Raw genomic sequence first — 72,089 nt, 5'->3', positions numbered from 1 at the left:
GAAGTTGAATCCTGCCTCAGACTACTACAAACTGTTTGATACTGGGCAATTCACTCTCTTAGACTCACTTTGCTCATCTGTAAAAGGAAGTAGGACTAAATGGCCCTAAGTCTCTTTCCAGGTCTAAATCTATTATCTTTAATTACTTCTTTGTTTGTTTTGAGTTCTTTTTTCATTTTTTTAATTTGGACAATTTGTTTCCTTTAACATTTTTCTAAACACCTGATTTTATATGTAATTTCAAAAAGATTTTTTTTAAATTTAATGTCTTCTTTAATTATTGAAATCTCTATTTTTGCATTGTTTTATTTCATCTGTGTGCTCAAGTCTTTGATCTATTTTTTCATTTTTCTTTTGTTAATGAAAGTGTTTGGAGATATAAATTTCACCCTAAAGGATTGTTTTGACTACATCTTAAAAGTTTGGATGTGATGCCTTGTGATTTTCTTTAATGAATAATTTTTATGATTTGTTCTTTGGCTCACCAGTTTTTAGGATTAAATTATTTAGTCTCCATTTAAGTTTGAATTCTGTCTTCAAAAGCCTTTGATTAGTTAGCATTTTTGCAGTGATCACTGCAGAATATTTTTAATATTTCTGCTTTTCTGCCTGTTTTATGAATTAATAAAAATTATTAAGAATTTGTTATGTTCTAATCACTGTGATAAGCACTGAGGATGAAAATATAAAAGTAAAAACAGCCTCAACACATATGGCCATAGTAGTCAGGAAAGAGGACCTTGGTCCTAAAATTTACAGAGAAAATGAATGGGACCTTAGGGGAGTTATTTGGTACACCTCATTCCTGAATAGTGACAGAATTGGCTTATCATAGTTCATGATTCCAGAACTGGATATGGGATTAAGGAAGGGTATATACTTAGTAGCAAGGTTATCGATGAAAAGGCTGTGGAGGAGTTGTCCAGAGAGGAAGGAGTGAAGTGAAGCATGGCTGGGGCTTGCTTGAAATGGTAAACTTTGAGAAGCTATCACAAATCAATAGAATGGTGCCACAAGGCAAAAATACATTTCAAGAATGGTTTGAGCAGCCAGTTGGTTTTTATGCCTTAGCAGGTCAAGTTTTGTAAAGCTGCCATGTACAGATAACTTTTTTGCTTTTTTTTTTTCCTGCCAGTTAGCTCTCTCAAGACTGAACAAGGCACATTGAGGTCCACAACTATCGTAGTTTTGCTGTTAATTACTCTCCATAATTCTAATAACTATTCTTCCAAGTACTTGGATGCCATACCATTTGGTAAAGATGTATAAATATTGCTATTTCCTTATTTATAGTACTTTTAATGAAAATGCTTATGTATTTCACTTACATTTATGTATTTCACTGTTTTTAATGTTGTTTAGTCTGAGATCATGATGCCTACTTTAAAAAATCATCTAAAACGCAATACATTTTGCTCTAGCCCTTAATTTTGACTCTATGTAATTATTTATATTTTAGGTATGTTTCTTTCCAACAATGTTGACTTCTATTTTTTTTAATTCATTCTACTTCCCTCTGTTTTGTTGGTGAGTTTATTCCATTCATATCAACTATTCCTATTCTTCTACTCCTTTCTTTCTTTCTTTTTTCTTTCTTTCTTTCTTTCTTTCTTTCTTTCTTTCTTTCTTTTTCTTTCTTTCTTTCTCTCTCTCCCTCCTTATTTTTCCTCCCTTTCTCCCTCCCTCCCTCCTTCTCTCTCTTTTCTTTCCTTCCTTCCTTCCTTCCTTCCTTCCTTCCTTCCTTCCTTCCTTCCTTCCTTCTTCCTTCCTTCCTTCTTTCCTTCCTTCCTTCCCCACAGTTGGACACATCTACCAGCCTCTGTCCCCTTATAGCCACCTTTGTGTGAAATTCTGGACTGGATGAAGAGGTTCACTTTAGCTTTTTCACCTTCCTCCATTATTGGTCTTTCTGAGATTTGTATGAATTTATATAGATTTGACACCTACTGGGTCCTTTCACAACAGCATCTTAACTGGAAGACAACCATACCATAATGCCCAAACTTTCCATAATCAACACCAACTTCAAGACTCATTCTGGACACACTCAGAGGCCTGAGGCACAATAGGACTTACGTAGTCTCAGGTACATGTCTCTTCTTGACCTTTGGTAAGTCACTTCACCTCTCTCTGACTCAGTTTTCACATTTGCAAAGTAGGGATAATTACAGCACCTAACTCTCAGGGTTGTTGCGTGGATCAAATGAGTCAATATTTGTAAAGTGCTTTGCAAACCATAAAATGAAATATAAGTGGTATTAACTAGCTATTACTTAGAGTTTAAAGGGACTTCAGAGGACTTCAGTTATGACCTTTTCATTTCACAGATGAGGAAATGCAAGCTTAGAGGGTTAGTAATATTAGAGACTTGAACTCAAATCCAGCCCAAGACAACCTGGATGGTTGATCAGAAAGGTATATCATGCTGGGCTTCTCAACCCATGAATGTCAATGACAACTCAGGGGAAAAAATGGTCATTCAGTGAAATAGAGGACTTTCAAGCATTCTTGATGAAAAGACCAACATTTATCATTTTCCTTTTTTGTCATTTTAGCCAATCTGATAGGTGTGATGTAGTAGCTCAGTGTCATTTTGACTTGCATTTCTCAAATCAATTGTGCTTTAGAACACTTTTTCATATGACTGTTGATAGCTTTAATTTCTTCCTCTGAAAAGTGCCTATTAATATTCTTTGACCATTTATCAATTGGGGAATGACTTGTATTCTTATACATTCAACTCAGTTCTCTTTATATTTTAGAAAAGAGGCCTTTATCAGAGACATTGGATATAAAAATTTTTTCATGGCTTTCTGCTTTCCTTCTAAACTTGGTTGCATTGATTTTGTCTGTGCAAAAAGTTTTCAAATTAATGTAATCAAAGTCATCCATTTTGCATTTCATAATATTCTCTATCTCTTGTTTGGTCATAAAGTCTTCCCTTCTCCATAGATCTGACAGGTAAACTATGCCTTACTCTCCTAGTTTGCTTATAGTATCAGACTTTACATCTAAATCATGTAATCATTTTGACTTTATCCTGGTATACAGTGTAAGATGTTGGTCTATGCCTAATTCCTGACATACTGTTTTCCAGTTTTCCCAGCAGGTTTTGTTAAATAGTGAGTTCTTATCCCTGAAGCTGGAGTCTTTAGATTTGTCAAATAGTAGATTACTATAATCATTAACTGTTATATCTTACATAACTAGCCTATTCCACTGATCCACCACTCTATTTCATAGCCAGTAGCAAGCAGTTTTGATGATTGCTGCTTTATAAGGCAATTTAAGATCTGGTACAGTTAGGCCATCTTCCCTTGCATTTCTTTTCATTAGTTCTCTTGATTATATGGAACTTTTGTTCTTCCAGATGAATATTAATATTTTTTTCTAGCTCTATAAAACTTTTTGGTAGTTTGAGTATTATGGCACTGAATAAGTAGATTAATTTACAAAGAATTGTCATGTTTTATATTAGCTCGTTACACCCATGAGCAACTGATACTTTCCCAATTATTTAGAACTGACTTTATTTGTGTGAAAAGCGTCTTGTAATTGTATTCATATAGTTTCTTCATTTGTTTTGTCAGGTAAGGTCCCAGATATTTTATAATGTCTACAGTAACTTTAAATGGAATTTCTCTTTCTCTCTCTTGCTGTTGAGCTTTGTTAATAATATATATAGAAATGCTAATGATTTATGTGGGTTTATTTTATATCCTGCAATTTTGCTAAATTTGTTTATTATTTCAAGTAATTTTTGACTTGATTCTCTAGGATTCTCTAAGTATGCTATCGTATCATGTGCAAAGAGAAATAGCTTTGTTTCTTCTTTGCCTATTCTAATTCCTTCAATATCTTTTTCTCCTCTTATTACCACAGCTAGCATTTCTAGTACAATATTGAATAACAGTGATAATAATGGGTATCCTAGTTTCACCTGATCTTATTGGAAATGCTTCTGGTTTATCCCCATTACATATAAGGCTTGCTGATGGTTTTAGATAGATACTACCTATCATTTTAAAGAAGACTCCATGTATTCCTGTGCCCTTTAGTGTTTTTCATAGGAAGGGGTGTTGTATTTTGTCAAATACTTTTTCTGCATCTATTGAGATAATCATATGATTTCTGTTAGCTTTGTTGGTAATATGGTCAAATATGCTGATAGTTTTTCTAATATTGAACCAGCCCTGCATTCCTGGTATAAATCCTACCTGATCATAGTGTATTATCCTCAAGATAAGTTGCTACAATCTCTTTGCTAGTATTTTATTTGATTTTTTGCATCTATATTCATTAGGGAAATTGTTCTATAATTTTCTTTCTCTGTTTTGGCTCTTCCTGATTTAGGTATCAACACCATATTTGTATCATAAAAATAATTTGGTAGGACTCCTTCATCTATTTCCCAAAATAGTTTATATAGTATTGGAATTAGTTGTTCTTTAAATGTTTGATAGAATTTACTTGTAAATCCATCTGGCTCTGGCGAGTTTTTCTTAGGGAGTTCATTGATGGCTTGTTAAATTTCTTTTCCTAAAATGAGGTTATTTAAGTATTTTGTTTCCTCTTACCTTAATCTGGGAAATTTATATTTTTTTAAATATTCATCCATGTCACTAAGATTGTCAAATTTATTGGCATACAGTTGGGAAAAATACCTCCTAGTTATTGTTTTAATTTCCTCTTCATTGGTGGTGAATTCACCCTTTTCATTTTTGATGCTTGTAATTTGGTTTCTTCTTTCTTGTTTTTATCAAATTAATCAAAGGTTTATCAATTTATTTTTTTTATAAAACCAGCTTAGTTTTATTTGATTGCTCAATAGTTTTCTTAATTTCTATTTTATTAATCTCTCCTTCGGTTTTAAAAATTTCTAATTTGGTATTTAATTGGGGATTTTTAATTTGTTCTCTCTCTAGTTTTTTTTTTAGTTGCACGCCCAATTCATTGAACTTCTCTTTGTCTATTTTATTCATGTAAGCATTTAGAGATACAAAATTTCCCCTAAGAACTGCTTTTGCTGTATCTCATATGTTTTGGTATGTTGTCTCATTATTGTCATTCTCTTGGATGAAGTTATTGATAGTTTCTATGATTTGTTGTTTGACCCACTCATTCTCTAGGATTAGATTACTTAGTTTCCAATCAACTTTTAGTCTATCTTTCTGTGTCCCTTTATTACATGTAATTTTCATTGTATCAAGATCTGAAAAAGGTGCATTTAATATTTCTGCCATTCTGCATTGGATTGTAAGGTTTTTATGCCCTAAAACATGTTCAATTTTTGTGTAGGTGTCATGTACTGCCAAGAAAAAAAAAGTATTTTCCTTTCTATCCCCGTTCAATTTTCTCAAGAGGTCAACCATATCTAACTTTTCTAAAATTCTATTAATCTCCTTAAGTTCTTTCTTGTTTATTTTGTTGTTAGATTTATCTAGTACTGAGAGAGGGAAGTTGTGGTCCCCCACTAGTATAGTTTTGTTATCTATTTCTTCCTGTAACTCCCTTAACTTCTCTAAGAATGAGGATGCTTTCCCAGTTGGTGCATATATATATATATATATATTTAGCAATCATATTATTTCATTGTCTACGGTACCTTTTAGCAGGATGTACTTTCCTTCCTTATCTCTTTTAATTAGATCTAGTTTTGCTTTTTCTTTGTCTGAGATCAGGCTTGCTACCCTTGCTTTTTTTACTTCAGCTGAAGCATAATATGTTCTGCTCCAGACTTTTACCTTTACTATGTGTGTATCACTGTGCTTCAAATGTGTTTCTTGTAAACAACATATTGTAGGAATGTGGTTCTTAATCTACTCTGCTATCTGTTTCTCTTTCATGGGAGAGTGCATCCCATTCACATCCACAGTTATGATTACGATTTGTGTCTTTCTTTCCATCCTATTCCTTTCTCCCGTTTGTGCTTTCCCCCACCTTTCTCCCTTTCCCTCCTCACTAGAGTTTTGCTTTTTACCACTCATTCTCTCAGTCTGCCCTCCCTTCTATTAGCCCCCCTGCCTTTTCTTCCCCTTTACCCCTACAACTTTTTCCCTCCTTTCTATTCACCATCTCCCTTTTCTTTTACCTTTCTTCTTCTATTTCCTATAGGGTAAGATACATTTCTATACCTAATTGATTATGTTATTCCCTCTTTGAACCAAATCTTATGAGATTAATGTTCAAACAATGCTCGTCTCCCTCCCTTATTTCTTTTTTTCTCTATTTTTAAATATAAATTTATTTATTTTTAGTTTTCAACATTTACTATCACAAGATTTAGAATTCTAAATTTTCACCCCATCTCGCCCCTCCCCCATCCCAAGATGGCATGCATTCTGAATACCCCTTCCCCTAGTCTGCCCTTCCTTCTATCTCTCCCCCCCTTCTCTTGTCCCGTTCCCCTTTTATTTTTCTGTAGGACAGGATAGATTTCTGTACCCCATTTCCTGTATTTCTTATGTCCCAATTGCATGTGAAAACATTTTTTTTAAACATGTGCTTTTAAAACTTTAGGTTCCAAATTTTCTCCCTTCCTCCCTCCCCATCCACCCTCATTGAAAAGGCAAGCAACTCAATACAGGCCATACATGTGCAGTTATGCAAAACACTTCCATAGTAGACATGTTGTGAAAAACTAACTCTATTTCCCTTAATCCTATCCTGCCCTCCCATTTATTCCATTCTTTCTTTTGACTCTGTCCCTCCTCAGAAGCATTTGCTTCTGATTACCCTCTTTCCCAATCTGCCCTCCCCTCTATTATCTCCCTGCTCTCTTGTCCCCTGTCCCCTCTATATTCCTGTAGGGCAAGACAGATTTCCATACCCTATTGAGTGTGTATGTTTTTCCTTCCTTAAGCCAAATCCTATGAGAATATGATTTCCTCATTCCCTCTCACCTTCCCACTTCCCCCTTTCTGCCTCCACTGTAAGGGCCTTTTTTTGTCTGTTTCATGTGAGATAATTTACCCCATTCCACCTGTCCCTTTTTCCTTCTCCTAGTATAATCCTCTCTCACCCCTTAATTTTATTCTCCAGATATGACCCCTTCATGTTCAACTCACTCTGTGCCCTTTATCTATCTATCTATATACATACATATAATTTTTTCCCTCCAACTACGCTAATACTCACAAAGGTCTCATGAGTTATAAATACCATCTTTCCATGCAGGAATGTAAACAGTTCAACCTTAATAAGTCTTTTATGCTTTCTCTTTCCTGTTTACCTCTTCACATGTTCCACTTGAGTCTTGTATTTGAAAGTCAAATTTTCTATTCAGCTCTGGTCTTTTCATCAAGAATGCTTGAAAGTCCTCTGTTTCACTGAATGACCATTTTTTCCCCTGAAGGATTATACTCAGTTTTCCTGGGTAGGTGATTCTTGGTTGTAATCCTATCTCCTTTGCCCTCCAGAATATTATATTCCATGCCCTGCAGTCCTTTAATGTAGAAGCTGCTAAATCTTGTGTTATCCTGATTGTGTTTCCACAGTACTTGAATTGTTTCCTTCTGGCAGCTTGTAATATTTTCTCCTTGACTTGGGAACTCTGGAATTTGGCTGCAATATTCCTAGGAGTTTTCTTTTGGGGATCTCTTTCAGGAGGAGATTGGTGGATTCTTTTAATTTCTATTTTGCCCTCTGGTTCTAGAATATCAGGGCAGTTTTCCTTGATAATTTCTTGAAAGATGATGTCTAAACTCTTTTTTTGATCATGGCTTTCAGGTAATAATTTTAAATTCTCTCTTCTGGATTATTTTCAAGGTCAGTTGTTTTTCCAATGAGTTATTTCACATTGTTTTCTAATTCTTCATTCTTTCGGATTTGTTTTACAGTGTCTTGATTTCTCATAATGTCACTAGCTTCCAATTGCTATATTCTAATTTTTAAGGCCGTATTTTCTTCAGTAATCTTTTGGACTTCCTTTTCCATTTGGCCAATTTTGTTTTTAGGGCATTCTTCTCCTCATTGGCTTTTTGGACCTCTTTTGCCATTTGGGTTAAGCTATTTTTTAAAGTGTTATTTTCTTCAGTATTGTTTTGGGTCTCCTTTAGCAAGCTGTTGATTTGTTTTTCATGATTTTCTTGCATCACTCTCATTTCTCTTCCCAGTTTTTCTTCTACTTCTCTTACTTGCTTCTCAAAATCTCTTTTGAGCTCATCCAAGGCCTGGACCTGATTCATATTTTTCTTGGAGGCTTTGGTTGTAGGAGCTTTGACTTTGTTGTCTTCTTCTGGTTGTATGTTTTGATAGTCTGACTCTTTTTCCAGGCTTTGCTTATGATCCCAGCCAACTACTTGAGTTTTAAACTCTTTGTTAAGGTAAGAGTCTGCTTCCAACGTGGAGAATGTACTGTCCCAAGCTTTGGGGGTTTATGCAGCTGTTTTCAGATATACTTCTAGGAACCTGTAAATTTTCAATTCTTCCAACGTGGTATGATAAGGGGCAAGGTGCTTCCTTTTCTTGTGGCCTGTGCTCTGGTCTGTGAGTGACCACAAGCACTCTTTTTTGCCTTGGAACTGTGAGGAGAATTTTCTCTTCCCAGCCACTACAAGGTCCACTACACCAGCGCTCCTCCTTGCCACAGGACTGCCATCCAGAACTGTGACCCAAGATCCAAGCATGGGCAAAGCAAGAGATTCCTGCCTTAGCAGTATCAAAGAGATCCCCACAAACTCCCTGTGATCAGCCACTGGATTCCCCCTCAGTCTGTGGGCTGGAAGCTCAGGAGGCAGCTGCCACCCCAGGGTCAAAGCTCCTCCGAGAATGGGGCTGAGGCCCCAAGCTACTCTCACTGCAGAAATAGACTTTTCCCACTGACCCTCTAAGTTGTCTTTGGTGTTTGTGGATTGAAAAGTCTGTAAACTGCCACAGCTGTCCACAATTCAGTACTCTGAGGCCTGTTTCAGGTTCGCTGTGCCCTGTGCACCCACGCCACACTGTGTTCCTCTCCCAGCCCAGCACAATATGCCTTTCTTATCAACCATCCAGGTTGTCTTGGGCTGGAAATTTGTTTCACTCTGTCTTTTTTGTGGGTTCTGCTGCTTAAGAATTTGTTTAGAGCCATTTTTTATGGGTATTTGGAGGGTTTTGGTGGAGAGCTCAAGCAAGTCACTGCTTTCACTCTGCCTTCTTGGCTCCGCCTCTCCTCCCTCCCTTCTTTCTGTCTACTGTAATAGGTTTTTGTGTCCTTTCATATGATGCAATATACCCATCTGCCTTCTCCTTTCCTCTTCTCCCAGTACAATCACTTCTCACTACTTAATTAGGTCTTTTATCATCACATCAAAGTCAATTTAGACCCATGCCCTCTGTCTATGTATACCCCTTTTTAATGACATAAAAAAATACAGTTCTCAGGAATTACAAATACCGTCTTCTCTTAAAAGGATGTAAACAGTTTGCCCTTATTTATAACATGTTGTTGTTTTTCTCTCCTGTTCACTTTTTTATGCCTCTCTTGAATCTTTTCTTTGAAGATCAAATTTTCTATTGTGCTCTAGTGTTTTCATCAGGAAGGACTGGAAGTTTCCTATTTTGTTGAATATCCGCCTCCTGCCCTGAAAATTATGCTCATTTTTGCTGGGTAGTTGATCCTTGGCTGTAATTCAAGCTCCCTTGCCTTATAGAGTATCATATTCCATGATCTTTTAATGTAGAAGCTACAAGGTACTGCATAATCCTCACTTGGATTCCATGGTATTTATATTGTTTCTTTCTGGCTTTTTGCAATATTTTCTCTTTGATCTGATAATTTTGGAATTTGGCTACAATATCCTGTGGTGTTTTCAATTTGGGCTCTCTTTCAGCAGGTAATTGGAGGATTCTTTCAATGACTATTTTACCCTCTGGTTCTAGGATTTCAGAGCAATTTTACTTGATGATTTCCTGAAAGATGATGTCCAGGCTCTTTTTTTTTTTCCATCATGGTTTTCAAGTAAACCAATAATTTTTAAACTGTCTCTCCTGGATCTATTTAGCAGGTCAGTTGTTTTAACAATGAGATATTTTACATTTTCTTCTATTTTTTTCATTCTTTTGTTTCTATTTGACTGATCCTTGATCTCTCATAGAGTCATTAGCTTCCAGTTGCCCAATTCTAATTTCTAATTAATTGTTTTCTTCTAGCCATTGACCCTGAGGCTAATCATTTAATTTCAGTCTTTCTTTGCTCATCTGTAAAATAAGAATAATAGTAACCCTTACGTCATAGTCATAGAATTATTGTCAAGATAAAATAGTAGATTGTGTTAGCTATTGTTATTAATATTTATAAAGAATTTCATGTGCATTTTTCATAATAACTCTATAAAGTAAGTGTCTGAAATATTATCCTCTATTTGGAGATGAAGGAGATGAGAGTCAGTAAGACTTCCACAGACATCCTGCTGTTAAGTGGCAGAACAAGGATGTCACCTCCAATAGATTCTAACTCAAGATACTCTTTATACCATCCTATCAATCAAAACAAAATATTTGAAGGGTGGGATAAAGATGGCTTACAATCTACTGGGACATTAAGAGAGAATTTAGAATTTGCTAGTGGGAAAGCCCACAATTTAGGGGGAAGGGAAATTGCAATTTTGTAGGGGAAGTTTTGAATTTAATAAGGAGCCACTGTCTTTGCCCTAATTTGGACCCTTTTTGCCACTTACCTGAGCTGTTCCAATTGTCTTCAACTCTCGCTTCTCATCTTTTCATATTAATGCCAGATTGATCTTTCTAATGCATAGATCTTGCCATGTCACTCTGCTAAGAAAACAACAAAACACAGCAACCATAACCACAATGACCTCTCAAAGACTCCCTATTGCCTCCAGAGTAAATTTAAATATCTTTCCACTGTCATCCATTGCCTATATATGCATATATGTTTATATATTTGTGTGTATAATATATAAATTTATGAAATAAAGCAAGCATATCCTCAACATGGTACAATAAAAAAGATGATTACACATGAAATTGCAAGTCTGTTATGCACAATTTGCTATTCCTTTCAAATATACAAGAAGATTATCACATAAATTTCTTTTTTTCTTTCCTTCTTCCAACAAATAGCTTATATAGATAGATAGATAGATAGATAGATAGAGATAGAGAGTGGGTGTGTGTGTGTATGTATATATGTATATGTGTGTGTATACATATATACACACACACACACACCACACAAAACATTATTCTGTACATACTTCTATTGATCAGTTCTTTCTCTGGATGCAGATAGCAATTGCTTGTTTTGACAACCTGGAGCTATCTCCTTTCCAATCTTATTTCATTCCCTTTCCACACATTCTGCATTCTAGGCAAAACTCAAAGCTCTGCTCTCCTATAGACTTTCACTCCCCATTGCCTTTTGTCAACCTCTTTGTTCCTGGAATGCCTTTCTTTTCTATCTTCATCTCTTGAACTTCTATCCATCCTTTGAAATACAACTGAAATGCCTTATGTAGAAAGCCTCTCTTAATGCTCCTAGTGGATAACTCATTGCTCTCTCTCAGAATTTCCCTAATAATTCTCTTTTGTAAAGTATTTATCATGTTATCTTGTATTTTCTAGGTATCCAAAATAATTTTAACTCTCTACTAGACTACAAATTCTTTGAAGGCAGGGACCCTATTTAATGAAAGCTTTGGATCTACACCATCCTCGGCACAAATTTTGCAAGCAGTAGGAACTTAATAATGTGTTTTTTTAATTGTTTGGGCTTGATGGGGAGAGGTTACCTAGTGCTACAAATCTGCAGTCTTATAGAGCAGGAATTCTTCACCTTTTTCTGGGTTTATGGACCTCTCTGGCAATCTGATAAAACCTATACATCCTTCCTCAGAATGATATTTTTGAATGCATAAAACAAAGTACAAAGGAAATCAATTATATTGAAACAACTATCAAAATAATTCATGGATGCCAGGTGAACAACCCCTGAAGGAGGTACCTTATTATCATATATCAAGGATTTACAGTTTAGTAAAAGAATCAATCCATCAGCAAGCATTATTAAGCTCCTACTATATGCTAAGAGCTAGTAGTGGGTGTTTAATAATTTACTGGTGGGAGCTTGTAGTCCTCCAAGGGTGTGTTTCATAGGGAATTGCTTATTACAGTATAGTAGGGGAAGCTGACTCTACTCTTGAGGAGGGGGTTTGTTATGAAAATGTGTCACTTACTCTTTCTTTGCTTCAGTGGAAAATCACTGACAGCCCAGGAATCCGTGGAGTCATTCTATCAGTGCCCTTTCTCTTTCTGATATTTAATCTACTTTCTTGTGAATATACTGGGGACTTTAAAATCAAAGAAAACACACCCAAACTTAGCCACTTGACCTGTCTGTTGCCTTTATTGGCTCCTGGAACCCACTTTCCATCTGATTTGGAAGCATTTCATCCAGCCAGCTCCTTCCTTTATTGCCTTCAGATTCATCCCTTCCAGACTCTGAGCTGCAGGCAAAGGCAGATTTATTTTTAGACAAGTATATTTTCAGAACTGAAACCAATCAGGCCTTCAGCTGTCCAGTTCCCCTGAAAAATGTCTGCCTTCTGCCTCCTCCCAACCCTGTCAATGACCACCCCATTTTTGAATACCTTCCAATTTCATTTAAATAGCTGAAGGCCAATATAGGCACTGCTTGGCTAAATTTGAAGTGGGGATAGAAGAGAAGAAAAGAAGAAAGACGTTATAACAAAACAATGAAAATGTCAAGGGATGGGAGAAAGTAATGAATTGAATACCAAGTGATATTTCAACCAGGCCAATCACATCTGCTGTATGTTGCAGGTGATAACATTTTGGGAAAATTCCATAGCTGAATGATGATGATGATGACTATGATTATAATGGTGATGATGATAATGACAATAATACATACTCTAGCTGACGTTTATGTTTTTTTGGTTATGAATAGTTTTTGCATATATTATTTAATCCTCATAAAACCATGTAGGGAGCATAGAGCCATTATTTTCACCCCCATTTTCCAGATGAGACAAATAGGGCTCAGCGAGGTTAATTGAGGAACCTAGTCACATGTCTGGTAAGTGGCTAAGCCTGAAGTCAAACCCAGGCCTTTTGACTCTAGCTACAGCTGTGGTCTAAATAAATCCATGCATTTACTATTGACTATTTTAACTAAATTCACTAAGTCATCTACAGAAATGCAAAATCTCCACAGTCCAGGGAATTAGATTGCCTCTCTTGACAAGTTGGTTACATAATTACAGCTTTTACTCAGAGCACTTCAGTACTGTGAAGAAGATTATTGAGTCATGGGTGAGTAAGTGACTAACCTTGACTGGTAATGAGCTATTTTTGGAATAAAAAGAAAAAAGAGACTGGAAAGTATTGGGTTTCAATATGTCTTTTTTTTTTTTTAAGCTTTGGTATTCATATCATCGGAGACATTATGATCTATGACCTGATTTCGAGTAATGAAAAACTGATTCATCCAAAAGATGAGTTTTGTTTCGGGCTTTTTTTTTTAATATGTGAGATGACTTAGCATTCACTGGTATTTGAGAAATGTGCTTGAATAATGATGATATAGCTGAGGTTTATGTAGTGCCTTACAATTACTGAGTTTAATACATCAATGATCACCAGTGATCTTCAAAACAGCTCTCTAAGGAAGTATAGGCCAAATGCTAGACTCATTTATAGATGATGAAACCAAGTCTCAGAGAGATTATTTGCATTATTCAGGGTCACACAGCTAGTAAATGATAGAGCTCAGATTCAAATTCTGGTTATTTAATTTCAAATCTTTCTATAAGGCCACAATATCTCTTATTAACTATTAGCTTACTCTTTGGTGATGAATTCTCAGTGGATAGAGAAATCTTAACCCACAGGTCACAAATAAAGAAGCTGTGTTTTTCTGATTTCTTCGAAGCTCACAAATACTGTTGTCTAGTAACTAGACTATACAGTTATGGGTAATGTGGATAGCATAAAATGGGATGTATGTTCAGAGATAGCTAAATTACAAGATGTGGTAAGAATACTTTATAGAGAAGAAACTGGAAAGGACTCCCTCACTTCTTAGAACCCCCCACCTTAGAACCCATCCCCTAGCTTCCTTCAATGCTCAGCTCAAGGACCATTTTCCATTGGAGGCCTTTCCTGATCTCCCTACCTTCTAGTGTGTTTCATATTAAAATTACCTTGTATTCATCTTGTATGTGTGTTCTACAGTAACATAATATGTTCCTTGAGGGCAGGAACTGTATTGATAGAACAACACCAGGGTTTGAGGAAGGGAGGAAAAAAACATGTGAGTTTTTGATTAAGGAGTAAGTGGATATGATTACAGGCTGTATATTACATGGCCAAAATGACCGCCCTTTAAGAGGCAGTGAATAAAGACCAGGGTTCCAGTATTAGCTTGGCCATTAACTAGCTTTAAAGCCTCCTTTGATATAAAATTTCTTATTTGAGCAATGGGATAATATCTTCCTTGTCTACCTTATAGATTCTTTGGGGGAGAAGGATCAAATGAGATAGGGAGCAGCTGTGATTGTGCCAGGACATTTCCTGATATTTCTGCTCAGTAATGGCTATTTGTTAAAGCTGTAGAGAGCAATTCACATTTCTGTTGTTGATTCTTTGTTCATGAGACCAGACATGTTGCTGGCATAGGTTGAGATGATGTAAAAAAGGTAAAGACTTGGGCCAGACCTAGGAATAATGATTCCAAAGGGGAGAAGGAGGGCTCATTATTGAGGAATTTCTCAAACTATTTTCTCTTTTGTGCCCATGCTGTGCCCAACCTAAAATCCTCTCCCTTAAGAAAGGTTCAAGATCAGCATAGCCTGTCTAGTGTGGTACAATGGATAGAGTCCTGGGCCCTAACATCAGGAAACCCTGAATTCACATCTGATCTAAGACACTAGCTGTGTGAACCTAGGAAAATTATCCCTGTTTGCCTCAGTTTCCTCAACTATAAAATGGTGATAATAATAGTACTTGCCTTGTAGGATTATTGTAAGGATCAAATAAGATAATATTTGTAAAGCACTTAGCACAGTGCCTGGCACTATATAAATTCTAGGTAATAGTAGCAATAGTAGGTGGCAGCTAGGTAATGCAGTGGATGGAATGCTGTGCCTAGAGTCAGAAAGACTTCTCATCTTGAGTTAAAATCTGACCTTGGACACTTATTAGTTTTGTGACCCTGGGCAAGTTGCTTAACCCTGCTTGCCTCAGTTTCCTCATCTATAAAATGAGATGGAGAAGGAAATGGCAAACCACTCCAGTATCTTTGCCAAGAAAACCCCAAATGGGGTCAAGAAGAGTCAGATATGACCAAAAACAACTGAACAACAACAACAACACTAATAGTATTAGCAGTATGATTGTGGTTGAATCCTTGAGGTCTAAATACGCATTAGCCAAACCTCCCTGGATTTTAATCACAGAGAAAACTAGAAGGCACTGGCTCTGATGAAACTGTACTTTAGGGGTTGTTAATGTCTTTTCTTCTTTTTTTTTTATAATTTTTCTATTTTATGGGAGAGTTCCTCCTATTCACATTCACAGTTATAAATACTATGTGTCTTTCTCTCCATCCTATTCCCCCCTGGTTATGCTTTTCTTTCTCCTTTCTCCTTTTTTCTCCTCACTAGTGCTTTGCTTTTGAACACTACCTCCCTCATTCCCAACTCCCTCAGTCCTGCCAACCTTCTATTAACTCCCTCCCTTTTCTTCCCCTTTACCCTTACTACTTCTTCCTTCCCTTCTATCCTCTCTTCTTTTCTTTCCCCTTTTCCCTCCTACTGCTTAAAGGGCATGTTAGATTTCCTTACCTAACTGATTATGTTATTCTCTCCTTGAGCCAAATCTGATGAGAGTAAGGTTCAAACAATGCTCATCTCCCTCCCTTCTTTCCCTCTACTGCAATAGATTTTTTGCCTTTTTCTGTAACATAATTTACCCTTGTCTTCCTCTTCCTTTACTTTTCTCCCAGTACAATTCCTTAATTAGATCAGATTAATCCACTTACATAGATCCATTTAACCCACTTGGTTAGATTTTTTTTAATCATTACATTGAAGTCAACTTATACCCACCCCCTCTATGTATACCTTTTTAAAATGGTGTGATAACAATACAGTTCTCAACAGTTACAAGTGCCATCTTTCCTTGTAGGGATGTAAACAGTTTGTCCCTATTAATAATATGTTGTTGTTTTTTCTGTCTCTTTACCTTTTTATGTCTCTCTTGAGTCTTGTATTTGAAGATCAAATTTTCTGTTGAGCTCTGGTATTTTTATCAGGAATGTTTAGAAGTTTCCTATTTCATTGAAGATCCATTTCCTCCCTTGAAAAATTATGCTCATTTTTTCTGGTAGTTGATCCTTGGTTGTAATCCAAGCTCCTTTGCCTTATAGAATATCATATTCCATACTCTATGATCTTTTAATGTAGAAGCTGCAAGATCCTGCATAATCCTGACTCAGGTTCCATGGTATTTATATTGTTTCTTTCTGGCTGTTTGCAGTATTTTCTCTTTCACCTGGTAATTTTGGAATTTGGCTACAATATCCCTTGGTGTTTTCAATTTGGGCTCTCTTTCAGGAGGCGATCGATGGATTCTTTCAATGACTATTTTACCTTCTGGTTCTGGATCTCAGAGAAGTTTTCCTTGATGATTTCCTGAAAGATGCTGCCCAGGCTCTAATTTTTCATAGTAGTTTTCAGGTAGACCAATAATTTTTAAATTGTCTCTCCTCGATCTATTTTCCAGGTCAGTTGTTTTACCAATGAGGTATTTTACATTTTCATCTATTTTTTCATACCTTTGTTTCTGTTTGACTGATTCTCACTCTCTTACAGAGTCACTAGCTTCCACTTGCCTAATTCTAATTTTTAACAAATGTTTTCTTCTATTATATTTTGCATCTCCTCCTCCATTTGGCCCATTTTACTTTTTGAGGAGTTCTTCTCCTCAGTGAATTTCCATTTGGCCAATTCTGCTTTTTTAAAGAGTTGTTTTCTTCAGTGAACTTTTTTTTTTTACCAGTTGGCCAATTGCATTTTTTAAGGACTTGTTTTCTACAATTAATTTTTATCCTTCCTTTTCAAACCTATTGACTCTGTCTTATGTACCTCTCATTTCTTTTCCAAATTTTTCTTCTACCTCTCTTATTTGACGTTTAAAATCATTCTTGAGATCCTCCAAGAAGGCTTTTCGGACTTCAGACCAGTTCATATTCCCTTTTGAGTTTTCACATATGGGTTTGTTGACAATGTTGGCCTCTTAGGAATTTCTGCCTTGATCTTCACTGTCCACATAATAAGAATCTATAGTATGTTTCTTTTTGCTCATTGATGTTTGCTTATTTCCTGGCCTTAAAAAAAAAATTGAGCTCTCCTGCTGGGGCCAGGGAGTAGCGTCCCAAGCTTCTTGTGCTGAGAGCCCAGGGCCTGTTCACTGGCTTTGTGTGTTGGGGGCTCAGATGCTGGCAGTTGGAGGCTGTAAGGTTCTGGAAGCTTACCTGGTGTTGGGCTGCAATCAGCAACCCTGGAGCTCTAGGGATAGGCGTGGGTAGTTTGGCCCCTGGAGGTTGGATGTTCACCTGGACCTTTCACTTTCTCTAGCTCCTTGCTGATGGATATTTTGCTTCTGCAAGGTGTTTTTCTGCCCAGGGCTTTCCCCCTTGGAGCTGGGCTTCCCAGAGTTTTGCTGAAATGCTGGAAGACTTGGCTGCCAGAGAATACCATGCCATATGGTGGTTTTTGGAGCCAGTTTCCACTGGTTCCCCTGCCAGCACTGAGGCACTAGAGGGTCGCGATGTTGGTGCTTGCCTGCTCCACAACCTGCTCCACAAGGTTTAGTATCTCCCCCTGGTATGCTGAGCTGAGGCTTTCTGCTAGCTTGCTAGGTTGTCTCCCATTCTGTACTGCTCCCCCTCCCCCAGGGAAAGAAGGGCCTTTCCTGTCAATCCCTCAAACTTCTTGGGCTACAGGACTGTTGCACCCCATCTTTCTGCTGATTCAGCTGTCCCAGAGTTTTTCCTGGGGCGATATTTTCTGGGCTTTCAGAGGCTCATAAGGGACAGCAAGAGCGACTTACTTCTTCCTCTGCCATCTTGGATCCCGGAAGCAGAAATCCTGTTAATGTCTTTTCTAAATTGCAGACAACACTCTTCATGTTGTGTGGTGCACTTCTTGGTTTGCCAGTATACCTTTATTAAAGTACTCTAAGAGAGGATGTGAAGCAAAGATGGAGGAATAAAGCCAGGGACTCACCCAAGCTCTCCTGCAAACTCCTCCAAATACCTTTAAAGATAACTCTAAATAAATTCTAGAGCAGCAGAACCCACTAAAAGACAGAGAGAAATAAATTTCAGTCCAAGACAGCTTGGAAGTTTGTCAAGAAAAGGATTCTTCAGGCAAAAAATGGATTCAATGAGATAGAGGACTTTCAGCATTCCCTATGAAAAGACCACAGCTGAATAGAAAATTTGACTTTCAAATACAAGACTCAAGAGAAGCATAAAGAGGCAAATAGGAAAGGGAAATCATAAGGGATTTAATAAGTTTAAACTGTTTATATTCCTACATGGGAAGATGATATTCGTAATTCATAAGACCTTTCTCATTATTAGGGTAGTTAGAAGGAGTATATATAGACAGAGGCACAAGGGTGAGGTGAATATGAAGAAATAATGTGTAAAAAAATAAAATTAAAGGGTGAGAGAGGAACGTACTGAGATAAAGGGAAAGGAAGAGGTAGAATGGGGTAAATTATCTCACATAACAGAGGCAAGTAAAAGCTTACAGTGGAGGGGAAGGGGTGGGAGGTGAGAGTGAATGAGTACATCTTACTCTCATTATATTTGGATTAAGGAAGAATAACATACACTCTCAATTGTGTATAGAAATCTATTTTACTCTACAGTAGAAAGGAAAGCATATAAGAAAAGGGGGTGGTGATAGAAAGGAGGACAGATTTGGGGAGGGGGTAGTCACAGGCAAAACACTTTTGAGGAGGGGCAGGGTGAAAGGAGAGAATATGATGTGAGAATGTGATGGAGGGAAATACAGTTACCAATAGTAACTTTGAAAAAAAAGATTCTGAAGCAAATTTCTCAGATAAAGGCCTCATTTCTCAAACACATAAAGAACTGAGTCAAATTCAAAAAAAAAAGAGCCATTCCCCAGTTGATAAATAATCAAAAGATATGATCAGTTTTCAGATGAAGTAATCAAAACTATCTACAGCCATATGAAAAAAATACTCTAACTCATTATTGATTGGAGAAATGCTTATTATTAAAACAATTTTGAGGTACTACCTCATGCCTATTAGATTGGCTAATAGTACAGAAAAGGTAAATGACAAATGTCGGAGGTGATGTGGGAAAAATGAGACTTTAATACACTATTAACTGATTCAGCCATTCTGTAGAGCAATTTAAAACTGTGCCCAAGAGCTATAAAACCATGTATACCCTTTGGCCTAGCAATACCAGGTCTGTATCCCAAAAGAGATTAAAAAAAAAAAAAGGAAAAGGACCTATATGTAAAAAACATTTACAGCAGCTCTTTTCTGGGGAAAAAGAATTAGAAGTTGAGGGGATGCCCATCAGTTTGTGAATGGCTGAACAAATTGTGGTGTATGTATGATAGAATACTATTGTACTATAAGAAATAATGAGCAGGATGCTCTCAGTTGGAAAGACTTGCATGGGCTGATGCAAAGTGAAATGTACTGTGTACAAAGTAACAGCAATATTGCAAGACCTGTGAATGATAGCTATTCTCAGCAATACAATGATTCAAGACAAATTTTAAGGAATTATGATGAAAAATGCTATCCATCTACAGAAAAAGAATTGATGGTGTCTAGATACAGATTGAAGCACACTTTTTCAAATTTTCTTTATTTTTCTTGAGTTTTTTATTGTCTGTTTTCTTTCACAATATGACTATTATGGATATGTTTGCATGACTACATTTGTATAACAGCAAATTGCCTTCTCAATGAGGGGGAGGGGGGAAGGAAGAAAGTAGAGAATTTGGAACTCAAAGTTTTGAAAACAAATGTTAACAATTGTTTTTATGTGTAACTAGAGAAAGATAAAATACTATATAAAAGCTAAAAACAAATTTTTTAAAAGTGCTCTAAGAGGCCATTAGCTTTTCAGGCTACATATATTGATTCATAGCATCTCAGTGTAGGAAGGGAACTCAGAGGCCATGAAAAATACCCATACCTGAACAAGCATCGTTATACAATGTGGCATTTGGTCGTCTGTCTTTGACTTCTACTTAGAGGAGGAGCTCTTAAGTGGAGGTCTTAGAACTTTTATTTTAATGATAAATATATTTCAATATAAATGGTCTTCTTTGCTGTCTTCTAATAGTAGCAATAATAGCTAACATTTCAGTCATGAATTCTTACTGTTCATCCTTAGCTCTTGAAGAGAACCAATGACTTTAGGAGGGTGATGTCTTGACTTAAAAGTGAACTGGATTTAAGTGACAGAGGGCTGTGCAAAGTCATAAGTCTCACTCTCTCCTCCAGAGGCCAGACATAGGTCAGGATGACTGGCAATGTCAGGGAATCAGTGGGAGACCTTGGCTTTTTTAAGCTCAAGTCTTTCCCAGGTCTCAGTTTGTCTGAGGCAACACCATTCCATGAATAAAGGCTAGTTAAGAATTGGGCAAAAGATGGCCTAGTTTGTCTTCACACACACACACACACACACACACACACACACACACACACACACAAAATCAATATGAGGGGGGAAGACCTTCAGAGTTTCCGGCCAGAACAGAAACAATTGCTATTTACACTCACTCTGAGCCATCAAAACCCAGATAATGAGCAAGTGAAGCTTGGGTTGGGGCCTATTATTGGCCAATCAAGGAGAGTCAAACTGATTTGGGTTTAAAAGCATGGTCAGGTAGCTCCATTTGAATCCCAATGCGCTTTATCAAAGTTTCCCAGAGCTACATTTGAAGAATTCATAAATGAAAACTACATGAGACGAAAGAGTTAATTGTCCCAGGTTTTGGGGAGGAAATGATAGAATAAATAAGTAGGGAAGAAAAAAACCAACTCCCAAAGCCCAAGATATCTTGTTAAGTAAAAGTGATCAAAATTTATATTCCTTTGGACAGAGCACCCACATGTAAGAGTGCAGCTCTCCACATGCATGGAGAAGAGTCTGTAGTGACTAGTACTTCTTTCCAAATTTACTCCAGGCTCAGTGTTCATTGTGATGCTCACCTACATTTAAAAACATTACATTCTGAGAAAGGACTAATGGGTTTTCCAGAACTGCCAAGGGATGTCCATGTTAGCAAGAATCTTAAGTGTTCCAGCGTCAAAGGAACTAACCACCTTGGAGACAGCATGTTCCACCTTTGTTAGGAATTTTCTCCTTATTCTAATACCAGTGGGGTGGGGGCCGAAATTGCCTTTCTACAGCTTCCCTCTGTGGCTCCCCAGTGGTGTCCTTTGGAGGAAGGAACAGAGTAGGGAGTGTCAAGAACAAGTCTAATCCTTCTTTATGGGACTCCTCCAGCCCTTCTTCAAAAACTTAAACACAGAATGTTTTCCCCTAAGTCTTTCTTTCTGCAGGGTAATCTTGTTTCTTCAAATGATGCTATCAGTCAGTTAAGGAGCATATCACTACCTCATAAATGTGCCAGATACTGTGCTAAGAACTAGAACACAAAAAGAGGCAAAAGAAGATCCCTGCACTTGAGGAACATAAAATCTAATGGGGAAACATGCAAACAAATACAAAGCAAGCTATATGTAGGATAGATAGGAAATAATTGAGAGGGTGGGCACCAGAATTATGAGTTAGGGAAGTCTTCTTGCAGAAGGTCGAATTTTGATTGGGAATTACAGCAAACCAGGGAAGTCAGTAGCCAGAGAGGAAGAAGGAGAGCATTCCAGGGGACAGCCAAAGCAAATGCTTGGAACTGAAGGATAGGAGGACATTGCCACTGGATGGAAGAATATGTTTTCTAGGCAGTGGTGATACAAATACAAAAGTAGAATGATCTCTATCATTCGTGAGTAGGTACAGTGGAATGAGTGCCCAGGACTCATTCGAAATGCTGCCTCAGACACTTTGTAGTTGGGCAACTATAGGTGAGTCAGTTAATGGTTCTCATCCACAGTCCCCCATCTGTAAAATGGGGATAATAATAGCACCTACTTCCCAAAGTTGTTGAGACTCTTATGAGATGACATGTGCAAACGACTTCTCAAAACATTTTCTTATTTTATAATTACAAACCCTAAAGTGTTATATAAATGATAACCATCACTATTCTATTGAAAAAAAATTATTGTCCTCAAGGTCTTTGCCCAGCTTGTGGATACTCTCCAAGTTAATGATATTCTCTCTACTGAATGCCCTGAACTGAAAGAGCTACTTTAGCTGTTTTCTAACAAGGGTAAAAGCACAGCTTCCCTCATAATTGGTCTTATTGAGGCAGCTAAGTAGCACATTGGATAGAGCCCTGGACCTGTAGTAAAGAAAACCTGACAGTTAGTTACTAGCTATTTGACCCTGGGCAAATCACTTATTCTGTGTCTGCTTCAGTTTCCTCAACTGTAAAATTGAAGTAATAGTATCTGCTACCTCTCAGGGTTGTTATGGAGCTCAAATGAGATAATGTTTGTAAAATTCTTAGCATGGTGCCTGCCATACAGTAGGTACTAAATAAATGCTTGTTTCCCTCAACTGTTCTTGATTCTATGTAGCCTGCAATCAAATTCATTCACATTCATTCCCTTACTGTGGTGCATTGTTGACTTATTGTGCAGTAAATTAAGAATTCCAGATATTTTTCAGAACTACCAGGATCTAGCCACATATCTTGCAATCTTGTACCTTTGATTATTTTGACTCTTTTCTGTAACCTGAGTAAGAAGTTAAAAATATCCCTATTCCTATTTAATTTTATCTTATTCAATTGATCTCATCATTCTGGCCTAGTGAATCTTTTTTCTTGATTCAGCCGTGCAACATATTAGGTATCCTTACCAGTGTTGTGCCTTACTCATCAATTTGATAAATGTGTCATCTATACCTTCATCTGAATCTTGATAAAGATGTGAAGCCAAGAACAGAGCCCTGTAGAATTCAGCTCTAGTCTTCTTCCCAGATGAATATTGATCCGTTAACCGATGTTATTTGTGTCCAGTCCCAAATCTATGTAACTATACTAGAAACTAAATTTTTCCAACTTCTGCTTCACAAGATTATTTTAGGGAAAACACTGAGCAAAAATTAAAGCACAATAACTCTATTAACTATAGTTATGATATTTATTTAGGAATCCCATCCTAGACTCATACTGTTCACTCCTCCCCCCAAATAGCACGCTGACCTTAGCAGCCTTTCTCTCTCCTTGTCAGAGTCTGAAAATTTTTAAACAGCTCCAAGGTAACTGAACATAAATATTGAATATACCTATGAAATGCAGCTTTAATCACAGGTACTCCTTCAGGGTTGTCTTATTGTATGTTACATAGGGAAGCTTCTCAGATTCTCACTCAGAGCCTAGCCACTTATCTTTTGCATACTATTCTAACAAAGATTTATATCAAGTTACTCATTTAATAGCAAAATAGAAGCAGCGAATTAGAAATGGATAGAGGATAGAATCATTAAATTAACATGATCCGTGATAGAATCTGAGACCAGCTGAGTTTTTTTTTCTGCTTACCGAATTTGGGTTGCATTGAGATAGTACCGAACAATTCTGTTCTTTCACCATTTATTATTTCCTATATGCAACGTATTGCAGTGAAGGACAACTAGTTGTTGTTTGTTCCTTTCCACTTAGCTCAGGTAAAAATGTACATCAACACATTTCTTGCCTAATATACAATTAGACAATCATTTATTAAATGTCTATTATGAGTTAGGCAAAGATGATACAAAGATGAAAATGGCAGAGACCCTGCACTCAGGGTATTTACATTCTACTGGAAGAAATAACTAATATGTTTCTAAATAATGTAAATTAGGTACTATTGAGGCAAATAGAAAGATATCCAAAGTGGTATCAGAAAATGCAAATAGGAAGTGATAATTTTCAGCTTAAAATATCAGAGAAGACTTCATGGAAAAGGATGATATTAATCAATCCATCACATCACATTTATTACATGCCTACTATGTGCTTATAGAAACTCATGGTGAATAACTTTTTTTTTTAATAAAGTATAAGTCAGGGCTCCAATTTGAGAGGATGGAAGAAGTAGTACTATGGGAGGCTTGAGAGGAGAAATGAAAGTTTGTACTAGCCCTGATGGAAAGTGAATTAGAGAATGAATGAGTGTAGAATAAAAGAATTATCTTTCTTCAGTGATAACTTATTTAATCCTTGACCTTACCTGGTTCAAGAAAAACAAGGGGAAGAAACTGACAGACAAAGATGAGAAAAACCATCCATTCCATGAATGTATGTGTTTGAGAGTATGAAAGGAATGAGGCAAGGATGAGGGGGCAGTTGGGAGAACGGTACAGTGATGGGAAAGGACAAAAAAAGGAAGGTGAGTAATCCAGTTACCAGAAAGTTCAATTTAAGATTACCCTTAATTAGACAATATGTTGTTTTGCATAACTGAGTTTTCTAGATGACTAAAGTTTAACCTTTTATGCACAAACATTTTTTTCTATTTTAATCACAAATGATGGAAATTTCTCCAAAAGTGTTTAATGCTTCTACTATTTTAAATAAAATATACTGAGATAATACAATTATTCTATGATGGCTCAGGGTAATAATTACAAACATCAGTCGATTGTGATGTGAGATTGTGATAATAAGAACCTACTGAAGTAAATGCAACTATTTCATCACTCACTGAAGGGCCCCAAACTTCTATCTTTTTAAAATATATATATATATATATATATATATATATATATATATATATATATATATATATTCTATTGCTGCCCTCATCATACTATCATTTATCACTGCTTATGACTGTCAACATATTAACTTTTAGAAGTAACCTTCCCCCTTTCTAAGTTACTACTCCCAACCTAGTAAAACAAATCTCCAATCTTGTTAGAATTCTGTGTAAAGCATGACTAAATAGGTGTTGGTCTGGAAACCAAGGAGCTTTGTGACATAGTTTGACTTGAAGTTTTTTTCTTTTTCTTTCTTTCTTTTTAATGGTTTGAGGAGAAAAGGTTTTCAACTCTGCTATGAATGATAGGGGTGGCTAGAAGCTAATCTTTACATAAACAAGGTATTTGAAAATTAATAATACAGGGTGAACAAAAAGTCTTAGTACAGTTTCAAGCTTTAATAGTTTAGGAGTTCCCCAAAGTTTTAGTGCAGTTTTAAGCTATTAAAGTTTAAAGTTGTCATTACTCACCCCTCCCCTACCCCTTCACCACTCCCCACCCACACCAAATAATGTAAACTCCTTGAAAGAATGAGTGTCTGTTTCATTTTGGTCTTTCTACCCTCAGTCTCTAGCATAATTCTTTGTACATAATGTGTTAGTGATGATGATGATGATGATGATGACAGTGATGATGATGATTTTAGGACAGCTATTTGTGACCACTTACATAGGGGGAAAACTTCCAGATGAGGAAAGTCACTTTATCAACAATGTAGGCTCTTACCTTCCATGGAACTTGAGGTATTGGCAAGTTGCCTGGGGCAGTAAGAGGTTTTGTGACTTGTCCAGGGTCAGAAAGGGAATGAGTGTCAGAGAAAGAACTAGAACACAGTCTTCCTCTGGCTGTCTCCTACACCTGAAATTCTCTCCTTCCTTTTCTCTGACTACTGACTTCCCTGGGTTCCTTTAAGAACCAGCTAAAATCTCACCTTCTACAAGAAGTCTTCTCCAAACTCTCTTAATTCTAGTGCCTTTCCTCTTTCGATATTTCCTAATTATCATATATATGTATATGTGTGTATGTATGTATGAATGTATGTGTGTGTGTGTGTGTGTGTGTGTGTGTGTGTGTATGATCTTGTTTTGTGTATATTTGTTTGCATGTTGTCTCCCTCATTGTATCGTAAGCTCCTTGAGGTCAGGAACCCTCTTTTGCCTCTTTTTGTATCCCTAGTGTTTGGCACAACCCCTAGAACGTAGTAAGTGCTTAATAAATTTTTCTTGACTGATTGGTTCCTGCTTTCTATCCTCTTACCTCTCACATAATAGGCACCTTAAAAATGCTGGTTGAATTGTATTGACTTGAATTTGCTGTGACATTTGAAAATTAATTAATGTCAGAAGTTCCCTAAGACAGAAATTTTCAGGGCCCTCTCAGTATTTAATCTATGCAAAATTATCTTAATATCATAAGCCACAATAGATTGTAAAAGGCTTTCCTCATAACAACTCTGTGAGCTAAGAAGAACATGTATTATTATCTTTATTTTACTGGTGATGATACTTTGGCTCAGCAAATGAAGTGAGCAGCCTGTTACCATAAAACCACTGCTGAGCCCAGGTGCAAGTCCACATTTTTTGATCCCCAAGTCAGTGTTCCTTCCCCTACATCCTCCTGCTTCTTAGTCCTCAACCAGTATTTCATTGATCCCTATAAATTCCTCATTTAACATTAGTCCCAAAGCTCATTGGAATGGGATTCTTTCCTTATTGGTACAGATCATGCCTCACACCTGTGTGAGGAGCAGGATGGAGTTGATGCAAGTAGGAGAGAGGGGAGCTTTTTTACTTTTCTTCTGTTGCTGAGTTTCTGTGGTCTCTGCAGTCTCTTCAAGTGCTTTTGGCTTCCAGCTTTGAGAGAGAAAATGGTGGGTGCAAATCCCACTTCAAAATGCTGAAGGAAAAGACTTTGGAAAGAAGCTGCCATGAGAGGAACTCTTTATTCTCCTCTTGCTACACTAGAGACTTAGAGGAACTTCTCTTGGTTGAGATCTGAGACTCTCCCTCTTGTTTGAGCTGAGTTACTTTACTCCCAATGGGAGAGCTCCTTCACTCTGCATTGTCTGGTATGTATTCACATGTGTACACTTTCTTTTTATACTGTTTGGATATAGATAAATAGTATTTTAGACTGTTTAGATATTGAATTGGATAAATGGATTTTTTTTTAAATAAGTGCTTTGTGTATTCATTGTGGAACTGGTATTTGGTGGTAAAGAAGCCAAGCCTTGGATATAAATCTTGAGGTCTTGCTTCCCAATTACTAATAAAAGAATGATCAGAAGTTAGTTTGAACCTGAAAATTACATTTGCTACACTAACAACATTTAAGGGAACAAATAAATGTAATTCTATCCCAGAACCCTCTGACTCTGAGGAAAGCAGAATGGCAAAACCATCTGGCCCTGAACTTTTGCTTCTCCTCCTGGAGGGAATTAGTCTTCCTTGGACAAGTGTGTGGGAGAAGAGGCTAGAGATGCCTATTTTACCTTCCTTTGAGCCACACAATGGCACACTCATGCTACATGTTGGGTACAATCCTTGCTGTACTTAAATTCACTTAGCTCAGTTATTCTATTTCTAAAATTTAGGTTACTGAACCAAGGACATTTTTGTAGGTTTTTATTTTAATTCAGTTTGTTTCCTTATAAAATAAATGTATGTCAGAACAGTACATTCAAAAGAGGAATAAATTTAGAATTAGGAGACTTGAGTGTCTGTCTCTAACACTTAACAGCCTTCATGACTTTTACCAAAGTTCCTTCACTCCTGTGAGTCTCAGCTTCCTCATCTGTAATATAAGTACTTGCAGTAACTATATCATCTGTTCCTTTTTTTTGAGAAAAGTTCTTTATAAACCTTAAAGTACAAGAGAAAGTCATTATTGTTACAAAAATTTAATTTGTGCAAACACAACCCTCTTTGAAACATACCAGGGGAATTATCATTGAAAGAAAATTTTCAGTGTACCCTCTTGTAAGGAAAAGAATATATTTTTTTTACAATGACTAACCACACATTTTATATCTGTTTTCTTTTACATTTTTGTATATGAGATATTGGGAGGAATCTATTTTTTGCTTTACTGTCTTATTTCCCAAGTTCAGTCAGTTGCAAACTCTTAGCAAAATCTTAGCCAAATCTTTCCTCCACAGTATTTTTTGCACCTCTCCTCTTCTCTACATTGCCATGACCCTAGTTCAGACCCTCACCATATCCAGCCTGTAGTATTGTCATGGTCTTCAGTCTTCAGTCTTTTCCATCACCATTCTAACAAATGTTTGATTATTTAAATAATCAATGCTCCTCTTAGTAGCTAATTATTTTAATAAGATCTTGAGAGAAAGATTGAACATCATTTTCCCATCCCTACTGGAGAAGAATGTTTCCAAGCATGGAGGAAAGAGGAACCTCCTTGCAGTTTCCTTTTTTTCAGGCCTATTATCAATTAAATGGAGACTATTCATAGAATGTTAGAGCTAGAATGGACCTTAGGGCATAGCACTGTGTATCTGGAAAGGACCTTAGAAGATAAAATTTTAGATCCAAGGGTAATTTTAGAACATTTAATCCAACTTCTCATTTGGAAGATGAAGAATTTGAAACTCAGAGTGATTGATTTTTTTGTCCATGATTATGCAACTAGTTAGTGGCAATTCTGAGAGTAGGAGCAAGAACTCCTAACTTCTAAGTGCTCTTCCCACCAAACCATTCTGTGACCTTCTGCAATACCCAGGGCCCTGGGCAGTCATCACTTCTAACACTGTTCTATATCCATTTCAATGCATTACTAGAAACATGTCAAAGGTCAGGCACGACATTAGCTAGTGATTCCTCCAAATTTGGCTTGGTGTCAGAAAACTGGCTAGAGAATCCAGTGGCTAGTTCAGAGCATGACTTGGACTGGCAGATGATAGACACCGATGTGGTACAGGTAGGTTTGAACCACAACATCCTACTACCTGAGAAGGACAACTAGATCCAGAGAAAAGGAAGAAAGAGACATTGGGAGAGAATTACCATTAATGAGGACAACAACAATAATAATCAGACCACAATGTTCTGATGATAATCTAGCCTTTACATAGGCTTTCAAGATAACAACCCCATGAGATAGCTGGTATTATTATTCTCATTTTAAGGATAAGGCAGAGAGAGGTTGACTTCCCCAGGGTCACACAGCTGAGTAAGTAGATGAGGTTGAATTTAATCTCAGGTCTTCTTGATTCCATGTCCAACATCCTATCCACTGAACCACTTAGCAGCCTCCATGATAAACAAATTCCATATTTTTTTACCCCATTTCATTTCCTAGGTCTGGTTCTAACATGTATATGTTGACAAATAGCAGTGTTATGAGACGTACCATTAGATCTAAGACTAGGAGAATGGAGTTTGAGTCTCACATCTGTCACTAATTGACTGTGGGGAAGATCCAACCCTTCTGATCCACAGTTTTCACATATATCAAGTGGGATAATATTGCTATATTACCTTCTACCTAGCTTGGTTGTGGGTAAAACATTTTTTAAAATATAAGGCATTATAAAAATGTGTTGTGGTATTCTTATATTCAAGATGGTCGGATGGAGTATAAGAGAAAGGCCTCCCTTCCCCCAATTCAAGCCCAAGTAGCCCTTTGGAGGGCTTCTTTTCTCAGGTTTCTGTGGGCTCATTCTCTCTTCCTCCTCTGGCTCAATGGTGCACAGTTCATTCTTTTATAAGTGCTTTGCCTTCGTCAAAACATGAAGCAATCCACCAGACCAATTTTGCTATTGTAAGAAGAAATTCAAGCTTTGAGTGTTTAATTCCTAATACAAAAACAAAAAAGCTAGTTTAATAGGATAATTGCCCATAGAGGGGAATTAAATGGAATCAAAAGGGAAGAAAAAAAAAGAAGAACCACTTTGTGTTCATGCTTGCCAGAGGAAAAAGGCTAATTGCTTTTCATTGGTCTTCTTTTGGGAATTTCATATTTGTCAACATTTGATGTCTTAGTTAGTACTGTCAAAAAAAAAATCCCAGGGACTGATATTAGATCACATCTCTTCCATTTTTTCCCATTTTATAACAAATGTATTTTTAAAAACATTTTGATAGCTGTATTTCAGTATAATCATTTTTATTTATAATCCTACATATTTTATTTTATGCATTTAAAGCCATTAGTCTGAGAAGGGGGTTGTAAGTTTCACCAGTCTGTCAAAGGAGTCCATGATAGAAAGGACCCCTGCACTTTAGCTTTTGACTTCATCATTTAACAGAAGCTATGTTCTCCAAAGTTATAGATGATTTTTTTTGTTGTATTTTGTCTTAATTATATTCAGTTTTTCCAATTAACAAATATTTGTTTTCCATACCTTCCATTTCATCGGCTCCACTGGAAAAAAAAAAGAGAAAATACCCCTTGTAACAAATATACATAAACAAACAAAACAAATTTCCATATTGCAATGTCAAAAAATGTGTATTTTATTCTGAATATTTAGTTTACCCCCTCTCTGCCAGGAGGTAGATAACATTCTTTATCACCAGTCTCTTGGAATCATGGTTGATCATGGCATCATTCATAGTCCTTAAGTCATTTAAAGTTTTTTTCATTTTTGCTATGTCATTGTTAGTAAACTAGCATTTATTAAGTGCTTACTATGTGCCAGGCCTCACTTCACTCTACATCAGTTCATAAAAGTCTTCCTAGGTTTCTCCCATCAGGATCCAAATGGCAAGACCACCCCTCTAGGACCCTGTCACATATGTCTAGTTTCCCTTCTCCCATGGAATAAGGGAAGCTTTTTGCTTATGACCACTGTTATCTCTTTGCTTTTATTTGTTTTGTTTTGTTTTTCAGAGTTAACTGTAGTTGTGATAACCTGTGTGATCTCTTTGGTATTCTTAGGGTTAATAGCAATTGCAAAGCCTCTGTGACTCTTTGGTCATTTGTTTTCAGGGCTGATACTCTTAAACCACCCACTTCTTTATTTCTTATAACACTTTGTTATTCCATTACATTCATATATAAGAATGTGCTTATCCATTCCCCAATTGATTGATACTGCCTTCCTTTCTAGTTTTCTTCCGCCTCAGTAATTTCAGACAAATCTTTAGCCACCTTATTGAGTCTATGGGAATATCCACATTGCTGCAGCTAGATCACCAACTATGGTTCTAAACTAAATGAGCCCCAAGAAGTTGGGACCCAAATATCTATTCTGCTCATTCATCCAAGTTGTTGATATATGGAGAGAACTATCAATAACACAGGTCAGTGTCATCCATAAAAATCAGCAAGGCTCTTACTCTAGGCATTCTGCCCATCTTCAATTCCTGTCTTTTCCCACTTCTTCTTGTCTCCAAATGAGGTAATGTAGTATGGTAGATAAGGTGCTAGATACAGTCACCAAGACTTATATTCATGCCCTACTTCTGACACTTAACATCCTTTGAAAGTAATTAAACATCTGTGAGCCTATGTTTCCTATTCTGCAAAGTGACAAGGATAGATTTGATGGCCTCCCAGTTTCCATCCAGCTCTGAAATTAATGATCCTTTGTTGTTCTTTGCTATTAATTATTTGAAGGCTAGTCACACTCCTGAAAGCTGTCTAAAAATAGAAGGAGCTATAATGTTATCCATCATTGGAAAGGTCAAGCAAATTTGATGATATAAGAAAAGGTCTATTTTACTATGACTTTGAAGATTTGGATTCTAATCCTGCCTCGGTCAATAGCAAGTTGTGTGATATAAGAAAATTATTTAATTTCTCCTGAATGGATGGGAAGTAGGATCCACAGTTATCTCCTTGAACTCTGTGAATGTTCAATTTTAAGAAAAAAGAACATTCAGTGTGCTCAATATTGCCTCATATTTTGTAGACAAATAATGAAACAGAGTAGTGTGTGTCACGTAACAGCAATGACTGACATGCGTTAGTGGAAGATACAAAAAAACTTCCATAACATCGCCTTGGTTTACAGACTGAATTAGGAAAAACAACAACAAAAATGCATGGACTAACTTTATGTCTGAGCAGTGGATTAGCAAATCAGTGGATTGCCCACTGAATTGACTGTGTCATTCATAGGTGAATATAACAATTTACTTTTTAAATTACTGTCTTCATGAGATTAGTCCATCAAAGTAGTTTTGGGCCTGGACAAATGGATATGTTAAATTATTTTATTACTAAGGCTAATTGTGAGCTTTATAAACACCTTTTGAATATCAATCAATAAAAATTTGATTGATTCATTGACTAAGACTAATTGTATACTATATGAATATTTTAATATGTTTAAAATACCTCAAATATCAAGCCAATAGAAGAATCCTGATCTATGCATTTATTTATTAATTATGGACAATAGCACCATATACAGTTCATAGTAATTTCCTGCCTCTATTTTCTACTCTCTCTAATACAAGAGTTCTTAACGTGGGGTCCATCAACTTTTTAAAAAAATATTTTTCTAATTGTATTTCAGAATAAATGGTTTCCTTTATGAGCTTACAAATTTTACAAATACAGAAATATTATTCTAAGAGTTCATAAGGTTCACCAGACTGTCAAAGGAGTCCACGACAGACAATCCTTCACAGAACCTCCAAGATAACCTTAGTAATTCTCAGTACTCACTATGTCACTCTCACATTTGAAAGTATTTAGCAGCTCCTCATCACCTATGGGATGAAATCACCTAGATTTTCCACTTAAGATCCTCCACAATCTTACTCCAACCTACCTTTTCAGTCTCATATAAAAATCTTCATTTTAATTACTCTGCATTTCAGTCAAAATGGACAATTAATAGTGACATAATCTTGCTTTCTTTCTCCTGCCCCTGTGCACTGACATTTATACTTGAAGTACACTACCTCCATATCTTCCATCCTGGCTCCAACATTGACTAGCTGTATGACATTAAAATTCACATAATATGCCAGAAGCTTAGTTTTCTGTAAAATAAGGACCTTCACTACTTGTGCAATGCTGTTATAAAGAAATAACATTGCATGTCAATAACAGTAAATATTAAGGAAACTTGGAGGTACTCTGTAAATTTAAGTTACTATTGTATAAAAACCATTCAAAGATTTCAAGGTCTGGACCATGTATAACCTTCTTTAGGTCCAACCATGTCACTCCCATATCAACGAACTCCAGCGTCACCTATAAGACCATATACAAAATCATCTGTTTTGTGTTTAAACACCTTCATAATCTACCCCCACCTATTTTTCCAGTTTTCCTACACCTAATTATCCCTCCATATATTCGTTGTTCAAGTGACACTAGCCTCCTTGCTGTTCTGTGAATAAGAGGGTCCATCTTTTGGTTCTGGGCATTTTCTTGGGTCATCCCCCATGTCTGGGATACTCACCCTCCTTGTTTCTACCACAGCAGTACTGTGGGCAGGGGGAGAGCGGGTAGCCTCCTTTGATTGGCTGCATAGCCTGAATAGGCCAGAAAAGACTGCAACTTTAAAGGGTGATACAATCTTTTTTTTTTTCTCTTGCAAATCCCAAATAAAATGCCACCTACAGGAAATTTTCCCCAATACCTCTTAATTCTAGTGCCTTCCCTCTGTTAATCATTTCCATATATAGAGCTTGTTCTTATATAGTTGTTTTGCCTGGTGTCTCTCTCATCATACCATGAGCTCCTTGAGAGCAGACTGTCTTTTACCTTTCTTTGTATCCCCAGGGCTTACTACCACACCTGGCACATACATAGTAAGTGTTTAATAAATGTTTATTTACTGAATAACTCATTCCTTCAAGCTTTCCTTGATCATTTTAATTGAAAATGTTCACTCTCTTATTTCTTAAAGTGCTTTGTTTAGATATTGCTTTTCCCCTTACCATATTTTTCTTCATGTGATATTTGTGTTTCATAGTGCCCACTATGACTGTAAACCCCTGAAGACAGGAATCTGGGTCATTTTCATCTCTGTATAGCTATTGCTTGGCATAGTGCCTGGTAGATAGTTGTCATTCAATAAATGTTTATTTAAGTGACTTAAATACCTTTCTCGGTCTTCTTTACACACCTAAATTTTGCCTATTCTTTAACATCTAGTTCTAGTCCCATCTCCTCCAGCAAGCCTTCCTGACCACACTGATCTATTCCTTTCTTTGAATTCCTAGAGCAATTCTGATCTGTATTACAAAATTACATAACATCTTGTATTGACCTCTAATTGGATCAAAATTTTCAGATTTCAGTTTCCTTAAGTAAATGAGCTTGGTTTGCATTAAGACTAGAATGGGAAAAAGTATTAAATACTTACTATATGTCAGGCACAGCTAAATGTTGAGGCTATAAATGTAAGGAAAGAAGACAGTCCTTGCCCCCAAGAAGCTTATATTCTAACAGGGGCAGGTAATATATATTGGAGAGCGGTGGAGAGGCAGGAGAGTTTTGGTATTATAGATTTGCTGATTTGTTCTCAGAGCTAGAGGAAGTAATGAGAGTGTAGAGAAAGGAAATTAATGTATTAACTTACACATTCAGAGATGAATAAATTTTAGGCATAAAGTAGGGAGAAACCTGCTGTAGCCTGCAATGTTCCGATCATATTTGGATCATTTTTAGTTCTAGATGTCACACTTTAAAATTTTTATTTTATTTTTCTCTTCATGTTCAAATTTCTTTCCTCCCAAAGCTCCTCCCCACTCATTAAGGAAGCAGGAAATATGATACCCATTATACACTTGAAATAATGTAAAATATCTCCACATTAGACATGTTCCAAAAACAAACAAACAAAAAAAGAAACAAAAGAGAGAGACAGCTTCAATATGCACCCTGAGTCCACCAGTTCTCTATCTGGAGGTGGATATATTTTTTTTCATCTTGAGTCCTTTGGAGTTATCTTGGATCATTATATTTTTTCCCCCTTTTCAATGTATTTTTTAAATTTATTTTGTTAAATATTTCCCAATTACATGTAAAATTTTTAATACTTTTTTTTTAAATTTTGAGTTCTAAATTCTCTCTCTCTCCTCTTCTTCTTCTTCTACTTGAGAAGATAAGCAATTTGATATGGGTTACACATGTGATGGCTTACAAAACATATTGCTGTATTAGCCATGTTGCAAAAGAAAAAAAAAGATAATGAATTTTTTCAAAAAAAATATGCTTCAATCACTGTTTAGAGTTTATCAGTTCTCTTTCTCTGAAGGTAGCCTGTTTCATCATGGGTCCTTTGGAATTGTCTTGATCAGAGCAGCTAAATCTTTCACAGACGATCATCTGCTAATATTGCTATTAGTGTGTACAATGTTTCCTGGTTCTGCTAACTTGACTTTGCATTCATTCATATCATTCTTCCTGGGTTTTTCTAAAGCCATTCTACTTGTCGTTTCTTTTTTTTTTTCAAAGTTTGAAAATTATTTAATGACTGTGTTTTGCATAGGATGTGATTCACTTTTTGAGGTCTCTTCGTTAATGAAACACCAGATCCCCAGCAGAGTGCAGGGCACAGACAGAACCATTTAGCAGCACACTATCCAACAATTTCCTGCTACATTCCACCCTGGGCAGACTTTGGCGAGTGCTTATTCCAAAGGCCATTTAGGAAGAGGTGTCTAGTTTGCTGGCAGTTGGCATCTCAACTCACCTGAGAGAGGCCTGAAGGGCCACTGGGCCTCTTGTTTCCCTGGGCACCACAAATTTGGCCACTTCAACCAGTTGTCTAACCAAGGTCATTTGAAAGGAAAATCAGCTTCAAAGCACACATGATCAAACTCAAGATCAAAATGATTAAAGCCAAGCTATGTCCTAGAAGGTCATGATGGTTTGAAAACAAAACAAACAAAAGAAAAAACTGGGCTTGAGGCCCCCAGAGCCCCTTCCCAAGGGCACTTGGACAGAATCTGCTCCTCATTTTCTTGCTATGATAACAGCTAAACATCAGACTGCTGAGGAATGACTACGAAAGGCAGAGGACAGAAGCATGAGGTGGTGACAATCTCATTGGGTGAGGGGAGTGGGGTGTTTGTGATGGAAGACAGGAGGTAATCGGGGCTGAAAGCCACAAACCAGTAACCCCAGAAAACAATGATTCCAATTACTGGTTCTAAAGAAGGCATAATTTCTGCCTAAGGCAGAATTCCCATCCATGAACAAAAGAGCAGTTTAAGGTACATGGAGAGCTTCACAGATATTTGATGTTTTGTGTGATGTGCGAAGAAAACTAAGCAGGGGAAACAGAATCAAGAACGGCACCAGAGAAAGAAATGAGAAAGAGCGGAGAGTGTGTGAACGCGCACGCGCGTGCGCGCGCACACACACACACACACACACACACACACACACACACACACACACACACACACTCATGCCAGTACTAGAAAACCAGGAAGGGGAGGGGCAGCTCCCAATCCAAGGGCCAAGGGTCACAGCCACAGGTCGTAGAGGGCAGGTGTCATGATGCCATTTCCTATTGATTCCATGGCGAGATGACACAGGAGGTTCGGTGACTCCAGGAGGCTTGCACCAAAAGGGCCCCCATTATTCCCTGCTTAAAATTCAGAGCTACAATGGCTTCCATTCCTACAGAGAGCAGACAGGCTGCTAGGATGCTCCATTTTGTGCTGGGATACAGGGTTTTCAAAAAAACCTGGCTTCCACAAATACCTTTCTTAAATTGTATAGAGTAAGACTATAAATATAGAAATCATTTTCATGGGGCAGCCTGGTGTAGGAGGAAGAGAAGTCTGGAGCTCTGGGTTCTGATCCTGACTCTGCCACTAACTTTGAGCAAATCATTTCACTCCTTTAAGACCTCCATTGAGTTGGGAAGCCCTAAGGCTATGGAAAGAGCAGTAAGCCCATAGAGAGTGGACAGTTTGAAGAGGGAAACAAGCTGTTGTTACTAGAGGCTACATTCACCATCAGCATAAACAAATAGGGAAACTGAGCAGCGATGTACAGAGAAATTTAGCCTGCGGTGAAGATGTGCCTTCCTCCCTCATCTTTGCTCCCTTCCACAGACAGACCCTTCTAAGCTAAGATGTGTGTGTGTGTGTGTGTGTGTGTGTGTTTCAATGAGACTATCCATCCATCCATTCATCCATCAATCCATCCATCCATCCATCCATCCATCCATCCATCCATCCATCCATCCAGCACATCTCTCTCCCACTGCCCACAAACACTAGTGAAGCATGCAGACAAGGCCAGAGAATGCCTCCATTATGCTTTTCTCATGCTGTTAAGGTGGTTCCAGGTTCTCTAGAGTTCAGAGATGACTTTAGATCCACAGTAGAAAACGGAAACATGATATTTGTACCATGACCAATGCCCAGGGATTCTACACAGCTCCTCAAAACTTGCCAAAGGAAGGACTTTGTCCCCAGAGCCAAGGTCAGAGGAGCCTTTTGGCTGAAAGCAGCACTTGCATTTGTGGACAGGAAGGCCTCATTGTCAGCAGTCAGCTTTCCTCCAACTTTCAGCAGGGTGGTCAGTATCTCCTCTCTTTACAGTTTTCCAACCATCAGGTCTCTGTCTACCTCTGCTAATCTTGTCCACAGCTGCCCTGGCTGTGTCTTTGCAAACAATGTGATAACCTCTGGTGTTTTAAAGGCCTGGGTGATGGCCACCTGAATGGCTAGTTGCATCCCACTAAGTTCATCTACCAAAGTCATGTTTCCAGACATAATTTTCTTCAGCAAATCATTGAATTCACCCAGCTGTTCCAAAGTTTCTTTTTTGATTCCTTCACATTCATCTGCTTCAAGCTCTTACCTGCATTCTTCTAGATCTTGTAATTGTTGCATTAGTCTCTCCAGTTGTTTTAATTTACTTGTCTAGAAGCCATTTCATTTTTTCATAGAAAGATGGATAAACATACTTGGAGGCTCTAGCCAGACAGCCACCAGAGCGGGAAGGGCCCAGGGCCTAATTGTCATTTCTTATAGCATAGTAGTATCCCATCACAATCATATATCACAACTTGTTCAGCCATTCCCCATTTGATGGGAATCTTCTCAATTTGCATTTTTTTGTTTTGCACCACAGAAAGAGCTGCTTTAAATACTTTTGTACAATTTGGTCCTTTTCCCTTTTCTTTGATCTCTTTGGGATACAAACATAATGGTGGTATTGCTGTGTCAAATAGCATTCAGAGTGTTATGGCTCTTTGGTCATACTTCCAAATTGTTCTCTAGAATGGTTGGACTAGTTCACAACTCCATCAACAGTGCCTCAGGATCCCAAAATTCTCCACATCCTTTCCAACATTTATCATTGTCCTTTTCTATCATGTTAGTTAATCTGATAGATGTGAGGTGGTATGTGAGAGTAGGTTTAATTTGCATTGGATCATTGTTTTGTTTAGAGTAGTTTTTCAGTTGATCATCCTTATGTTACTGCTGTTACTGTGTATCTTGTTCTGGTTCTGCTCACTTCACTTTGCATCAATTCATATAAGTCGCATTTTTAAAGAACATTGGTCAGATGGAGAATTTCATGAGGAGAGCCATTAGGAGGATAAAAGATCTCAACTTCATGTAATATGAGAACTTATTGAAAGCTCTGCTGATATTTATTCTAGATTAAAGAAGATTTGATGTGTGATAGGACGACAACTTTCTCTAAGTGTTTGAAGGGTTATCATGTGGAAAAAGAATACATGATCTATTTGTTTTCAGATGGAAGAATTTTTAAAATAGTTTCAAAGAAGCAAATTTGGGCTTACCTTAAGAAATACCTTCTTAATATTAATTATTTTAAAAAGAAATTGGGGTCACCTGTATGCTATAACTAGGAATAAAATGAGGGCTTAAGAAGAGAAAAATAACCTAAGGCTGAGTTAAAAACAAAAATATGGTGTCTTGAGACAGGTTATTGCTTTATATTCTGGGTACCACATTTGAATGATAATGATAATAGAAAGCAAACTGATATGATTTAAGGAAATAATATAATAAGAGTCATTGAAAGAAATGAGGTGGCAACATTGTAGATGATACCTCACTACTATGGCCCTCTTCATGTTGATTAAAACAGATGATTTCTTTAAAACAAGTTTCATAATTAAGATCATTGCAATTCACTTTGCTTTGTTCTCTTTAAAATAAGTTTATATTGATATCTTCTGTTTTTACATGACCTGCCTTTCACACTGTATCACTTCCTTCAACAAAGAATACCAAAATGAGTATAAAAAATCACCAAAACTACTCAATGCATGAAAAATCTGACATTTTCTGTGTAATGAGACTTTTAGAGCTTTCTCAGATCATCTAACATGGAGGCACCCCAATGGGCCCTGCATGGGCATGCTCAAATTGCCCAACATGGAAGCACCCACATCAGTAGGAGTAGCCTTCTTCAACTGGCTATGTAGCCTCAATCAGCCAGAAAAAGCAGCATTTTAAAACTGGTAAGACTAAGACAATCTCTTTTCCTTCATGATCCTTCCTACTGTATCCAAAGGGCAAAGTTCACAGTTTATCCAGAGGAGGGCTACCATAAACTGAATTAGTGAGAGAAGTCTTGGATCCAAGAAATTGGCCTGGAGGTTTTTCCTTCATTTCTGTTCTTTTTCTTTTGTCCTTCTCAGGTCCAGATGGTGACTGTAATCTCTAGTAGACTTGGATTTCAAGCCATGGGGAACTTGAAACTAGGATTCCAGGTGGGATAGTACAGCCAGCCTGCATGGCAGGGAAGTCTAGAGTAAGCCAAGGTGCCTGAAATATGAACAAAAGGTGGCTTTTGTACTTGGAACTGGGATTGTGCTCTATAGGAACTGGACTAATCTGTGGACCTAATCCCTTTTCCCTCTCGAGAGACTGAGGTGGTATAGGAGAAGAGAATTTGATTCCTGTGAGCATATGTATTTACAATTATATTACATGTGTCTTTAAAAAGCTAATCTGACTGTTAGTGATTAAGTGGAACTGGCTTTCTGGGGCCACCCTTACATTTGGGAGAGTACCATCAGTGGGAGGGAGAGCCATCTGCAGAGAGTCTAGACTCAGACCAGAGGGGACTTTTGGACTTGCAATTGGGACTGTGCTCTATGGAAATTGAGCAAAATTATGAAACTAGTTCCCTTTCCTTCCCTAGGGAATGAGGTGGAATGGATAGAGGGGATTGGACTCTCATATGTTGGGGTAGTAAGTTTGTATATTTGCAATTATATCTTTGAAGTAAATATTTTTTTATAAAAGCTAATCTGACTGTGATTAAACGGAATTAGCTTGCAGAGAACCACATTTACATGTGAAAGAACATCATTGGTGGGGACTAGAGCCATTTGCACAGAATCTAGACACCCCCGAATCCCCTTAAGTTTCCAGGAGAACCTTGATGGAAGGGAAAAATGATACCTGGCTGGCCAGGAGCAAGGGTCATGGTATTCAGTGTTATATCTTCAATTGTCTGTGCCCATAATCCATCACCAATGCAGAGAAGCCATGGAGGAAAGATTAGAGTTGGGAGAGACTTGAGACAGGCAAATCCACCAGGAGGCTATTGCAATAGTCCAAGAATGGAGTGATGGAGACTTAACCAGAGTGGTGGCAGTGTTAAAGGAGCAATGTTGAAAAATTGAAATTGACAGTCCTGGCAACAGATTGGGTATGAGATAGTGAAGAATCAATGGTGACACCTAGATTGTGAGCCTGCAGGATTGAGAGAATGGTATTGCTCTCTATAGCATAGGGAAAAAGGGTTAGGTGGGGAAAAATAATGAGCTCAGTTTTAGACATGCTGAGTTTAAGATGTCTATTGGATATCCAGTCTGAGATGTCTGAAAGACATTTGAAGTTACGAATCTGGAGGTCAGCAGATAGGTTAAGTCAGGATAAGCAGATTTGAGAATCAACAGTGTACAGTTGGTAATTAAATCCATAACATCTGATGAGACCACCAAGTGAAGCAGTGCATAGGCATAACTCAAACAGGGCTCAGGAGAGAACTCTAAGGGACATTTATGATCAAAGGACATAATCTAGATGAGAATCTAGCAAAGGAAACTGAGAAGAATCTGTCTGAAAGACAGGAGGCAAACAAGGAGAGAGTGGTGTCCTATAAACCTAGAGATACGAGAATATCAAGAAAAGGGTGATCTGGGGCAGCGAGGTGTTGCAGTGGATAGAATACCAGCCCTGGATTCAGGACCTGAGTTCAAATCCAGCCTCAGACACACAACACTAACTAGCTATGTGACACTGGGCAAGTCACTTAATCCCATTGCCCAGTCCCCCCCCCAAAAAAAAAAGAAAAAGAAAAGAAAAGGATGATCAACAGTGTAAGTAAGTAAGACAACCAATTTCATCCCAGTTACTGGAGTTGGGGTGTAGTAAGCCAACGAGGTGAGAAGAGGGAGGTTATTAGAAGGTGAGTCTCCTGCAGGTCTGAACCCTATCCAGACCATTTTTGGGGGACCAGAGCTGAGTGGTCCCTTAGTGGAATGGGAGTAGGTGTCATACCTCATCCCCTTGGACCCAGTAGTGGTTATTTATTGTCAGAATATAGATTTAGATCAGATACAGATATAAGTACAGATTTAGATACATATGATAGATATAGTAACAGTATAGATTAGATATAGATATGTACTATAGAGCTATAATTCTGGCCAGTGTTCAAGTCCAGGCTTCAGTGAGGAAGATTATGTGTATTTTCTGAGAATCGGCTTAGCTAAATTCCACAAGGTACATTACTAGAGTATTGAGTACAAACCGATGATGGGGGTGGGAGGCAGGGAATTGAGCAACCCGTGAAATAGTTGACTAACATATGGTGGAATCGCATGAGTGGAAATCATGTATCTTGAATTACTGACACAAGATATATTCTTATTCATATTACCAAGGGTGGGTTAAAGGGAAAGAAAGGCCACCAACACACAAAATAGTGACAATTTAAAATTGCCAGCTTAGTGTTTATAATACATTTGCCATATACACATACAATAGAAAATACCATCTTGAACAATGAGAAACAAATGCACCTTTCTTTTGCAAATTACTCTGCTCTTTGAGAATGACTGCTGTCATTCATAATAGCACATAAAAACTTCTAATTTCAGAATTATCTAAATAGTGTCACTGTTAGGTAAATTATGATGTTTGATTGATAACCAGCAACAGCATCACATCAAATAGAATGATGTTCTTGCATCCACTTTCATTCCATTTACTGCTGTGCGTGTTTTGAATTTTGCTTAACAATATTGGGTGTATCCATCATTGTCCTGCACACAAGGAACCTTCATGCTGTGGGTATTAAAGGATATGGAAACTGCAGGGATACAGGCTATCATGATATCAAAATTAATTTAGTAATTTTCACACAAGAAGCACAATTCAGGATATTTTATCAGTAGAGGTTTTACAGCCTTCAAACTTGTTGAAATTGATTCAGGGGAAAAAACACTTAGTTGTGAAATATGGTGGCATCTTCAGTGTATTTGAGGTTACTTGGTCCTGAAGAATGATGGAAAAATTAAAGGAACAGATTGAGCCTTTTCCTGGGAGGAAAGAAAGCTTTGGGGTAGTGGAACAAACGATGTAGCAGGAGACTGACCCCAGTGTTCACCCTTAGTGCTCTACCAACCTTCTCCCGTTCACAACTGATTAGCTTTGCAAATTTGAGCTAGTCACTTGACCTTTTTGAGCCTCCAGTTTTTCATTCAGAAAATGGTGGTTATTAATATTTACACATACAATAGTGTGACATGATAGATAAGGAACCAGCACTGGAGGCACAAAAACCTGGATTCAAATCTCACCTTTGACACATGGGGCTGTGTGATTCCCAGCAAGTAATTTAGCCTCTCAGTGCCCCAGGGAACTCACAGAGTATGGTGCCTCACTGAGCAGATGCCAATCAGAATTGCTGGAGGGAGTGTCCTTACCCAGAGTTCATATCAGTGTAATTCACATCAATGAAACCATAGTCCAAAAAACAACCCAAAAATCTACTCTCAATAAAAAACAAAAAACAAACAAAACCAAAAAGAAACCTACCCTACTGACTCAACAGAGTTATGAGGAAAAGGGTTTTGTGAATTATAAAATGTGAAATAAATTGAATTATTATTACTGCTGCTAATATTAAAATCTTAGAGGTTGGTGGATCAAGTAGGGAGTAGTAACCCCATTTTATAGATAAGGAAACTGAGATCCAAAGGTTAGGTTATACGTCCAATTTAAGTGACAATTCTGATAGCTAAATCAAGTATACCTTCTATAGGTACAGATTATAACCCAACATACATATTCATATGCCATCCTTGTCCATTTCTTCCTACTAAATATTAGGTGTAAACAGTGCACTGAAAAACTTCTTTTAGGTCTTTTAAATTTGTATGGAGAAATATGTGTTGGACATTAACAATTTATAACATATTCTCCATTTGGTTTTTTGATTGTCTAATATTTTTATTCTTTGGAGGCTATCATGATTCATGATTTATAGTCAGATATCATTACCGGGAGAATATTGGCATAAAAATGGTTTTGAGTATAAGTATGTGGGAGTATGTTGGACATCTGTTTGCCACAATCAATCAAGTAGTCAATAAGCATTAATCAAGCACCCATTATATGACAGTGATGATGCAAGGTTCTGGAAGTACAAATACTAAAATGAAACAATCCTTGCCCTCAAAGAGCTTACATTTTCTTGTGATCGAATGGATGGATGAATGAATGAATGAGTGAATGAATGAATGAAAAAAAGCATTCATTAAGTGATTATCATGTGGAAAAACACTATATCAAACACTGGAGATACAGAGAAGCAAGACAGCCTCAACTTTTAGTGTGTGTGTGTGTGTGTGTGTGTGTGTGTGTGTGTGTAGATAATGAATTATTTAGACATATTTATCTGTATCTATCCGCAGACATATATAAGTATATGTTCACACATATAAACATACATGCACACAAACACACATGCACACCCACATTCATAGCATAGATGTCATTTACACTGGATGATTGAGATGAATAGCCACTACAGCAGGAGGTAGGTATCGGGCATTCTCCTTCAGTAAAGAATTTAACCAGTAGAGGATTATTAAAGTTAATCTAACATAAAACTAGAAATCAATTTGAATTTATTTTGGGGGGCTTCCATGAGATTTCTCCTCCATGTAGGTCTCAATTTACTGATTGAGGCCTTGAGATATAGGTTTCTAATATTCCAGTGGGGCAAGGATGAAATTTTGCCCATTGGATGTCCAGTATACAGAAGACATTTCCCAGAAGTATATTAGTTCTTTTGACCAATTTATACCAATTATAAATTTGGTATAGCAGTTAGAGTGCTAGACTCAGAATAAGTAAGATCTGGGTTCTTATCTCACCTCAAACTCTTGCCAGCCATATTACCCAGGACAAATTACTTTATACCAATGTTCCTCAGTTCTCTTACTTGCAAAATGAAAGGATATTGGACTTGATGATTTCAAAGTTCCCTTCCAGCTTTAAGTCTATTATCCTATTTCTATATTTCTACTATACTCTTATATACAAACAAATGATGTAGTAATTAGAAACCATTCTTTCCTGTAGATTAAAATAAATCTAACAGATTTCCTTCTTGGTAATTCTGTTAATAGTTAGCTAGATGGCATAGTAGATACAGTGCTGGGGCTGAAGTGAGGAAGACTCATATTCCTGAGTTCAAATCTGGTCTCAGATACTTACTAGCTGTTTGACTATGGGCAAGTCACTTAATCATTTTTGCCTCAATTTCCTCATCTATAAAACCAGCTGGAGAAGGAAATGGAAAACCACTCCAGTATCTTTGCCAAGAAAACCCCAAATGAGATCATGAAGAGTTGGATGTGACTGAAACAACTGAAAAATCCTGAAGATGTTCGAAAATAGTGAAAGTGCATGTCTTCATAAAGAAATAACCTGGTGGAGCCAAGATGGTGGAGTAAAAGCAATGATTTGCTTGAGCTCTCCCCCAAAACCCTCCAAATACCTATAAAAATGGCTCTAAACAAATTCTAAAGCAGCAGAACCCACAAAAAGACAGAGTGAAACAAATTTCTAGCCCAAGACAACCTAGATGGTTGATTGGAATGGTATATTGTGCCAGTGGGGAGAGGAACACAGTAAGGTGTGGGCGCTCAGGCAAGGTAGGCCTCAGCAAACCTGGAGCAGGCCTTAGAGGACTGAATTGCAGGCAGCTGTAGTGGTTTCCAGACTTCTCAACCCATGAATGCCAAAGACAACGTAGAAGGTCAGTGGGAAAAGTCTGTGTCTGTGGTGAGAAAGAGAAGCACAATCCCAGCCCAGTCCCTGAGCTCAGCACCAGGGTGGTGGCTGCCTTCAGAGCTCTTGGCCCACAGATGGAGGGGGAATTGAGTGGCTGATCAGAGGGGGATTGCAGGGATCTCTCTGCTGATGCAGGATTCTTTTGCTTTGCCCTTGCTTGGATCTCGGTCACAGAGCTGGTTGGCAGTCCTGGGATGAGGAGGAGCCCTGGCATGGTGGAGCTTGTAGTGGCTGTGTGGAGAAAATCCTTCTCAGAGTTCCAAGATAGAAAAGAGTGCTTGTGGTCACTCATAGACCAGAGCACAGGCCAGGAAAGGAGTAAACACACCTTGCCCTTGATCATAGCACCTTGGAAGTACTGAAAATTTATAGGTCCCTAGAAGTATCTCTGAAAACAGATGCACAAAACCCCTGAAGCTTGGGACAGTACATTCTCCACACCAGAAGCAGACCCCTACATTAACAAAGAGTTTATAACTCAAGTAATTGGCTGGGATCATGAGCAAGCAGCGCAAAAAGAGTCAGACTGTAGAATCTTACTTTGGTGATAAAGAAGATCAAAACATACAACCAGAAGAAGACAACAAAGTCAAAGCTCATACAGCCAAAGCCTCCAAGAAAAATATGAATTGGTCTCAGGCCATGGAAGAGCTCAGAAAGGATTTTGAGAAGCAAGTAAGAGAAGTGAGGAAAAACTGAGAGTGATGGAAGAAAATCATGAAAAACAAATCAACAGCTTGCCAAAGGAAATCCAAAAAAATACTGAAGAAAATAACACCTTAAAAAATAGTGTAACCCAAATGGCAAAAGAGGTCCAAAAAGCCAGTGAGAAGAATAATACTTTTAAAAGCAAAATTGGCTAGATGGAAAAAGAAGTCCAAAAGTTTACTGAAGAAAATACTTCTGTAAAAATTAGAATGGGGCAATTGGAAGCTGGTGACTTTATGAGAAACCAAGAAACTGTAAAACAAAACCAAAAGAATGAAAAAATAGAAAACAATGTGAAATATCTCATTGGAAAAACAACTGACCTCGAAAATAGATCCAGGAGAGGTCATTTAAAAAATTATGGGACTCTTGGAAAGACATGATCAGAAAAAGAGCCTAGACATCATCTTTCAAGAAATTATCAAGGAAAATATTTTAGAACCAGAGGACAAAATAGAAATTGAAAGAATCTACTGATCACCTCCTGAAAGAGATCCCCAAAGGGAAATGCCTAGGAATATTGCAGCCAAATTTCAGAGTTCCCAGATCAAGGAGAAAATATTGCAAGCAGCCAGAAAGAAACAATTCAAGTATTGTGGAAACACAATCAGGATAGCACAAGAGTTAGCAGCTTCTACATAAAGGGACCACAGGGCTTGGAATATAACATTCTGGAGGGCAAAGGAGATAGGCTTACAACCAAGAATCACCTACCAAGCAAAACTGGGCATAATCCTTCAGGGGAAAAAATGGATATTCAGTGAAATAGAGGACTTTCTAGCATTCTTGATGAAAAGACCAGAGTTGAATAGAAAATTTGACTTTCAGATACAAGACTCAAGAGAAACATGAAGAGGTAAACAGGAAAGAGAAATCATAAGAGACTTATTAAGGTTGAAATGTTTACATTCTGAATGGAAAGATGATTTTTGTAACTCATTAGTCCTTTGTCAGCATTAGAGTAGTTGGAGGGAAAATATAAATATATATATATTTGCATATATATATATGCATACACATATATGTATAGATAGATATAGATAGATATATAAACAGAGGACACAGGGTGAGTTGAAGATGAAGGGGTGATATCTGGAGAATAAAATTAAGGGATCAGAGGGGATTATATGGAGAGAAGGAGAAAGAGAGAAGTAGAATGGGATAAATTATCTCACATAAAACAGACAAGAAAACGTTTTTACAGTGGAGGGGAAATGGGAGAAAGTGGGAGGGAATGAGTGAGTGAATCTTATTCTCATTGGATTTGGCTTAAGCAGAAAATAACATACACAGTCAATTGGGTATGGAAATCTATCTTACCCTACATAAAAATAGGGGGAAAAGGGGACAAGAGAGCAGGAGGATGATAGAGGGGAGGGCAGATTGGGGGAGGGGGTAATCAGAAGCAAACACTTCTAAGGAGGGACAGGGTCAACAGAAAGAGTAGAATAAATGGGGAACAGGATAGGAGTAAGGGAAATATACTTAATTTTTCACAACATGACTCCTGTGGAAGTGTTTTGCATGACTACATATGTATAAGCAGTATCAAGTTGCTTGCCTTCTCAATGAGGGTGGGTAGGGAGGGAGGAAGGGAGAGAATTTAGGACCCAAAGTTTTGAAAACAAAAGTAAAAAAAAAACAATTGTTTTTACATTCAACTGGGAAATAAGATATGTAGGAAATGGGGTATAGAAATCTATCCTGCCGTACAGGAAAATAGAAGGGGAAAGGGATAAAAGGAGGGTGGAGATAGAAGTGAGGGCAGATTAGGAGAAGGAGTATTCAGAATGCATGCTATCTTAGGGTGGAGGAGGGATGAGATGGGGAGAAAATTTGAAACTCAAAATCTTGTGGAAGTGAATGTTGAAAACTGAAAATAAATAAATAAAAGCTATTTTTAAATAAAGAAATAACCAGTAACTATTTTAAAATATATCCTCTATGCATTTAAAGCAAAGTTTTACACTAAATCAGGACATTTTCACCATCATTATTTCCAATTTGTGAGCTTTGACCATATTCACTCAGAAATTCTGAAATAAAAAGGGCTCAAGATGTATAACCACAATGGGGCAGAGAATTTATTAGTCAATCCATTCATGTCATAGAAAGAGGTGTAAAGGGAAGGCCAGACCATTTGTCATCATTTCCTCAGATTAGCAATCAAGTGGAGAAAAAAAAAATGATATGTATGAGGTGAATTTCCTTGATGAATTGTGATTGACTCTGACCTTTAATGAGGCTTTTTTTCATTTTGTCCCCTAAATCAAGGCAATCCATGATATAGAGGAAAAAATCAACCTATTTGTTCTCTGGGCTCTATTCCCTTTCTGGCTTCAGCCCATGTAATTGATATGGTTTTTAAGTAATAGGAAATAATTCTTACTGCAAGCAAATTAAAGCAAAAAGGGGGGGGGCAGTTCTTGGGCTACATAAGCAAGTATGGGCATGGCAGAACAGAATGGAACTGGGCTTTAATTACGGAAGCTGGGCAGAACAGCAAAATCACGTGATTCCAGGGTTGGTTAGCAAGATAATGTCCAGAACATGCAAAGTGCTGGTCAATTTAGTTAAATATTTTAAAGTGTTTGCCATGTATGAGGCATGACAAGAGAATGCAAAGACAAAAATGATAGTCCTTTCCCTCTAGGAAATTTATATTCTCCTAGGAAGATATAATACATCTACAAGTTAATTAATAGAAAGTATATATAAAATAATAAAACAGATAATTTCAAGATAGGGTGCTAATAATTTATTGACTGAGGTTACCTGGAAAGTGCTTGGATTTTGCTGGATTTTGTATAATTTGGATCTTTAATTTTGGCATTATTGCAAAGCCCCATTATGACTCTACCCAGGACCCTGACCCACTTCCCTTAGAATAGGGATCTGATTAAACCAAAGCATTCGAGACTTTTAAAGCCAAATTAACCACCTCTCCAGCATTGGCTCTACCAAGTCTGGCACCTGAGCTTTGAAGAAAATTAGGAATTTTAAGGTAAATCCATGAGAAAGGAAGTGCTTACCTGGCATGAGTGCTACTCTGTGCAAATGCCCAGAGGTAGGAAGTGCATTGTTTTATATGGGGAAGAAAATTTAGGCTGATTTGACCGTAATGGAAAGTGAAAAACAAGGGATGAACATAAAGTAAAACTGAAAAGGTGGGATCCAGATTTTGAAGAGCTTTAAATTCCAGTCTTAGTGATTTGTGTTTTATACCAGAGGTAATAGGGAATCATTAAAAATAATTGAGTATGGGAATGACAAATCCACGTTTTAGAGATATCAGTTTAGCGGCTCTGTAGAGAGCAGGTTGAAGAGAGGAGACACTGGAGGCAGGAGGACCTATTTAAGTGGGTATGACAATAATGCCAGTTAGGGAAGATGATTTTAAGAAGTAACATATAGGCTGCATCACAGGAGGCATGAGGATACATGCAAGAGATGTACCCACTGCACTATTCTCTGATTAGACAATATCTGGAATACTATGTTCAGTTATGGGCATCACATTTTAGGAAGAATATTGACAACCTGGAACCTGTCTAGGGAATGAGGAGAAGGAATCTTGGTGTGACTTATGAAGAATTATGAAGAAAAGTTGAAGGAACAGGAGATATTTAGTTTGGAGATGAGAAGATGTTTGAGGGAGAAGGGGGTGGTATAATATGATATACATCTTTTACATACATGACAGTCTATGGTAAGAAAGAAAGACAGTGTAATATAAGGGATGGAGAGCAACCCTTGGAGGTTTGAACCTGGGTTTGAACCCTACCTCTGGCAAATAGTCACTTCTAACTCTAGGAAAGTTTCTTGACCTCTCATTGCTGCCAAGAAATTCTTTAAGACAGTAAATTTAAGAAATTTACTAATCTTGGGGTAGCTAGGTGGCACAGTGGATAGAGGACCAGCCCTGGAGTCAGGAAGACCTGACCTCAAATCCAGTCTGATACATTTATTAGCTGAGTGACCCTGGGAAAGTCCCTTAACCCCAATTGCCTAAAAATAAATCTTCATTGATAGAATGGGTTCTTCTCATTAATAAATCCGAAGTCTGAACAAAAACATATACACACAATCATAAGGAAGAGGGATAAGATTGACATACAATCCCCAATGGGGATAAATTACAAGGAAACATATTTCAGCTCACTATTCGAAGTACTTCCTAACGTTTTCAGGTTGCCAAAAATATAATGTGCTGAAGTATAATGGAATGAATTGCCATCGCTAAAAATGTTCAAGCAAAGTGATATAGGAGTTGAGCTTCCTGAATTTAGGGCAAAGTTAGACTCTTGTAATCTGTGATTCCTAGATTTAAAAAAAAAAATCTCATTTGGCGAGTCTATATGAATCCAAATAAAATTTTTGGTTACTATCCATTACTCCCAACATGCAGTATTCACAAAGGGAGTAGGAAAATGGAAAGAATTATTTTTGTTGTTTAGTCATGTGACTCTATTTGAGATTTTCTTGGCAAAGATTCTGGAGTGGTTTGCCATTTCCTTTTCCAGCTCATTTTACAGATGAGGAAACTGAGGCAAACAGGGTTAAGTGACTTGCCAAGGTCATAGAGCTAGTAAGGCCAGAGCTGTCTAAGGCCGGATCTGAACTAAGTTCTTCCTAACTCTAGGCCTCTCCTCTCCTCTATTTTCTTGCATAGAGAAGAGAAAATTTAGTATGACATAATTACTGGCTTTACCTATCAGATGGGCTCTGATTGGAATTGACTTTTTCTAAGTAGTTGAAGAGTACAAAACTAGGACCAGTGGATTCAAATGAAATTTTGAGCTTGATGTATAGAATAATTTCCTAGTAATTATGGCTATTCAATAATGAAATAAGTTGCTTTGTCAATGAATTAATGAATTCCCTATCATTGGAATTGTTTTAAGTTGAGTTTGAATTATCAGTTGTTCAGATTGTAGAGGATTTAGTCACTGGATGGAAAGTTGGACAAGACAATCCTTATGGTCACTTCCAGATATTGGTTTTACACTGACAAATATTTATTGAGTACCCTACACTATTTACCTCAGTAATTTTAGAATCTAGCTAAGGAGAAAAAAAATCCAATATATTGAGAGCAATAAATTCTGCAGATGCTCAGAGGAGGAAGAGGGATATGTAGATGAAGTATTTGAACAAGGAATTTTTATGAAGAAGTTGGAACTTTGACCTTGAAGGATGAATAGGATTTGGAAAGTCAGACAAGAGGAAGAAAGATAATAGCTCAGATGAAAGGGATATCTAAGATTTAAAAAAAAGATAAAAGAATCATAACTAGGGTGGGGTTACTAGGCTTTTGCCCTAGAGCACCAATATTTGGAAAGCACTAACTGTACTCTCAGAAAATAATTCTTTTCTCACCCACCCAGAGGCTGTACCTTAGGCAAGGTTCTGCCCATCCATCCTCCTCTTCAGAAATAGTAGCTCTAACCAAAAAGGTACTTTCCTCTCTCCATTCCTAGTTGTCACTTCATAGACTTAACCAGCAGCCACCCAGCCTTGAGCAGCATAGAAGCCTTAAACTGTCCTGGCACCCACTTCATCCTTTCTACAGCTACACACTAAGTGAAATTTTCCTTGATTCCAAGCCTGTACCAGTTGCTCCAGGTGCAAAATTAAAGTCTTAGTCATGTCTCTGACAAAAAAGAAAATAAACTAGTTAGTGGATGAAAGATAGAGGAAGACAGAGAAGAATCTGAATTGCCTAGAGTCAAGGGTATATATTATAAGTAAAAAGAAATTAAGAAGTTGAGTTTCTTTTGAATTACTGTTTAGAAAGGAATGATGGGGCAGTTGGGCGGCACAGTGGATAGAGGCCCTGAAGTCAGGAAGACCTGAGTTCAAATCTGGCCTCAGATACATAACACTCACTAGCTGTATGACTCTGGGCAAGTCACTTAACCCCAATTGCCTTACAAAAAAAGGCACAGAAAGGAATGAAAAATTCAGTTCTTAACAAAAAAAAAAATTAACCATGTTTTGAAAACAATTTTATCTTTTACTTAATTCAAAGGGCTGATATGAGGAAAGTGTTTTATAAACATTAAAAAATCTGGTCAGAAGATTACAGAAGCACAACATCACAGAATTGAGATTTGGGAGATCCCCAGCCCTCTAGTCCAACTCATAGCCAAAAAGAAGACTGACCATAATATACCCTAGAGGTGTTCATCCAGCCTCTGCTGGAAGATCTCAAAGGAAGGAAAAACCTTGAGAAAAACTCAAGGAAGTACATTACAGTTTAGCCTAGCTCTTTTTTTTTTTTTAAAGGAAATTGTGGGAGTGCCCAATCTGACTTTCCAATACTAAGCAAGTCCTTTTCATTTGGAGATGTCTGAGTCGCAGCAATTGCCAGTTTCTCTTTCAAAATGTAGAACCACAAACAATTTGCATTAGCTAACCACAAATGACCTTCCATTAACACATATTATCCAAATGCAGTCTTCATATTTCCTCAGTGACGAAACCCCCATAATCCCAACAGTTTTATCAATAATGTTTGAAGGCTCACTAGCCACAAATGTTCTGATGGACTTCCTAGCCAAGCTGCTACCTACAATAAGAAGACCAGCCTCAGCAGCTAGGTAGATTGTTCATACATATGGGCCTTAGAAGGCTACCTGTGGCTAGCTGAGGACAATTGTATTGATAAACTAGGGCCCAGCTGGTTAATTTCACTGTTTGCAACACCAGTTACCATAACGCTATCTCCCTGGTTCCTAGGAGCCTTAGCTGACCCCAGTTATGCATCGTTGGTGGAGTATTAAATTAGTACAATCATTCTGGAAGGTAATTTGGAATATGTAAATAAAGCTGCTAAAATGCCCATCCCCCATAACCCAGAGATTTCACCGCTAGGCATTACACTTAAAGGTCATTGATATAAATAAAGGTTTCATTTAAACCAAAATATTTATAGCAGTAGTTTTTGTGGAATGGAAGGACAGGAAGCAAAGTAGATATCCATCACTTAGAAAATGACTAAATAAATTTTGGTATGTGAGTGTACAGAATATTACTGTGCTACAAGAAACATTGAATATTATGAATACAGAGAAGCATGAAAAGACTTATGTGAACTGATACAAAGTGAAGGAAGAAGAGCTAAGAAAACAGTATACACAATGACTACAACAATGTGTCCGGAAAGAAAAATATCAACAGAACAATTAAAATGTATATTACAAAATTACAAAGATCAAGCATGGGCCCAAAGGAGAGAAATGGGGGCACATCTTCCCCCACTCCTTTGCAGGGGTAGGCAGTCCATAGGTGTGGAACAATAACCATATTGTCAAGGTGACCTTTAGGTGTATGTACTTCCCTGAGTAAATGCCTCTTACTTTCTTTTCCTTTTGATTCTACAACCACCCGATATCCATAAATCAGCCATCCTGAAAACACCTGGTCTTAACAGATACCCTGTCTCCTCACAAGTGTTATGTTTTCTGATTTCCCATTTGGTATATAACATACCTAGATTTCTTAAGTTTTAAAGACAATGTTTTCTCAGCTGTATAACTGATTTAATGGAATTGGTCAATTTGACCTGCCAAACACATAATGGTCTTTACTTCAAGACAGGATATGAAGCAATAACAAAACATTCTCTAGTCTCAGGTAAATCACATTCTATCATATTAGAGTGATGATAAAAGAAGGAAGAAAAAGAAAGAAAGAGAGGAAGGAAATAAGCAAGGAGGGGATGGAGGAAAGGGGGAGGAATTTTTTAGGGATGGTATTTCTTTGAATTTAGCTGGTCTGTTCATTGAAAAATGGACATGAAGTACACTGCTTGTACTGTTGTAGAAACCTTATTACCTCTCCATGACTTACAAGAGCTTGGCCTCTTTTGGCATTATATTTAAGATCCCAGGATGATCACCATATCAAGATCAGGTATCAGAATAGGACTTTAATGGAGGATTATTATTGTTATTCTTTCTTTGCTCTAAATGTGAATCCCTCCTCTCCTAATTCTTCTTGCCTGTTCATTTTTTATTTTTCCTCCCAGTGAGAGAGGGTAGTCAGAGTTTTATAAGATATAAACAGGTAAAGCACTTGTGTTAAACCAGTAGACCAGTGATTGGGTTCTAATTCCAAAGTATTAGAAATAATTCTGTTGAGATTTGTAAGACTAAAGATATTTTTTGAAACAAATAACTCCTTACTCCCCTGCTGACATTTATACAGTGTTTTAAGATTTACAACACACTTGAAAAAAGATCTCATTTGAACTGCACAATTACCCAGACACTCAAGAATGCATAATATAATATCAGATATAGGAACTGAACTCAGATAAACCTGTCTCCCACGAGGTCCAGGAGTTCATGAGCTATTCTCACTGCTTACTGCAATATACAGAATTAAGTGAAAATTAGTAGCCCCAAGGTTCCTTTCTGTTATTCTGCAAAAACTGCCCCAAACTTCATCTCTGTGAACTCTAAGATATCCTGGGAATCCCACTGAAATCACGTGGGTGTGGGTAAGGTCAGAATCTTCTCCAATTCTCAACCAGCTCACTTCCCTTTTCAGTAAAAGCATGACAGAATGTATTTATTTTTATTAATTTATTATAAATTTAAATGCACAAAAGAAAAGAAAATGTATTATAAATTTAAATACAAAATACGAAAAGAAAAAAGCATTGCCATGTGTACAGTGGAACATAAGAGGGAATTCAAAATATACAGCAATAAATTTCCTTTTCAAGAAAGCCTATACAGTAAATACTATGCATTGTGTTCAGAATTAAATATCTTTTCTTTGTTTCTTTGTAAGTTATCTTTTGCTCTCTGCTGAACACTTTTTACTTTGTTCCCTTTTCCTCCCTTCCCTCTCCCCACCCCCAAGAAGGTACGATTAAGTGCACACACATACACACACACACACACACGTATACATTTACGTACACATATGTATGTATATATATATATGTGTGTGCATAAATGTGTATATGTGTATGCAAACACATACATATAACTACATGTACACTGTGTATATTATGCATGTACACTCATGTATGTATACAAACATATATGCTCATGCAAACATGTATACATACACGTACACACAGAAATATACATGCATATGCACATACATACACTTACATATACATACATATACTTAGATATCTGTAGTCATACTCATATGTAGGCATATATATTCATGTGCATCTATATAAGACTTACATGTCCTCTGTTTCTCTGAGGGTGTATAACCTTTTCCTCTAAAAGTCCAAGTCTTTTCACATTTTTCTAAGTCTACCAACTCATCATTTGCTATACACAGCAATATCCCATCCTTATACTGTCTAGTTATTTTTAAATAGTCTAAAACAGTATTGATTAATATGGCTAACATGTAGTTTTCCTATTTTTCTCTTTCGATTAAATTTATTTTAGCTTTAACTTTGTGATCATGATTACTATCCTTGCTTTTTTTCCCTAATAAATTCTACTCCTGATCTTGATTTTATATTTCAGTGTATCTCTTATTTCCTATCCCTCCTGACTCATCTACTTTACTTCTACCCACTACTTTACCTTCCTATTACTTAATCTACACTCCCCCACCAGGATCCCTTCCTTATCCTCCCATTCTCATTGATCCAAACACCCTTTTATTACCCCTGTTATCCTATTCCCTCACCTTCCCCTCTAAAAATTCTTCTCTTATCCTCTCCTCCTCTACCCCCTTAGCCTTTCATTTCTTTCTAAATTTAGAAGACTTTTATACTCTTCTAGATATATATGTATTGTTCCCTCTCAAACCCATTCCCAATGAAAATAGGGTTCCAGAATTACCAGCCCTCCTCCCCCGTCTAATTCCTCTGTGTCAGTTCTTCCTCTCACACCTCATTTGTATAAAATAATTACTCTTTTTACCTGTTCCTAAAGAGTTTTACTTTTAAAAATCGTGTCATACTCATGCCTACCCCAATCTTTCTTATGAACTACCCTGTTACTAATAACAATCTTAAACACACATTTTACATTTCCTCATATTAAAGGTAAACAGTTTGTACTTTTTGAGTCCCTTGTAATTAGTCTTTGATATGTACCTTATATTTCCCTTGGATCTTATATGTCAAATCTTCCATTAAGCTCAGGTTGTTTTTTTTTTTTAACAAAATCCTGAAAGTCTGACAATTCATTTTTTTCATTCAGGATTATGCTTAAATTTGCTGGGTATGATATTTTCAGCCACAACCCCAGTTCTTTTGTTCTTCAATATATAGTATTCCAAGACTTGCAATCTTTCAGCGCTGCTAAGTCTTATCTGATTCTAATTTTTACACCACCATATTTAATTTTTTTTCTTCTTGATCATAATATTTTATCCTTGAGCTGAGGGCCTCAGAATTTGACTATGATATTTTTATAAGTTTTCCTCATAGAATCCCTTTCAGGTGGTGATCAGTGATTTTTTTTTTCTGTTTCTACTTTCCCCTCTTGTTCTAACACTTCAGGAAAATTTTCTTTGATTATTTCTTGTATTATTGTGTTAAGATTCTTTTTTTAATCATAGCTTTTAGGTAGTCTAATTATTCTTATGTATATTCTTCTTGATGTGTTCTCCAGATCCCTTGTTTTTCTTATGCTTTACATTGTCTTCTATTTTTTCCATTCTTTATATTTGTTTTATTATTTCTTGGTCTCTTATAACTTTGCTGGTTTTCCTTCCCAATTCTCATTTTCAAGGAGTTATTTTCTTCCTCAAGATTCTGGATCTTCTTTTCTAATTGGTTGACTTACTTTTCATACTTTTCTTGTTTTCTTGGATTGTTTTTATTTTAAATTTTTTTTCCCTCAATCTCTCTCATTTGATTTTTTAAAAGTCTTTTTAAAGTTCTGTGAATTCTTTTTAGGCAGGTGACCATTTGACCATTTGACCCTACTCTTTGGGATAGTAGAGGCTTCTTCTTCTTTCTTTCTTTCTTTCTTTTCCTTTTTTTTTTTTTTGCTTCAGAATCCTTCTCTCAGGATGAACCTCAGTCTTCTCTATTCCCATAGCAACTTTCAGTGGTTACATTCTTTCTCCTCTGCCTGTGTTTTTGTTTGTTCGTTTGTTTGTTTTGTTGTTTTGTTTGTTTTGTTTTGTTTTACCAGTTTACTTTTTCTAATCACTTTTAGTCCTGGAGTATGAGGCATGGTGCTTCTGGCCTCAGGTCCTCCTTCAGTTCTCCCCTCTAGCTTGGGGAACTCTACCCTCCTGTAAATATTCACAGCCAGCAGTGTCCTCACCCCACTGCTTCTACACTTACTGGGCTGTGTGCTGGTTTCTTGCCCAGGGCCATGTCTTGGCAGCACAGCTAGGTCTGGCATTCCTTATCAGCAGAGATTCCCTCAATTTTCCCTCATTCAGACTCCTGATTCCCAATGTATCTCAGACTGAAAGTTCCTGTGGCTGAGAGTGAGGCTACCTCCCAACTGAGCTAGCCCCAGGGCTTATCACTTGCTCTTTCATTGGAATGGTCCTGGAGTTGTTTACTCTTCACAGGGATCAAACCTCAGTTCTGGGATTTTTCTTGGGATCTTCTGTAATTGTCCCAAGAGGACCACTGTTTTGCTCCAACTCTTGTTTATTTTTACTGCTCTATGTTCATCCTGAGGTGCTATTTTATCTTGTTTGTGGTGGAAATCTGGAGAGCTTAGAATTTTCTGACCTACTCTGCCATCTTCCCAGAATTCTCTCCTCAGAATTTCAACATTAGGAGGGATCAACCCAAATCGGAAGAACACTCCTGGCTACTGCACATTCTACAAGTTGCCGTGGAGTCTTGGTGGGAGACTTCTACTGAGCGGAAACCCACTGCCTTCAAATATAATCAATTCTACTTTTGGATTGCTCCAATCCTGGAGATGTCTTTCTTGAGATCATACCTAAATTTTTCTCTATACAGTTTTCACCCATTTCTCCTATTTCTGTCATCTAGGTATAAACAGAACAAGTCTAATCCCTATTTATTTAAACATACATATCATTAAATAGCTGAAAACAACTATCCGTGTCTACTATGAGTCTTCTTCTACAGCCTAATTATCCCCAGGTTCTTTTTACTGATCTTCAGTGGCATGAATTTCAGGTTCTCATCTTCCTTGTATGATCTCTAACTTATAAATACCCTTCCTAAATACATGAACCCAATGCTCCAGATGTTATCTGACGAGGACAGAATACAAAGGTATTATCACTTCCTTATTCTTGGACACTATATCTCTCTTGAAGTTCCCTGAGATGGCATTAGCTTTTTAGATGGCCATATCACATTAACACATATTGAGCTTTCAGTGGAATCAACCAATCACTCAGCGAGCATTTGTTAAACACTTACATGCATGTGCCAGGCATTGTCTAAACATTCTTCCCATAATTGTTCTTAGGAAGCCAAATTCTTGAGACCAAGCGTCAGACTTTACATTTAGCCCTATTTTATTTTACCTTTTTAGATTCAGTTCTATGCATTACCTGTCCAGAACTTTTTACATTGAGACTGTCCTCCAGTGTATTAATTATCCCTCCAAGCTTTGCATTAGCTACGATTTTGATTAACATGCCATTAATGCTTCTATTCAAACCATTGATAAAAATGTTAATATAAGGACAAGCAGAAATCCTTGGGGCACTTCACTGGAGGCTTGTTGACAAGATGGCCTATAACCAATAATGAATACCTTATTTCCAGCCATTCAATCAATTTCAAATCTATTTCACTGTATTTTTATATAGTCAAACTATATTTGTCTTTTTCCAGAATAGTAGAAGGTACTTTAGCAAATGCTTCACTAAAATCTAGACAAAAATGATCCATAGCATTCCTCTGATCTGCCAGTTTAGTAATGTGACATTTAAAAAGTTCAAGAGACATAATTTCTGGGTAATTAGTAATTTTATTAATAAAGCTAGCATTTTAATAAAAGGTCAGTGGCACTCTCAAATGCCAAAGATAATCATGGTGGTAGGCTCATGGCTAATATGCTCTTGAAAGAGGAGTGTTCTTGAGGGTGGTAATCAATTCTGATTGGTTAACAATTAATGAGAGAATGAATATTATAATGAGAGGCTGGACCTATTCTAGTGAACTTTGGTTATGTCATTTACTTCTAAGTTACCCTCAGCCTTGGGCAATCTCTTCAAAGAATTTATCCTCACCCAAACCTGAGTAGAGCACAATGGGCTTCCCTATTTGGGTAGGGTCCAATCTCATTGTCAGTAATGTCCTTCAAGGGACTTTGAAAAGAGGACTATAGAAAAGGGAGAACTGTGCATCTCTCCAAATCAATTGTTATTAATATGATAATAATTTCTCTCAGTAATGTGTTAAAAGGATATAAGATTAGTCTGGATGACATATCTTGACAAAGTCATGCTCACTTTTTGTGATCATCATTTTCTTTTTGAGAATGTTCACTAATCATCTGTTTAATAGTACTTTCTAAAATTTCCCCAAGTCAAATTCACTGGTCTTAAGTTTGTAGATTCCCTTGTTTTCCTTTTCTTGAGACGTCAGACACTTTTTGCTGATTTCCAGCCTCACAGTGGTTTTCCTGTGCTCCGGAATGTGTCAAATATAACTGACTGTGGTTCTGTAATTTTATCTGCTAGTTCTTTCAGTACCCAAGGATGAGGTTCATCTAGGCCAGGTGACTTTAATTTAGAAAGGGCAGCAAAGTGCTTTCTTACTATTTTCTTCTGTATCTTGGATATCAATTCTGTATTAAACCATTTTTGTTCTATCCTTTCCAGTCTAAAGGTCATGTTCCTTAGCAGAGAAAATAGAAGTGATGAATGAACGAATAAGTCACCTTTTCTTTTTTGATGTAGTCAATTATAATTATTCTGCCCACCCCCAAACAGTGCCCCTATTCATTCATTTATCATCCTCTTTCCCCCTCTAAACATTAAACAAAAGGAAATTTGTCCTAAGCTTTCTTCTCTCAGTTCCTATTGAGTTTCAACACTCATACTTACAGCATTGTACCATGCTTTTGTTTGCATTCTCTTCTACCTGTCTTTGCTTCTACTTTTGTACACTAAAAAAATATCTAACCTACTTGGTGAGTTCTCTGCATATACTACACCTTCTTCAGATAAGTTGCATTTTTCTTCATTTTCATAATTTTTTCCCTTTGTGACTCAGTCTTCCTAGAGGAAGAAAACTCCACAAGAGCAGAACCATTGGATCTATTCCTTTGTGGCAATGATGACTGGTGAGTCTCTGAGAGTTGCCAATCCAGGGCTGCACTCCCCAATGCTGTTTCCATATTAGGTCTACATCCAGTGTATTCCAGAAATCCCTAGGCCAATGAGCAGCGTGGCCTCCCTTCTCCCCTCTATTCTGGGCAGCAAGATGAGTGTAAAAACCAACAAATATTACTATTGCCAATTAAGAAGATGAAGGGCCTATCAGAAGAAAAGAAAAGGAATGTATATTGTGCCATTAATCACCCCAAACAGAAGCTAATTTGACATGTTTTGAAATAAATCTGCTCCTAGACTGAGGTCAAGATTTAGCTTTCCTGAAAAGGTCTTCTGCAGAAGATCTTCTGAGTAGAGGCAGGGGTTATAGACAGTGAGTTATGAGTCCTTGATGGGCAGGGAGTTATATGGCTAGAGCTAGAAGAACCTAGTTCCTGAGAAGCAGGAACTTAAAGAGAAAAGTAATCCTAAAGGCACAAATATATGACCCTCATAAGAACAATGACTAGACCTGTGATTTTGAACAAAGGGAAGTCCCAGATGAGGAAACCCCTCTATCAATGAAGGTCAGCATCTTCTCACCGACTTAGAGAGTGGCCTAGACTACAGAGCTTCTTAAACTGTGGATCATGACACCATATGGGGTCATGAAAAATTTGGCAAGAGGAAAAAGTTTCTGAATGCATGATTAAGGTGTTTCTGGCAGCACTTGCCTGTGTTGCACCCCACAGTTTCACTGCAGCCTTGGTTCTGAACAAAAGCATACACAGTTTGCACTGTGCATGTCCTCAGGCAACACAATGCCAAGGAGCACTGCCAAAACAGGAAAAGCAGTTCTGAGTGGGAAAAAAAATAATCAATTTATTTTGATTTATGAACAATCAAACTTCCATAAGATTTTGAGTTTTAAATTTTTTCCCCCTCCCTCCCCTTCTTCCTCCCCAAGATGGTACACAATCTGATATAGGCTATACATATACATTCATATTAAGCATTTTCATATTAGTGATGTTGTAAGGAAGAATTAGAACCAATAGGAGGAACCACAAGAAAGAGAAAACAAACAGAAGGAAAAAATGGCAATAATATGCTTCAGTCTGCATTCAAACTCCATAGTTCTTTCTTTGGATGTGGATAGCATTTTCCATCATGAGGCCTTTGGAGATGTCTTAGATCCTTGCATTGCTGAGAAAGGCTAAGTCTATCAACATTAGTCATCACACAGTGTGGCTGGGTACAATGTTTTGCTGGTTCTGCTCACTTCACTCAGCATCAGTCCATACAAGTCTTTTCAAGTTTTTTCTGAAGTCCTCCTGCTCATCATTTCTTATAGCACAATAGTATTCCATTCCATTCATAGACCACAACTTGTTTAGCCATTCCCCAGTTGATGGGCATCCCCTCAATTTCCAATTCTTTGCCACCACAAAAAGAGCTGCTATAAATATTTTTGTACATGTGGGTCCTTTCCCCATTTGTATGATCTCTTTGTGATATAGCCCTAGAAGTGATATTGCTGGGTCAAAGGGTATGCACATTTTTATAGTCCTTTGGGCATAGCTCCAAATTGCTCTCCAAAATGGTTGGATCATTTCACAACTCCACCAACAATGCATTTGTGTTCCAATTCTCTCACATCTCCAACATTTAGCATTTTCCTGTTTTGTCATGTTGGCCATTCTGATAGGTGTGATGTGGTACCTCAGAGTTGTTTTGATTTGCATTCCTCTAATCAATAATGATTTAGAGACTTTTTCATACAACTATAGATGACTTTAATTTCTTCATCTGAGAACTGCCTGTTCATATCCTTTGACCATTTATCAATTGGGGAATGACTTGTATTCTTATAAATTGGACTTAATTCTCTATATATTTTAGAAATGAGGCCCTTATCAGAGACATTGGTTGTAAAAATTCTTTCTCAGTTTTCTACTTTCACTCTAATCTTGTTTACATTGGCTTTGTTTGTGCAAAAACTTTTCAATTTAATGTAATCAAAATTATTCATTTTGCATTTTGTAATGTTCTCTGTCTCCTGTTTGGTCATGAATTCTTCTGTTCTCCATAAATCTGATAAGCAAAGTATTCCTTGCTCTCCCAGTTTGCTTATAGTATCAGCCTTTATATCTAAATCAGGAACTCATTTCGACTTTATTTTGGTATATGTTATAAGATTTTGTTCCATGCCTAGTTTCTGCCATACTCTTTTCCAATTTTCCCAGAAGTTTTTGTCAAAGAGTGAGTTCTTAATCCAGAATCTGGGGTCTTTGGGTTTATCAAATAGTAGATTGCTAGTCATTGACTACTGTGTCTTGCATGCCTAACCAAATCCCACTTATCCACCACTCTATTTCTTAGCCAGTACCAAGTAGTTTTGATGATTGCTGCTTTATAATACAATTTTTTTTTTCCAGTGAGGCAATTGGGGTTAAGTGACTTGCCCAGGGTCACACAGCTAGTAGTGCCAAGTCTCTGGTCTGAGAGTGGATTTGAACTCAGGTCCTCCTGATTCCAGGGCTGGTGCTCTATCCACTGCGCCACCTAGCTGCCCCCATAATACAATTTAAGGTCTGGAATAGCTAGGCCACCTTCCCCTGCATTTCTTTTTCATTAGGAGTGGAGAAAAATTTTTAAGAAGCTCTGGCCTGGAGCATTGAGGGGTTTGACTTACCCGCATCACATAGGCAGTATGTGTTAGAGGTGAGACTTGAATCCAAGTCTTCCTGATTTAAAAATCAGCTCTATATCACACTAGTCATGAATAATGGAATAAATATCAACTTCTTTTGTCCTCAGTGATGAATGCTGAATTGTTTCCTTAGAAACAGTGGATCCAAATCCTTCTGGAGCCTAAACTAACCTGGGGGTTAAGCTAAGTATCCCTGAAAGTTGAAAAGCGGCTAAGTGGCACAGTGGATAGAACATAGGCTCCAAAGTCAGGAGGACTTGAGTTCAAATCCAGCTTCAGACACATACTAGCTGTGTGACCCTGGGCAAGTCACTTAACCCCCATTGCCTCAAAAAAAAATTAAATTAACTCTCTCCAGTCTCAAAAAACATGCTAAATCTATGAAACTATAATACCACAGCCTCTCATAACTGAAATTCAATGCACTTCAGCTCTATTCAACATAAAAAACCCCAACCCATATCAAACACCTCATATGTTAAGACTTTATGGCATAAAGGATAAAATTCTAGACTTGGAATACAGAAGGCTCAGCTCTGTGATGACTGACCATTCAAAAAGCCTCTCTGGGCTTTGAGCAGCTATCCTAGACTTATCTAGGAGATTATAGAAGGTTGGTGGCAGAATGAATGGAATACTAGACATGCAGTCAGGAAAACCTAAGTTTTACTCCTGCTTCAGAAATACACTAGCTATGTGACCCTTGGGCCAATCATTTAAGCCTTGGTTCCTCAGTTGCAAAATAGAGATCACAATATCACCTACCTCAGAAAGTCATTGTGGTTGTTGTTCAGTTGTGTCAGACTCTTTGTGACCCTGTGGAACATACTGTCCATGGGGTTTCCTTGCAAAGATACTGGAGTGTTTTGCCATTTCCTTCTCCAGGTCATTTTACAGATGATGAAACAGGCAGTCAGAGTTAAATGACTTACCCAGGGTCACATAGCTAGTAAGTAACTTAGGTCTTTCTGACTCCTAGCCCAATAATTTATCTACTGAGCCACCTAACTGCCTCCTCACAAGGTCATAAGGATGATCAAATGGTACAACATTTATAAAGTTCTGTGTAAACTTTCAAGCAGTATATATATATATATATAATGTATGTATGTATATATGTATGTATATACATACACACACACACACACATATATGTACTAGTTGTTATTTTTGTTGTTTCTCAGTTACAGAAATATTGACTATGCACATGTCAAGTTCCTCACAATTGAAATCACCAATCCTTGACCTAATGATATGAATATGAACCACTGTAGTTATAAAGACAAGAATAAAAAAGTGCCTATCCTCCAGGAGTTTACATTTAATTCAGACACATCACGTGCACAAACAGCTGGATACAAAAATAATGTGACAAGGAGAAAGTATTAACAGTAGAGAATGGAGATGTCAGGGAAGCCTTCATGAAAGATACGATAACTTGGGTGAACCTTGAAGGAACATGTGGATTTTAAAACGCAGTTGTCATTCCAGGCATAGGATAAGATTTGTGGAAATGTTAGGAGATGGGAGATATAATATCCTATTTAGGGCAACACCAAGCGTATAGTTTGCAAGAAATGTAGTATGGGTGAAAGGAAAGTCAGGCACAATTTACAGCTGTGAATTGTTACAATTGTTATGGAAAAGAATTTGAAATTATGCTCAGCACTTAGCCCAGTGCCATATAGTAGGCACTTAACAAATCTTTGTTGATTGACTGCCTGTGAGAGATCATAAAATTATTCATTCCTTTTAGCTTAGCCATCCCACTCCAGGGCACAGAGATCTAGGAAGTCAAAGGCAGAAAGTTTTCATATGTCACAAAGTATTCATAGCAGTGCTTTTTGAGGTAGCAACAACAACGACGACGAAAAGAAATGGATTTTGTGTTAAATGTTTGGTGACTGGTGGAACAAATTGTAGTATGTGAATGTAATGAAATACTCTTACAGTGTAAGAAAAAAGCAAACATGAGGAATTCAGAGAAATATGGAAAGAATTGTCTAGAGGCAGTACAAAGAAAGCAGAGATAGGAGAATAAAGAGCAAGTTGGTATAGTGATGCAAATGAAATCAGCACTAAAAGGCAGGTGAACTCAGGTGAATTACAATAGCCAATTGTGGTTCCAGTAAACAGATGCTGAAATACACTCTCTTCTTCTTGGTAGCAAGATGCGGTGGGGTGGAGGTAGGGTGGAATACCATCCCTGGGATGGTGCTGAAATAATTCTTTTTGCTTTGTCAGACAATTTTTCTATACTATTTTTTTTTCTGTATTGTGAGGGAAGGTTTGATGGTCAGGGCATATAGAGAAGTACCTCACTGAAACTACTTTACTGAAACTGTTTTATCTAAAATCACCAACAATATCTTAATTGCTAAATCCAATAGCCTTTTCTCAATCCCTATTCTTCTCCACCTGGTACTGCTGACGAGATGCTCCTTCTGTATACTTTCTCCCCTCTAAGCTTTTGTGACATCACCCTGTCATCACCATCTTCCTTCCTGTCTTATGAATCTTTCTCAGTCTCTGAAACAGTGTCATCATCTGTGTCCAAACCCCTCCTCTTGATATATGCTAGGGTGTGCCTTAGGGATCTGTCTTTTGGCCTTTTCTCTTCTGTATCTACAGGATCAGTGATCTAATCACCTCCCATGAATGCAACTTTCATTTCTATGCAAATGGATCTCATAATCTATGTATCTATCCTTCATCCATTACTGCATCTCCACGTGCCTGCTTAGAATCTCCATTTAGATGCCCCATTATTGTTCAGTCATTTTGGTCATATTTGACTCTTCATGACCCCATTTGGAGTTTTCTTGGCAAAGATACTGGAATGGTTTGCCATTTCCCTCTCCAAATTACTTTACAGATGAGGAAACTGAAGCAAACAGGGTTAAGTGACTTGCCCAGGGTCTCACAGCCAGTAAGTGTGTAAGGCCAGAATTGAACTCAGGCATAGCACTTTATTCATTATTCCACCTAGATGCCCAATTAAAAAAAAATAAGGCATTAATAAAACATGGGTGCATGATAAAAGCATTTGCAATCACATAAGGTTTGAAGCAAGTGGCTTGTAAGGGTGATAAGGGGCCTAGTAGATGTGATCTGGAATCACAAAGTCCTGAGTTCAAACCCTATCCCTGATACTTACTAGTTGTAAGACCTGGGCAAGTCACTTAGCTTCTCTTGGGCTCAGTTTCCTCATCTGTAAAAAAAAAAAATCGTAATAATAGCACCTGCTCCAAAGTGGTGTTGTGAGAATCAAATGAAAAAGTATATTAAAACACGTTGAAAATTTTAAAGCATTATATAATATACAGCTATCATTATTATCTAAATATATGCTTGTTAGTTGGTTGGTCAATTAATTAATTGCCTGGAATTGGCAGGATTCTATGGACCCCATAGGATTTCTTATTGTAGGTGCAGGGTTAAGCAATTGGGAATGCAGCTACCCAGCCCATCCACATGAAAAGATGGCAGGAAAGCAGTCATTTTATTGCTGGGAGAATTTAGAAGGCTTACATAATGTCTCCACTTTGCCTTCCTAATTTCTGGAAAGACTATGCAAGTTTTGTCATGTTCTATTCTCCTTCTTTTGCCCTCTCCTCTCCTCCCTTACACCACTTTCTAAAAGCATCAGGAATAACCGATTAGAGTTAACTTGTGTAGATTTAATAGAACTACTGCAAAGCCTTAAAAATGGATTGGATTCCAAAAGAAAAGATGAGACAGGAAAAATCTTAAATGCCCGATTGTCACAGCAATCTCCTTGCACGGCATCTGACATGACTCAGAAGGTTCTTTCAGTAGTGTTTCTAAGATGAAGCTATTTACATTTGCCCTGCTTGATCTCTGTGACATGCCTTGATTGGGAAAAAATGAAACAGAAACTTCTACAAGGAAAGACCAAATGTTGTTCCAAGCACGTGTTTGAAAAGACATGTATGTATCAGGAGCTGGCAAAGTTATAGGACAATGAACGCTCTGATGTAGTCGTGTCAGAGAGTGTGATGTTCTGCTTAATCCAGGTATCTTGGTAAGAGAGACTGAAACTATAGAAAACAAGTTTTCATCTGGTCAGAACAGATATTTGTTGAAATCAAATAATAATTTTAGAACCAATCAAAAAAAGTATAAGCACCCAGACTAGGTGCTCCAGGAGATATTTCCAATAAAATAAAAAGCAACTACTGAGTGTGATCTCTGATGCCTTCTCTGATCTCTCTTCATCATCCATTTCCAACTTTATCTCTTGCTAATCATCTTTATTTTCTTTATCCTTCAGTAAAATGGACTATTTACCACATCCCCATGATGCCCTATCCCTTTCTGTCTATTGTACCTTCTGCCTTTGCTTAGACCAGTAATTTCTAAACTGTATGTGATGTTGCCCCTTTTTCCAGAAAATGTTGTTATACCCTCCCTGTTTCTCATAAAACAATCTCAGCAAATAATTCTCATATTTTGTTCAAATGAATTGGAAGTTATTATAATTTTGTAACAGCACAAAATAATATTAAAGATACAATGAAATAATATTCATGGCAACTTATTGATTAAAAATAGTTTATAATACACCAGTTTATAACACATAAAATATAACCTTAATATCATTAATGTGTTGGGTAGGTTTATTTTTCAGCACAAATTTTCTCAAAACATGGTACTGCTAATATTACTACTCATAATTCTTTCTCAACCATTTACTGAAACCTGCTTTTTTTGTAAGAGCTGCATAAAAGAAAAGAGGTTAGGAACAGTAGTGAAACATTCATTCGCCTATAGGCAAAACATAATAAGATTTATATTTCTACATTATGCTATTAATTCTTATTTTTCAAATAGATGAAGAAAAATATATTATAATTTTCCATGACAAATTGGTTCTTTATCTACCATCTGAACTTGAAAATTTGTTGTGGATGGTTTATCTTCTGGGTTTGGCCTTTTTACTTTCCTACTATGTAAATTCTCTATTTCCTTTCTTTTCATAGTTAGCTATTCCAATGGATTTTCCCTTCAGACCAGTTATATATTTATTCACCATAAAGGTGTATTATTCCACTATTACGAAATGGGAGACACAAAAATAAGATATTTCAAATGATCATAACATTTCAAGTTATTTCAATTTTTAAAGTTTCATGTTAAGAAAATTAGATAATTATGTAGTACTTGAAATCAATGAAAATTAGAAATAAAGAAAATATGATACTCAACTTCCCCACAAAGGAGGTTTCAATTCAAGTTTACACACTTCACATTCAATTGTGCCAAATACAGAAGTAAAAGAACTTATCTGTGAAGTGGGTCTATGCTTACTGACAGTGGGGTTAGTGGATCTCACTTGAGTTAAGATTTAATAATTTAGGGGCATCTAAGTGGCGCAGTGGATAGAGCACTGGCCATGGAGTCAAGAGGACCTACGTTCAAATCCGACCTCAGACACATGATACTCACTAGCTATTTGACCCTGGGCAAGTCACTTAACCTTGATTTCCTCACAAAAAAAAAATATTTAATGATTTACTGACTCACATTTGGCCGCATTTTCTGATACCATATTAAATGATAGCTGCTCTACTTTTACTGTCCACTGGAGCAAATTCTCCATTTTATTCTCACTTTTTTGAGTTTTTATTTAAATGTTATTTTCATTGGAAAAAAAATGAAATGTATACATAAAATTTTATTCAATAGTCTTGGTCATTGATTCATGTCCCCACCAGTAGAGAATCTTGTACCATCCTCCCCCTGGTTTGTGATTCTCACAATTTGTAAAATTTTAGTTTAATAAATAAGACATTTCTAAACACACAAAAGAACAATTTTAAAGTGTTAAATAGGGCAATTTTATTATTCTCCTTTAAAATTTAATATGTACTTAAAAAAACCCAAATGATTCACAAGTTCATATACATAATTTTAGTTCTTCGTATGCTGAAATATCCGTGTTTATTGATGATTAAGTCATGAGAAAAATCACAAAATAACATAAAAAATTAAGTTTGTAATGAGAGGAAGCATGAAAAAATAGAGAACTTAAGTAGGAGCCAAGGAGACCTGGATTTAAATCCTACATCTGTTACATACTGTCTGTCATACTCTCTAAGTCCTCTAGGTAAGAGGTGTCAAAAATGTTGCTTGTCCCAAAATTCCAGAGAATGGTTATATTGTGAAATATTTAACAAAATAAATAAATAATATAAAAACTTAAGAAATATTAACATGTCATTTTCTAAGTCAATATATGCCCACAAGGATCCTCATGTACAGTTTAGTGGCCTCATTTTTATTTGACTTTCAGACCTCTACTCTACGTAGCTCTAAGTCTATAAGTTGCATAAGACCCATTCTCTAATATTATAAATGGTCAGACACATAAACAGACATTTCTTTCCCCCAAAGGGGGTAAACATCTAAGTAATCTACAATCAAAGAAAAATGCTCCAAATAAATAATAATTAGAGAAATGCAAATTAAAACAAGCCTGAGGTTTTAGTCATATCCATCAGATTCACAATTATAACAAAGGAGGAAAATGAAAATTTTGTAATGGCTTCAGGAAAATATGCACACTAGTGCATTGTTGGTGAAACTATGAAATGCTTCTGCTATTCTAAAAACCAATTTGCAAATATGCCCGAAAAATGATCAAATAGTTCATGTATTTGATCCAGCCAGGGAAATTCACATTTCACTACCCTTAGTCTTTACCTCAAATGACTTCTGGGGAGTGAGGGCAGAACTGCTGAATTCCAGGCCCTTTCCCTTAGGCTTAGTGGAAAGCCACCAGGGTCTGTTAAAGCCAGCTGTACTGGTTCTCAAAAGTCCATTATTAAATTTTCAGTGTAAGCACTTACACTTTGAAAATCAGCAAATGCTACATGTTAGGGCTTGATTTATTACTTTGCTGATTGTCTAGACATAAGAAAGTGATGGAGAAAATGCTAATCAGATTAAACTTAAAAGTATGTCCTGCTTTGGAGAATTGGTTGTTAACCATTTACCAGCATACCCTTGAATACCACACTGGCATTTGGGTTCAATTCCTTCTAAGGTGGCTAAACAGTAGGTAGAATATTAGACCCAGATCCAGGAAGACCTGAGTTCAAATCCTGTCTTAGACCCTGGGCAAGTGACTTAACCTCTATATGCTTCACTTCCTCAATTGTGGATGAGATAACAAATATGGAGGTAATAATAGTGCCAACATCCCAAGCTTGAAGTGAAGATTAACTAAGATAAGGTTTGTAAAATTGGTTAGCACATAGTAGGTACCATATAAGTACTTATCCCTATCTTCCTTTATCTTCTTGGTTCCATGACCCAGAAGTCTTGAAACCAGTGATCTTATTGATGGTGGAGTTCATGCCACTAAAACTCACCCATGACCTAGGACATGGCCTGTGAGAGGGACTGTGGCTATTCACAACCCTGTGAACAACCAAGTGATAAACCTCTTTGAACCTACCTCCTCTTTTCTTCAGGTAAAAGTCCACTAGCAGGTCCAAACTCAAAGCCTCTGCAGGTTGTTAGGAACTGTCAGCACTCGGAGCTACTTTGACACCATGATGAGACATTAGACAAGAACTTCAGTGGGTGTTTATTGTATTTTGTTATGGCTTAGTCATTTCAGTAATATCCAGCTCTTCATGATCCTATTTGGGGTTTTCTTGGCAAAGATCCTCGAGTGGCTTGCCATTTCCTTCTACAGCTTATTTTACAGGTGAGAAACTGAGGCAAACAGGGTTAAGTGACTCACCCAGAGTCACATAGCTAGTAAGTGTCTTAGCTCAGATTTGAACTCAGGTCTTCTTTACTCCAGATACAGTGTTCTATTCACTGTGCCACCTGGCTGCTATTTGTCTTTGTATAAAGCTATTCCCTTCCTACTTAAATGTGAGATTCTTAAGAACAGATGAGTTTGAATGTGGCAGTTTTATTATAATCTTTGAAAATGTAATATACATTTAAAAGCAATCTACATGGCAAAAACTCACTGTTTCATATACTTTGGTCTTTTCTCTCCCTTACTAGGGCCACCAGAAGTCTTTACATATTTGTTGTTGTTCCAGTCATGTCTGAGTCTTCCTGACCCCATTTAGGGTTTTCTTGGCAAAGATACTGGAGTGCTTTGTCATTTCCTTCTCCAGCTCATTTTGCAGATGAAAAAACAGAGACAAACAGGGTTAAGTAACTCACCCAGAGTCACATAGCTAGTAAGTGGCTGAGGCTAGATTTGAACTCCAGAAGATGAGTTTTCCTGATTCTAAGGCCAGTGTCCTATCTACCACACCACCTAGATGCCCTCTCATAGAGTAGGAACCTAATAAATATCTGTTGAATGATTAAATAAAGTGATAGATCCCAGTGGTCTCCAATCTCAAGGAGGTTAGTATTCTGGGAAAATGAGACATGAAAGAATCAGAGAACAATACAAGCCAGTCTATAATTAGTGTGGCATTCAAATAGTTGATATAAGAGAAAGATTAGTGAGAAGCAATAATAGCTATTATTTATGTTGCACTATAAGATTTACAAAGTACTTTACAAATATGATCTCATTTGATCCTTACAACCCTGGAAGCTAGGTGACTAAAAGCATCAAATGTTTTTTTTTTGTTTGTTTGTTTGTTTTAGTGGTATGTTCTTTCGTAACAGGTGTTTGCAGTTAAAAAAGTATGGTGGTTAATAAAACTTGCATATTGAATTCTGAATTGTATTTCTTTCTTAATGCTCTATTAACTCAGTTTAAACATTCTAGAGAAATAACTATTGAAAGAGGCAGATTGATATTCCAGTCACAATATTTTTCGGGAGCAAAAAAAAATGTATCTTTAGGTATATTGCTATTATATTATCCACCTGGGGACTCAGATCAAACTTAACCTTCAAAAACATGCCCACAGACTGAATAACTCACAGTGTAATTTTGAAAAGTGTAACATCCAATTTAATGTTATAATACTACCTTACATTTAAATAGCCTTTCAAATTACTCAATGTGCTTTTATGTCCTTTATCTCAGAGGCACATAAAGAAAGTGAGCAAAGGACTGGAGTTGGAATTAGGAAAACCTGGGTTCCAGTATCGTTTTGAACAGTTAAGAGTGGTGTGATCCTAGTGATTTCATTACTTAGCCTGTCTGAACCTATTTCCTCACAGGTAAAATTGAGATAATAAAAGCTGGAATTTATATAGTTTCTTAAGGTTTGCAAAACACTTTACAAAGATTAATTTTATCCTTAGTTTACCTGTTTTACAAATAAGGAAACTGAGGCAGGCAATAGTTGTATTA

The 72,089-nt window shown here is 37.1% G+C and overlaps 1 pseudogene; it reads right to left on the bottom strand.

The window, feature by feature from the left end:
* Positions 1 to 37,144: 37,144 nt before the first annotated feature.
* Positions 37,145 to 59,646, bottom strand: LOC110216100 (protein LZIC pseudogene; annotated as a pseudogene).
* Positions 59,647 to 72,089: the final 12,443 nt, after the last annotated feature.

The sequence above is a fragment of the Phascolarctos cinereus genome, unplaced genomic scaffold, assembly GCF_003287225.1.
Source record: "Phascolarctos cinereus isolate Bilbo 61053 unplaced genomic scaffold, phaCin_HiC Scaffold_4;HRSCAF=312, whole genome shotgun sequence".
Taxonomy (NCBI): Eukaryota; Metazoa; Chordata; class Mammalia; order Diprotodontia; family Phascolarctidae; genus Phascolarctos; species Phascolarctos cinereus.
The sequence above is the reverse complement of the archived record's forward strand: the minus strand, read 5'-3'. Positions and strand labels throughout refer to the sequence as shown.